The 61,816-nt window shown below is 34.5% G+C and overlaps 3 protein-coding genes across 4 annotated transcripts; 2 read left to right on the top strand and 1 right to left on the bottom strand.

The window, feature by feature from the left end:
• Nucleotides 1–20,857: 20,857 nt before the first annotated feature.
• Nucleotides 20,858–29,185, top strand: LOC145630919 (metal tolerance protein C2-like). The gene is made up of 10 exons (XM_081683040.1): nucleotides 20,858–21,402; nucleotides 22,795–22,903; nucleotides 24,795–24,834; nucleotides 25,035–25,111; nucleotides 25,717–25,805; nucleotides 27,930–27,999; nucleotides 28,311–28,349; nucleotides 28,449–28,599; nucleotides 28,699–28,788; nucleotides 28,917–29,185. Exons 1-10 carry the CDS (start codon nucleotides 20,952–20,954, stop codon nucleotides 29,016–29,018), a joined length of 1,218 nt encoding a protein of 405 aa, XP_081539166.1. The 5' UTR covers nucleotides 20,858–20,951; the 3' UTR covers nucleotides 29,019–29,185.
• Nucleotides 29,186–40,559: 11,374 nt separating this feature from the next.
• Nucleotides 40,560–44,015, top strand: LOC145632195 (protein LATERAL BRANCHING OXIDOREDUCTASE 1-like). The gene is made up of 4 exons (XM_081684505.1): nucleotides 40,560–40,844; nucleotides 41,532–41,779; nucleotides 41,895–42,222; nucleotides 43,465–44,015. Exons 1-4 carry the CDS (start codon nucleotides 40,599–40,601, stop codon nucleotides 43,723–43,725), a joined length of 1,083 nt encoding a protein of 360 aa, XP_081540631.1. The 5' UTR covers nucleotides 40,560–40,598; the 3' UTR covers nucleotides 43,726–44,015.
• A 224-nt stretch (nucleotides 44,016–44,239) lies between these two features.
• LOC145632197 (uncharacterized) lies at nucleotides 44,240–50,277 on the bottom strand. 2 transcript variants are annotated; one of them, XM_081684507.1, is made up of 7 exons: nucleotides 49,996–50,277; nucleotides 49,399–49,509; nucleotides 47,767–47,896; nucleotides 44,995–45,298; nucleotides 44,845–44,899; nucleotides 44,664–44,745; nucleotides 44,240–44,562 (listed from the first exon to the last, which is right to left on the bottom strand). In XM_081684507.1, the coding sequence occupies exons 1-6, from the start codon at nucleotides 50,113–50,115 to the stop codon at nucleotides 44,671–44,673; spliced, it is 795 nt and encodes a 264-aa protein (XP_081540633.1). In that variant the 5' UTR covers nucleotides 50,116–50,277; the 3' UTR covers nucleotides 44,240–44,562; nucleotides 44,664–44,670. The 2 variants fall into 2 exon arrangements, with proteins under 2 accessions (XP_081540633.1, XP_081540632.1); XM_081684506.1 differs by having other exon boundaries at nucleotides 44,240–44,745; nucleotides 49,996–50,276.
• Nucleotides 50,278–61,816: the final 11,539 nt, after the last annotated feature.

Raw genomic sequence — 61,816 nt, forward strand, 5'->3', positions numbered from 1 at the left:
ACTTAGATTAAAGGCACTTAGATTAAAGGCACCGACATATAGGTTCAAGAAAAAAGGCACCGACATATAGGTTCAAGAGCAAAGGGCACCGACATACAGGTTCAAAGCAAAAGAGCGCCGACGTACAGGTATAGCAAAGGCAAAGTTCAGGCGAACTTTTAAAGATCGACAGGCGTGGATCTTCGGTAATTTCCTTTGGAAAATTATCGCATCAAATGAGGATGAATTCAAGAGAAGATATCTTCGGCATCATTCCCTAGCTCGCGGAAAGTTGTCACAAGCAACTGAAGGTAATTTCGGGCGAAGTTGTCTTCGATCATATTCCCTTAGGCATGGAAGATGATCATAATGCGGATGAGAATTATTTCAAGAGAAATAATTTTCGATAGTATTCCCTTGGACGTGGGATATTATCAATGCGGATGAGAATTATTTCAAGAGAAATAATTTTCGATAGTGTTCCCTTGGACGTGGAATATTATCAATGCGGATGAAGATTATTTCGAGAGAAATAATCTTCGATGATGTTCCCTTGGATGTGGAATGTTATCATAGCGGGGAGGGTAGTTTCGGGCGAAGCGATCTTCTAATTTGGAAGCAGTTACAGGCGTAGCAGTTTTCAAGTGGGATGGCATTCTCTAGCTTGCAGGAGGTCATCAAAACAACAGTAAAGCGGCAGCAAATCGGTTACTTTCAGAGACGTGTGCTCGACGGTGTAAGATACGCGTTTCTTAACTCTTTTATAAGTTTAACTAACGCTAGTTTGCAGGTATCGGCGTTACAAGATTGATTTAGGATCGCAGAACGTTCTGAATCATTCTCCGTCCCTATCGTTACTTTGACTTTCGTTTTCGAAACTTATGTTTCTCCAAACTCAGTCAAAGTGGGGTCTTCTGTAGACACCCATTTGTGTCTCCCAAAAACCAAACCCAGTGATGAGTACCTTTCCCGTCGAATCATAATCGAATGAAACGAAGTGTGGAAAGGTCTAGTGTAGCGGAAAGTTTAATTTCTTTTCTTTCCTCCTTGTTTTGGAAAACTTTATTTTAAGAAAACAGCCAATCCAGTTTTGTTGGTCCATGATATGGGTCCAATAGTGGTGTAGTTGGATGGGGCTTGCAAAGACCTTTCCAACGATATATTATAAGCCCAATTCCGATGAATATTGAGGAAGTTATGGCCAATTTACTAAACTGGGCCCGGTTTGAGCTTTATGTACGACCCAATGATCTAGGGGAGGGCCTAATATGATTTATCATTCCTAATGCAATTAGGAATGGTTTTAGTTTTCTAGAATCTTCTAGAAGGTTCTTTTCATTCCTAATTCAATTAGCATTGATAAGTTGACTTTGTTGACTTTTCAGAGTTTTAATCAAGATCAAATAGCATTTTCGAAGGAATTATATTATTTTATCTTCCAGTACGGGAAATTTATCAGATTTTCGAAAACGCGTTGAAATCCAGTTTGGCGTCCAACCCCAGGCCTTGGCGCCTGGAACCAGGCTTGGCGCCAGGCGCTAGCCACTGGTGCCTGGCGCCAGCTAGCCAGGGTTGGCGCCAATCCTGTTTTGTGATCGTCAGACTCTGTTTTGTTAAATTATCTTTTTTGGCTGATTTTCTCTATAAATATCGTATCAAAAACTCCAATTCTCACCAATTCTCCTCATTCGCAAGTTATTCACCAACTCTCATCAAGATTTTCTTGATTATTCTCTCTCTTTTCTAAACTTTGTTTTCACATACAAAATTCCGCATTCGCAAGATCTAGATACACCTAGCCATATTCGAAGTTGCCTTCGCCCTAGACGTGAAAGGTTTTTAATTTCTGAGGGTTTGGTCCCAAATCTCTATTTAAATTATTTAATTTGATTGTTTTGATTATTATTTTCCTTGAAGTTACTAACGTGTGTACTTTGTTATTAGAAAGAGGTACGAGGCATCAAAGTAAGTACTTTAATTGATTTATTGATATTATGATGTAGATATCATGTTTACATTGTTATTATGATATTCCTAGTATTTAATGAAAACGGAGTTTTTAATACGATATTTATAGAGAAAATCAGCCAAAAAGATAAATTAGACAAAACAGAGTCTGACGCTCAGAAAACAAGGCTGGCGCCAACCCTGGCTAGCTGGCGCCAGGCACCAACACTAGCGCCAGGCGCCAAGGCCTGGGGTTAGGCGCCAAGCCTGATACCAACGCGTTTTCGAAAATCTTATAAGTTTACCGTACTGGAGGATAAAATAATATAATTTCTTCGAAAATGCTATTTGATTTTGATTAAAACTCTGAAAAATCAACAAAAGTCAATTTATCAATGCTAATTGAATTAGGAATGAAAAGAACCTTCTAGAAGAATCTAGAAGACTAAAACCATTCCTAATTGCATTAGGAATTATAAATCATATTAGGCCCTCCCCTAGATCATTGGGCCGTACATAAAGCTCAAACCGGGCCCAGTTTAGTAAATTGGCCATAACTTCCTCAATATTCATCTGAATTAGGCTTATAATATATCGTTGGAAAGCTCTTGTCAATCCCCATCCAACTACACTACTATTGGACCCATATAATGGACCAACCAAACTATATTGGCTGTTTTCTTAAAATAAGTTTTCAAAAACAGAGAGAAGAGAAAAGAAAATAAAACTTTCCGCAACACTAGACTTTTCCACACTTTCGTTTCATTCGATTATGATTCGACGTGAAAGGTACTCATCACTGGGTTTGGTTTTGGGGAGACACAAATGGGTGTCTACAGAAGCCCCCACTTTGACTGAGTTTAGAGAAACGCAAGTTTCGAAAACAAAAGTCAAAGTAGCGATAGGGACGAAGAATGATTCAGAACGTTCTGCGATCCTAAACCAATCTTGTAACGCCGGTACCTGCAAACTAGCGTTAGTTAAACAGATAAAAGAGTTAAGAAACGCGTATCTTGCACCGTCGAGCACACGTCTCTGAAAGTAACCGATTGTTTTGATGACCTCTACAAGCTAGAGAATGCCATCCCGCTTGAAAACCGCTACGCTCGTAACTGCTTCCAAATTAGAAGATTGCTTCGCCTGAAACGATCCTCCTCCGCATTGATAATATTCCACATCCAAGGGAGTACCATCGAAGATTATTTCTCTTGAAACAATCCTCATCCGCATTGATAATATTCCACATCCTAGGGAACACCATCGAAGATAACTTCGCCCGAAATTACCTACAGTTGTTCGTGACAACTTTCCGCAAGCTAGGGAACATTGTCGAAGATATCTTCTCTTGAAGTCATCTTCATTTGATGCGATAATTTTCCAAAGGAAATTACCAAAGATCCACGCCTGTCGATCTTTAAAAATTTCGCCTGAACTTTGCTTCCGCTATGCCTGTACGTCGGCGCTTTGTTGCTTGTGAACCAGTATGTCGGTGCTTTTGCTGTGATGACAATCCTCTTTTCTTTGGGAATAGTTGCCAACATAACTCTTGTATAATGTATGACAATCCGATTTAGGGAAAGTTGTCAATGCTTCGTAACAATCCATCCTTGGAAATGTTGCCACGATGAAGCGACAATCCGTATCTCGGAAAATTTGTCAAAGTTTAATCTTTGGAAAAGTTATCAATGCTTCGTAACAATCTTTCATAAGAACTTTGCTACGATCGACAATCCACATCTTGGAATATAACTCTTGAAAGCAATCCACCTTGGAAATTTGCCAATGCTATGCGACAATCCTTTTAGGAAAATATTGCCACACTTGACAATCCACGTCTTGGAATATTTGCAAAAAAAGTCGATCGACAATAATCCACTTCGGGAAAATTTGCCATTTGCTGAAGACAATCCACGTTGAGGAACTTTTGCCGAAATTTATGATGAGTAGAGACCTACGACAATCCTTTGGGAAATTTTGCCATAGGGAACTGGGTGTATGACAATCCAATCTCGGAAAACTTGCCAGCGATCTATGAATGTATGACAATCCGAATTTGGAAAAACTTGCCAAACAAAGAAGGAGCACGACAATACACGCTTGGAAACTTTGCCAGAGATGACAATCCAATCTTGGAAAAATTGTCGTTGAAGAAGATGCACGACAATCCATTTTTGGAAATATTGTCAGTTGGGGATGACAATCCAATTTTTGGAAAACTTTGTCGTTTAATAAGAATGCGCGACAATCCATATTTGGAAACATTGTTGTTTAAGTGCTTTCTTTTAAACCGATGCTTTGGTGCTTGTAATGAGCCAATACTTAGGCGCTTAAGCTAAGTGAGACGATCTTTCGTCAGGTCGATCACTTAGACTGTAATCAAATCGACTACTCAATCATGTCAAATTGCCTATAGGGGCTAACTGGCGTACCAAGGAACCCGAAATTGTTGTATGAAGTCGAAATCACCTTTTGGAGAGGCTTCGAGCTCTGTCGCTGCTGAAATATCTCTAGCGCCAAGAATTGACTCTGTCTCCGAACGTTGTGATAGGGTCTTCCCTGTTCTGCCGCACCTGTGTTTATTTTTTACTATAGAACTTTGCCAATCTTTTTAATTATCTTAGGGTTGACCTAAGGTTTAGCGTTGCTTGACTCATTGACTTGACACGACTCAAGGTATAAACTTGATTCACTGTGATTGACTGACTCGAGGTTGACTCGACTGAAGTGACACGTGTGACTCATGACCCGTGTGTGCATAGTATTGTGATCGTGCGACTCGAAAATGCAAAAAAGCAAAAATTTTCCGTCATTTTTGTGGAGGGTACCGACTTTCTCCCGAAAAAGAAAGACGCAAAAAAGAATCAAAGTTTAGTTTTTGAAGGTGCATGTTGAATGAGCTTAGTCAAATATCATTTGATACTATCTCTCAAGGTGCAAGAATTAACTCATCCTAGGCTATCTCAACTGTTGACTCAATGATGAAAGCATTTAGGTAACTTAGGCACGGAGGCTAAGCACTTCATACTTCGTGATGCAATGACAATTATGATTGATGAGTGATGTGACAAGGCATGCTTCGGCGTTGTGTTAAGATTCCATGACAAAGGGTTCCTAAGGTAAGTATATTTGGTCATGTATCTGTGATGTGTGTGATAGTGACACTAAATTTAGGACGCAAGGGCTAAGTGTGTGGAAAGATATTATTTGTTAAAAGAGTCAAATGGGGATGACTCTTAGGCTAGGTAAGCTAATGATATAGGGATCAAGCCCCCAAGTCTAGCTCTAGGTGAATAGGGATGAGCATCGGAAATCCCTTGATATGATCATGGTGCAAGTGTGTGAATTTAAATATGAATGCATTTTTATTACGGCCGCACCCCTTTGTGAGGTTGCCTACGTATCCGTTAGGAATCAGGCCGAACGTAGCTCTAGCCGAACCTCGCACAAGTGTGTATACCTCAAAAAGGTCTTTTCAAGGGTTGTAACATGGTTAGGCTAAAGGTTTGAAAGAAGAAGGGGATAAAGGCTCAAGACCCTAGATAAGCCCCCAAGGTGTGCAACCTCGCTTTTGAATCTTTATATTTATGCTTGAGTTTCTACTCTTTTTTAGCTCTTTTTTATCTTTTTCTTTAGCATCCATTTTATTTTTATAAGCGTGGGCAATCCCAATCATGCGGTCTATCACTCACTTGGCATTCATGTTTCTCAGGCACGGTACCGAGCACTCGATAAGAGACGCAATATGAGACGTGTTCTTATCGAAGATATTTTCATATCAAATACATTGGAACACTTGCCCTTTTGTACACTTTTATTTATTTATTTTTTGCTTATTTTTGCTATTTTAATCTTTTGAATTTGCTCAAGCTTTCTTTAGAATTGCAAATGTTGCACACCATCCCATCCCAAGGATAGATAGATGTAGGTTGAAAAAAGAAAGGTCTATCGTTAGACGAGGCTCAAAGTGGTTTATGAAGAAAGGATTGCATATATGAAAGGGTGAAAATGAGATATGATGTGGCTACAAGGGGTGCCTCAAATCATTAGTATACCTTGTGCTTAATTCGACATGGATTTTGTTTTTTTTTTTTAATATAATGAAATGATCATATATAAGGAAATAAATGCTCATTTTTATTAAAAGAAAAGGGGAAAGAAAGAATCTACAAAATTAATCTAAGGGAAAAGAAGGGTGCCTATGCTAGACTTATTGGGGAAAAGAAAAAAAGAAAAAGAAATAGAAAAAAGAGAGGTCATGAAATCTTGTCATTGAAGCTCGCCTCTTCTCTTGTGTTGTTCGCGTCATCATCACCCAGTCTTCTCGCTAGCTAGAGGCAATGGGATCTTGTTTGCCTCTATGAGATCTTGAATGAGGTTTTGAAACCTGTAGCATTCATCAGTGGTATGACCGTTTCCTCGATGGTACTTGCAATAGGAATTTGGATTCCATCTCGAAGATCGATTTTCTGGTGTTGGATCCTCGATATGGCCAATAGGTTTGATTAATCCTCGATCATAGAGACGATCGAAAGCAGCATCGTAGGTCATTCCAATGGGTGTGAACTCTCGCCTGGGTTTCCTTTTAGATCCTTGATTGTCCATGGCTAAGACATCATTATGATCAAAGGTACTAACATTATTACTTTCCAGCCACCGTGGTTACTATTATTAGTAGATTTTTGCTTTGCGAGGTCATCTTCGATTTCAATTGCGATGTCATAAACGGCTTTGAAAGTATTCAGATTGTGTTGATATTTTAAGTGCTTTGAATACTTTTCTTGAAGATTCTTGATAAACATCCTCACAGACTCCTTTTCGGTGGGGACCTCAATCATCTTGGCGGAATTTTCCCTCCATTTATTAAAGAAAAAAGTAAAACCTTCATTCTCTTTTTGTCTCAGCATCTCAAGTTGTCTATGGTCGGTTTCAACTTGAATGTTGCACTTATACCTATCAACGAAAGCGTTTGCTATAGACTCCCAGGTAGAGGTCTTTTCTTTCTCCAGAGAAAAGAACCATTGTTGGCAAACGGTCTCGAGAGATAGTGAGAACAGAGAAGGGAAGACCTTCTTATCGATACCCTTGATACTCATTATGGTTTCAAACGCTCTTAAATGAAAGTAAGGGTTGTCAATTGCTCTGAATTTTGGGATGTCGTTGGCGTTGAACTTCTGCGGAAGAAGATCCTTGTCCACCGAGACCCCTTGTGATGTAAGCTCTTGAAACTTGTAGTCGCTGGACAACTTGCTTAAACTCTCTTGCATGAGGTCCATTTGTTGTTGTTTCACGGGATAATCGATCCTAAGTGCGAGAAGTTTCAGTGTCTCAGTCACAGTAGCTAGTTGGTTCTTAAGATCATTGACTTCTTCTTGAGTTGCCATTATCTTCTTAGCCTTCCTCTTTTGACGAATCGGTTTATCAAAAAGCGAGACTTGAATAAAGAGGTTGTCCTTGATTAATCGCCCTTCTCTCCTCGACCAAGTATTATGGAAAAGGAATTTGGGGATACTTATTGTCAATTAGTTGACTCAAACTTTATTCAACATGCAATGGATGGAGGAAGTGAAGAAAGATGGAATAGAATGTGAAGAAGATTTAGATGAAGGGATATGAAGAATTAGGAATAGGATGTACCCCCCAACTCAAATGACGGAAAAGACCGACTCATGCATGAACCTAAGACATGGTCATGGTGTCATATACTCAAAGTATGTGCTAAGACTAGTGAGTGTAGGTGACATGTTGAGACTCGTGTCATGACCATGTGGCTAGACTATGTGACTAAGACTCGATTAATGACTCAACAAGGTGTTATTAACAGCGAAAATTAACCGAATTAATTAGCAAACTGGTTAATTAGACCCTAGGTGATGACTTGACCAATAATCCGAACTGTCGGTCAAGCGACAGGACTGGCGTCACACTGTGGAGCTTGGCGCCAGACAACATAGCTGTCGTCAGGCGCTACACTCCATCGTGTGGCGCTACAGCTCAGACCTTGGCGCCAATATTGAAGCTTCGGTCTGGGACTGTTTTCGGTGTTATTAGTCAGCTGGGGTATGCCTAAAGTCGTACTAGGTCAATTCTGATTAAAATATTAGACTTTATTGACTCAAATTAATTAATTAATTAATTAATTAATTAGGCAAAGTTCTTTAAGTCATTAACTTATTTAATCTCAACACAAGTCAACAAACGGTTAAGAGAAACATAGAATATATATGCACAACAAATAATGCACAATTAGTCAAGTAGGCACAATATGATGCAATGAGTTTGCAACCTAACCATGGCTCTAGTTCTCTAAAGTTCGGGATATGGTTTAGTCAAAAAGGGTCCATGGTTAATTGTCCGAATGCACCGCGCGGAAGCCTAACCTTGAAGGGTTGGCGCGAGTGGATGGGACACCGCGAGTTTTAGAAAAAACTCGCTTCCATGGTTTTGTGAATTCAACATCACGGATGTACCCTTTGTTGCACGGAGCGTTCAATCGAGTAGATGGAGCATGAATTCCCAGAGGGTTATGTCCATATGTAGAACACATATGGGTTTCAGAAAAGTGAGAAAAAATTCAATCAGGAAGTAGGATCGAGCAAACAATACGAAAAACCGGTCGAAATTAGAACGCATATTTCTGGCTCGGTATTGGGGGAAATTGGCGCCAGCAATCAGAGACTGGCGCCAGCTTTTAACTGTAGCGCCTGGCGCCAATACTGGTGTTTGGCGCTACGGCTAAAAGTCTGGCGCCAAGCTCTGGCCCCTGACGCTACTTCCCACATGCCTCAGCAGCTTTCTGTGCTCGATAAAATTTTCCAGTTTCGCGCGGTGTTATTTCAGTCCTAGTTGTGAAAGACGTTTCTCAAATTTCCTACGTGTAAAATCCTATGTTTTTAACTCATTACGGATGGTCTTTCCAATGAGATCTTTTTTATGCATATGACAATAATGTTAATCAAAATTACGCACATGAAATACTTAGAACTTTTTGAGTCACATCCACTCATTCTAAATCATTGTCGAAACAAATTCAGGAATTAAAATAGAAATCCTCCCCAGTGGAGTCGCCAAAAACTGTAGGGAATAATTTCAAGCCTTTAAAATCCCACTAGCTTGAACCCCACTGTGATCATACACTAAAGTACGGTGGCGTCCAAAAGGGAAGAAGATAGAGCAAAAGAGTCGCCAACAAGTTTTTTTAGGAACTTGTAAACCGTTCACAAGGTGAAGGTTACACTCCTTAACAATCCAAGAGATCGTCAACTCCATAAGGTCTAGAACCAAATAAGGGTTCGGGGATGAAGGTACAAATCCAACCTAAAAGAGATTGAACCTGCCCTAATAATAGGCCTCTACTTTATTCTGATCGTATTCATGTGCGTTTTCTAATTAACATGCAATCAATAGGATTAACCCTAAACCTGTTTAATCTATGTTGGTTGAATTTAATGCACAAATAAACTATTATTGGCGATCACTTGAAATTATAATCACATTAACCCTAACAAGATTATTAAATTTCTTATTAAGCATGATTACAAGTACCAAATTCCCTTTAAACATGCAATAAAGGTGATCAAGCAATAAATAAAATAATCATCAAGCAACATAATAATAAATAATCAATCATTAGAATAAACATGAATAATTGTAGGAATTATAGGTACTACGCAGCGGAAATAACATGAATCATATTCATACAGTACCTAATCCCAAGATCTAATGCATAACACATAAAGAACATATAATCGTACCTTTGAAGCGTGATTCCACGTGCAATCGAGCAAGAACAATGGGAGATAAAGAACCCCAAGCGTGATTCCTCTACTTAGTCCACGAGCATGGATTAAACCTCCACTAATGCTAGTTAGTTGTGACTGAACACTTCAATCAACCTTCAACGGAGATTTGAGCCACGAACACAACACAACACCACCCACGCGCCACCACACGCGCCACCCGGGGAGGAGGGTCGTACGGACAGGGAGGAGAGAGGGGGGCCGAGTAGAGAGAGAGAGGGAGTTAGGGTTTTGGGATGCTTGGTTGCTTGTGTGACAATTCACTGTATGTCAATTGTTCTTTCATGCAACCCTAGGCATGGTTTATATTTATAGATCATATCTAGAAATAAAACCATGTCATGTCCAAAACCCATTAGACTCTTCTAACTATCCAAGCCCAATTATCAACATGGTATGTCATGTACTCATGAGGCCCAATAATGGGCCTCTAACTTGTTTAACCCAATACTCTTATGTGTGACCTTGTAGGATCCATTCTATAAGGCTTTGGGCTATTAAGCTAGCCTAAAGATCAATTGTCATATCTAGCACCAAACATTGACGACCCTATAGAATGAACTTATTATCTCCATAATAGTGATCCTTGATATATCTAGTAATTGCACTTATCGAAGACATAACTCCTTCAATCTCCCACTTGTCTGAGAGAGGTGCGCAATATTCAAATTCCTTAAGTCAATGTGTGTCGATTTGATAATATGATTGCATCTCATGTTGTGATCATATTAGTCTACAAATCTTTTCTTGAAAACTGAGTGAGATTCACATAACAAATTATTACTATGTAATGCATTTGAGCACGGCCATGCATTTTCTAAATTCTCCCTCTTCAAGGGGCCAAGACACATTCCTAATTAAATAGGTAGACTCAATCCAATCTTGTGGCAACCAAAGCTCCCACTCAACTTTTGAAATAACCGGGAAACACCCTTTATAATCTCTAGTTACGGGCAGACGTTTGAGTGTACCACAGCCATAACATCCATTGAATGAAATCAATGTTCCACTCATGTCAAAGGAATCCACTAGTATATCCGGAAGTTCTATACTTGAACTTCAAAGTAGGTCTATAGTTCGATCATGCATCATTCATGCATATCCATGTGATTGACCGAGCTTCACTACGCTCCTATAGCCCATGAAACTGCGCTATCCAATCAATCTTACATGCTAGTCCATGAATTGAAATCATTTATGTCCAGTTTAATGATTCTGAACTAGGAACTTAAATAATATATGAATTTAGTTCACCTGTGGGGTTTCATTCACTAGGTCATCAACCTGATGAGCCCATCAATTCATAATTATTTTGGACATTTTATTTAATCTTGAAACCACGATTAAATAAGATTGAAACTTTGTTTCAATTGATAAACATAATTCTGCAAATGAATGTATTACACATGTAACTTGTTTTTCCCCAAAAACAAATACAACTTATAACTACATCATTTGCCTCAATCCAATTTCATTAGCATGTTTCTCATGCTTTGGAAATGGAAGGGGTTTAGTAAGTAGAGTTCATGAGACATTCTCATAAACATGAATTTTGCAATTTCTAAATCTTATAATCATTTTCATCTCCATACACTAAGAATTTTCCTTCGTCCTTTCGCAAGGAACTTTGGAATTTCTAATTTGTATTCCAACGTAACATTGGATTTCAATTGAAATCTATCATCACTTGTTCTTAAAACATGTGAATCAAATAGACGAGTATATTCCATGACATGCATGATGCAACCTTTGCAAACTGCATAAGGATCATCACTCAAGACCTTAATTTCATCAACCTTTCTCAAAGTATTGAATCATAAGCAATGTGCCATGTTACATGGGATTGAAACTCCTTTCAATATAACGTTGAACTTTATAAGAATCTTATCAATATAAGTTTCTTAACCAAACTCAAACATCCTTCGAGACCTATCACTATAGATCTTGAATCCCAAATGTACTCATCATGCTCTTCAAGGTTTTTCATACAAAATGCACTACCCACCACTTGACTCTTCAAGCAATGAATAATTTGCTCTTTATACTAGACCAAGAAGACTTCATAGCTCCCACTAAACATCTTGCATTGTACACACAAGACTTTTCCTTCATTTTATGAGAACATCAAACGATTTGATTTACTCACAAAATTAAGAACACTAACTCCATGATGCTATGCATCCCTAGGATTATTGGATCTTCAAACTTTTGATTGTATCATATACAAATCTTCTTTCATGAACAATTTCAATAAAGTGTTTTGAAGTCCATCTACCAAATCTTATAAGGTAGTAATCACTAAAATATCTTTAATAGATCTTTGCAACATGACTAATATAAAGTTTTCATCGTAGTCATAGTCATACTATGAATTAGTTGAATCCTTTAATAAGTCTTTGCTTTAGTTAGAAAACATTTTTCTTTCTTGTCTGTTTTGCTTATAATGGGTCTCACCCAATTAGGCAAATTATTCAAGTGTCATACACTTGCTTACAGACTTAATTAGAATCTATTTCAGATTTCCTGGTTTTTAAACCACTTGGAGTCATAACTTGTCAAATCATCTTTGTTACTTGTATAATCATCATGTTCCAAAACGAATGTTTTAGAACTCTTAGTCAATATGAAATCATATTTCTGTGGCTAAGTTTTACATATGCTACTCATCATTGTGAGTTTTTATGCAACAATTGAAACTCATACAACAACTTTGTTTAGCTTTCAATGAGAAACGACAATTGAGGATGTGCACTTGGAATGTACTACCTTCAATACATGGTTATTATTCCCATTAAATTTAATGAGACCACGCGTTGTCATTTGTAACATGAGGTGAATCATGCTCATATTGTTGCTTTGATTCGATTATTTCTCAAATTTCTTCGAGATTTTCGAATCACTTTTTCTTGAACTCTTTCAAGGCTCTCGAACTTTTCGAGATTCTTATACTCCCACTTGCCTTTTGAGGAGGCACTTTTAGCATAGGGTGAACCAACCATGGTTTGAACCATGTTTGTTTGTTGCTTTTCTCGAACTCTGTCAAGATTTACACTACTCCCACTTGACCTTTTGGAACAATTTCCATAAGGGCACCTACTTGAGCAACAAACATTTTGTGCTAAGTATGATTTGTGTAGTAGTACCCCGTGCTTTGTATAGGAATTGATCGTGCATTAAACGATTTAATACAACATTTATTCCTTGCTTTGTAGAAAGAATTTATAAGGACTCTTCTTATCCATATCACATATGAAACCTTTGCTACAATTTGATTTGACTTATGTATCTTTGTTTAGTTTTGTAGCTTATCTTAAAAGTATATCCCCTGAATAATGGTTGGAAGATAGGTAATTTTCATCCATTATCAAAATATATCTCATATAGATTGATAGCTCCCTTCATAAACACTTCACAAGGTTTTCTTTCGAAGTTTGTCGTAAAACGATTTCACAACTCTTGGATGTTCATCAAGGTCTGGCTTAAATTTTCATTATTACGATCATATCGCAATATTTTGAATGTGTTGCCAAGTAAATGTCTTGACTCAAATTTTCACAATTACAATCATATTGTAATGCAATTATTATATTGTCAAGTTGATACTGAACTTCATACTGAACATTTTGAACTTTTCAAAATTTTCACTCTTATGCTTCAACTAAGCACATGTGATCATATCACAAATGAATTTTCATTGTCCGTCTCTAGCCTTTGAACCTTTGGTTTTCTTAAATCGATATGTATTCGACCTTGAGTTCTCATCATCATTTCTCTAAATGGTGACTTTGTCAATACTTTCAAATTAGAATGATATTTACATATATCAATGGATTCATAATCCAATGATATTGAAAGTCCATCCCTTTGGATCTTTCGCATGCAATGTTCATTTTCATTCGAATTTTTGACATTTTAGAGACAATTTATATATATAAATGGTTTAATTTTTCTATCATATAGAACTTTGAACCTATATAGCAATCTCAAAACACATAAGGGCTCAATGAAGCATAGAATAACATTTATTCCACGTTTTTGGAATCTTCGATGTTTAGTCTTTACTAACATTGAATGGTGTTTTGATAATGGCAAAATTGAATAACATTTATTTAATTCTAGCCAATAACAAGGTAAGGTCCAACTTGTAAAGTTGTAAAGTTGCAACTTTTGCTTCCAAACTTGTAGATTCTACTTGTGAAGTAGCAACATTTGCTTCTAAACTTGTAGATTTATTTCTCCTTTAGCCATACTTCTTCATTTAGTTCAACCTCATTCTCAATGAGAGAGAACTAAATAAGACATCATATGTCCAAGAAGTAGTAGCAATGTGCTAAATCAATTTCTATAATATACTTCTTAAATTGGAACATTTCCATTCTTTTACCTTCCAACTATATGAGGTAGTTTCTAATCAATTGGAATTGGTCCATTTAATTTGAAACATTTGTTGTTCATAACAACTTTTAGCATGTAAGTAGTTCTAGGTTTGAGAAGTAGCAACTTGTTTGCATTTCTTGGCCTATAATTCTTAATGAAATCCTCATATATTCCTAAACCTTTCCCATTTGAGCCACTTAGAACACTTCTCTTAGGTTCAAAATGATGCTTTTCTTAACTACTTTAAGCACATTTCATGATTTTGCTAAGTCTATTCAATCATCATTCATATTAGAGTTTAATCAACTATTTAACTCTTATATAAAGTGGATGAAGAATAGCGTCAATTGATCAATTTTTTATCATAGAGATTTTCAATCACTTTCTTATATTCAATCATGTTGAAGATAAGAGATTTTATTGGACTTTTATACTTGTCTTTTAGAGGGTTTGTACCTCCCATCTCATTATATCCCTTGAAACATTTTTCAAAATGAAGATGTGTTGGCATTCTACTCAAACATTTTGAATAAAACCAACCTTACACATGTGACATGGATTTCTAAAACTTGCCTTTTAGAACCATCTTAGCAAAATTGGAATATAGGTTTATGGATTATCTTTTAACCTTTTGAGAACGTTTCTCAACTTTATTTTCAATCGAGGAGATTATATATAATAATAAAATTAGAACGACATGTTACTTAAAAGTAAACGCAAAATTCAGTTATGTTTAATAAAAATTTAAAGTACCATAAGCGATTATAAGACTGGTAACTTTAAAACATTCATTCAATTTAATTGATCCCTATTGAATAGAATGATTCCAAGATCCTTTATTTGTGCAATGATTGGCCGGACTTTGGCCCTACCATCAACCATTACATTTTCAAGGTGAGTAAACTCTTTACTGATTACAACTCTTTGTAATTCTTGGTTGAATAATTAACCATCACATGTTTAATTATTACCTTTAGCTTCAAGGTTCTAAACTCTTTAGGTAACCTTGTTGAGTATAACCAATCAAAAGTGTAAAATTTGTTTTACCCCCACTCCCCTAAGATATAATATGACACCCTGCTTTGGCATGACCCATCATAAATATCGAAGGTTTCATCGGGTTTTTGATTGGAAAATCTACCTCAATATTTCTGGGACCTAGATTCATTATGTTGTGATTATTTAGTGACTCTAGCGCATCATCAAACAACATAAATAAAATCTAACATGCATAATCTATTAATGCATAAATAAAACATGACATAGTGATGTGTCCATTTTATATAGTATTTTACCCCCGTCCCTTGGTCATAATTAGTAGTGTTGTTGGCCCTTTAGGGCCACTTTTATTACTAATATGTGTTTTCTAGTGTTTTCGTAGTTTTGGTTACGTTTTGCAGGGAATTGCACCTTCGGAGCATTTTCCCGGGATTTTTATGAAGCGACTACGAGCATTGGAGGAGCACGACCATTTTCGGAGCCCGAGGCAATTGGACCATGTATTCGAGACCCGAGAGGAAATATGGATTGGGCCGAGAAATCTAGCCCAAATCGAAGTCCAAACCTCCAAGATGAAGCCGGGCCCGATCGGGCAAGCTTACGCCCGATCGGGCGAGCTGCGCTCATGCCAGCTGCCAAGGAGATGCGCGCCCGATCGGGTGAGCGTAGGCTCGATCGAGCGCAGCACTGAAGGATAGGCATAGAAAAAAAGACGGGCCCGATCGGGCGCCCCCTTCGCCCGATCGGGCGCGTGTTTTGTTAGAACCTGATTAAGCTTTGTTTAATTCGTGTTTTAGGGGAGATATTTATATTTGTTTTGTACGGATAATTAATCACTTCTTTCTCTTAGACTTTCTCTCTCTACTTAGTATTTTTCTCTCTCTAGAATTCTCTCTCAACTCTTGTACTTAATTCCTTCATTAATTCCAGATTTGTTTTGGTACAATTTCTTCCCTTTCTAATTTCAGCTATTTTAGTTGTTTTCTTGTTTATGTTTTTAATTGTTTATTTGATTGGATTAGTTATGATGATTAGTGAGTAGTTTAATTCTAGGGTTCATGGGGATCCATAATTAATATGAAGGGATAGTCTGTTATTATTGATTGTTGATATTGCATGATAATTTCCTATTGAATTGTTTTAATTCTTTGCAATTAGATTATGAATCGAGCAGATGTAATTTGATTGTGAATGTTTAGCAATATTGAATTGATGAATCGAGCAGATGTTGATTTAATATTAAAGGCTATTTTTAATAGGAACTTAGGTCTAATAAATTGCGAGAGCCTGTTAGATCCATGTTGGTTAATAAATTGCGAGAGCCTGTTAATCATGTTATTGATGCATTGTTAATTATTGATTGCTTCGTTCTATCCCGGAATATTAATTATTGGTGAACCTGCGACCCTAGATTTCCTTATTATTGATTCTTTTCTCCCTAAATTCACCCTTCGTAGTATAGAAATCATATTTAAAATATTGGTTACTTGGATAATTTAGATTATATTAATTAATTAGAATTAAAAAGACTTGTTTCCCTGTGGAGATCGACCCTACTTCCCTATCTACTTTAGTTAGAGAATTTAGGAATTATTTTTTATTAGGGGATACGACTTTACCCTGTCACATAGTATGGCCCCTTAATCCTAAGAAAACTAATAAAGCAAAAGCTCCCACTTGAACCTTCATGGATCTCATCCATCTTGCTCCTTTGGGCCTCCACTCCATGGATTCTTGGATTAACTGCAACCTGTAATACTATTCTATTCTATCTACTACTTAAATAAAATAAAATAAATTACAAAAATACTTAACGGTACGCAGACCGTATTTAGATTACAAAAATACGAAACGATGCGCAAATCGTATTTAGAATCTATGGGCCATACTAGTCTATATAGCAATATATAACATCATATATTATAAAATGTCATATAATAAATCACTCATCATGCTTTCCTAAACTACAACATCGAATGTTCACAGTAAAGGAAACATGGCTCCTAAATATCTCATATTTAATTAATTACTGTAATTAGATAATATCATATATTATTCATAACCAATTATAAAATATCATATATTCTAAATTAATCATGAGATAGAATCAAATCTTATTTTAATCTTAAAAGATAAATCATATTTATCCTCAAAGATTATCCTAACAAAGTTAGGAAATTCTATCCTAATTATTAGCCAATCACAAAATTTTAAATCAATTATATCCAATATTAATTATGGGATAATCACATTATTTAAATCAATTATTATCCTTTTGGAATATGCTCAGAATATCCTAACAAATCTTATCCAAAATTAACCCCTTTAATTATGGATACTTACCAATCTAACAACTTTAAATATGGATAATATCAAATATAACAACTTTTGAATATTTGATTTTATCCTAAAATAAAAGATTTTATCCAAATAAAACCAATTTTATCTTTTAAAAATAAAAGATCATATTTTCAAAATATTTTATCTTATCCAAAATAAAACTGATTTTATCCCAAAATAATTCATAATTATCTTGAAATAATTTTTCAAAACAGTTTTTTTTTTTTTTTTTTTTTGAAAATCCGTGACTGCGTAGTTGCTGGCCACCATGGTTGGCTAGCCGGAGCTAGCCACGGTGGCTGGCTGCTTTGCAGCAGCCACTACCATAAGGCAACAGCACCCGTAGAAGTGGCAGCCACGGCAGCAGCGTGCAACGCTTGCACAACTGCTACCTCAGCCACCCCGACCTCCGCCCTCCCCTTCCCTCCCTCTTGGACCAGCACCTGGTCGGCATCCGCCGTGGCTGCGCCACCTAGCCGCGGTTGCCGACCTTAAATAATTTTTTTTTTCAATTTAATTAAAATAACATTTATTAAAATTAAATCAAATCAGTCCAAAAAATAAAATTAAATCAACATTCAATCTTAAAATTAGGGCTCATCATAAAATTAATCCCAATTTAATTTTAATTTTTAAAATTAAATCGATGATCATACACAAAACGTTTTTATGCATAAATCAATCCGATTAAAATTATGAATCATAAAATAAACCAAATTAAATCAAAATCAAGCACAAAAATCATATTTTAGGGCTAGGATTTTCGAAAAATTCGAAATTTAGGGTTAGGGGGTTCGAAATTTTCGAACATATTAGGGCTAAAAACGGTCATCTTCATGGCTATTTGAGCATAATTAAATCACATTTAATCGATTCCAAAAGTTTAATCACATTAAAATAATAATTGAACCATAATTAAATTAATCTCCCTCTTAATTGAATTAAAATTGTGGACTATCAAAGAATTATAGTCAATATGCGTAAATGCAATAGGCTAACTGATACCACTGTAGGAATTATAGGTACTACGCAGCGGAAATAACATGAATCATATTTATACAGTACCTAATCCCAAGATCTAATGCATAACACATAAAGAACATATAATCGTACCTTTGAAGCGTGATTCCACGTGCGATCGAGCAAGAACAATGGGAGATGAAGAACCCCAAGCGTGATTCCTCTACTTAGTCCACGAGCATGGATTAAACCTCCACTAATGCTAGTTAGTTGTGACTGAACACTTCAATCAACCTTCAACGGAGATTTGAGCCACGAACACAACACAACACCACCCACGCGCCACCACACGCGCCACCCGGGGAGGAGGGCCGTACGGACAGGGAGGAGAGAGAGAGGGCCGAGTAGAGAGAGAGAGAGAGTTAGGGTTTTGGGATGCTTGGTTGCTTGTGTGACAATTCACTGTATGTCAATTGTTCTTTCATGCAACCCTAGGCATGGTTTATATTTATAGATCATATCTAGAAATAAAACCATGTCATGTCCAAAACCCATTAGACTCTTCTAACTATCCAAGCCCAATTATCAACATGGTATGTCATGTACTCATGAGGCCCAATAATGGGCCTCTAACTTGTTTAACCCAATACTCTTATGTGTGACCTTGTAGGATCCATTCTATAAGGCTTTGGGCTATTAAGCTAGCCCAAAGATCAATTGTCATATCTAGCACCAAACATTGACGACCCTATAGAATGAACTTATTATCTCCATAATAGTGATCCTTGATATATCTAGTAATTGCACTTATCGAAGACATAACTCCTTCAATAATAATAATCATAAATAAAATAATCATCATCGAAATAATAATAATAATTATAACAATTATAATCATAATCATAATCATGTTAAAGCATAATAAAAATAGCAAGATCCTAGGCATGATACTAACAAGATTAATAACAAACCCTAGCATGTCACTAAGCAATAAAAATCAAATCTTTAATCCTAACATGATACTAACAATCATAAATATTAGGAAGAACATAGGAAGCATCATAACAATCATATTTAATATTAAAAATACCCTAGACATGATACTAGGAATATCATAATAACAATATAAACATGATGTCTACATCATAATATCAATTAAAGTACTTACTTTGATGCTTCGTACCTCTTTCGAATAACAAAATACAAGCGTTAGTAACTTCAAGGAAAATAATAAATCAAACAATTAAATTAAATAATTGAAATAGAGATTTGGGACCAAACCCTCAGAAATTAAAACCTTTCACGTCTAGGGCGAAGGCAACTTCGAATATGGCTAGGTGTTTCCCAGTCTTGCGAATGCAGAATTTTGTATTTGAGAAAAAGAAAGAAAGAATTAAGAGAGAATTAGAGAGAATTGATGATGAATGAAAACTGATTGTAGGTGAGAATTGGTCAATGAAAACGGAGTTTTTAATACGATATTTATAGAGAAAATCAGCCAAAAAGATAAATTAGACAAAACAGAGTCTGACGCTCAGAAAACAAGGCTGGCGCCAACCCTGGCTAGCTGGCGCCAGGCACCAACACTAGCGCCAGGCGCCAATGGCTAGCGCCAGGCGCCAAGGCCTGGGGTTAGGCGCCAAGCCTGATACCAACGCGTTTTCGAAAATCTGATAAGTTTACCGTACTGGAGGATAAAATAATATAATTTCTTCGAAAATGCTATTTGATTTTGATTAAAACTCTGAAAAGTCAACAAAAGTCAATTTATCAATGCTAATTGAATTAGGAATGAAAAGAACCTTCTAGAAGAATCTAGAAGACTAAAACCATTCCTAATTGCATTAGGAATTATAAATCATATTAGGCCCTCCCCTAGATCATTGGGCCGTACATAAAGCTCAAACCGGGCCCAGTTTAGTAAATTGACCATAACTTCCTCAATATTTATCGGAATTGGGCTTATAATATATCGTTGGAAAGCTCTTGTCAAGCCCCATCCAACTACACTACTATTGGACCCATATCATGGACCAACCAAACTGGATTGGCTGTTTTCTTAAAATAAGTTTTCAAAAACAGAGAGAAGATAAAAGAAAATAAAACTTTCCGCAACACTAGACTTTTCCACACTTTCGTTTCATTCGATTATGATTCGACGTGAAAAGTACTTATCACTGGGTTTGGTTTTGGGGAGACACAAATGGGTGTCTACAGGTACCCATTGACCCGACCCGAGAAAATCGGGTACCCGAAACCCGGGTACCCGGTTTTCTCGGGTCGGGACATGGGACGAGTTTCCAACTACCCGAAGATCCGGGTACCCGGGTTTTCGGGTTTTGAACACCCCAAGTAGCTATTCCAACAAAGTGGGTGCATTGACTTTCGTCGCAAGTCTACGATGATAACAACCGTAGCAACTAATTTTGAATAGTAATTCTCCCTTTTTCTTCTCTAGAATACGTAAATACTCTTACAACTGATTCTTGAATCAAATTAGGGTTTATCTTAATTCACAATTTAGTCCGTAAAATTTTCCAGAAAATCGAAATTATGGAGAATTCCAGGGTTCCTGAAGGATCTTCCGATCCCCAATTTCAATTCATGAAGAGCTCATCATTCAATAACAACTCACAGCAAACCCCTAAATCATCAGATCGAAGGTACGCATATAATCGTCAATCCTCACTTCATCAATACCAAGATCCACGAACTCCAACGACGATTATCTCCAATAACAACTCAACGACGCCGGTTTTTTCTCGGAGTATTTCGAGCATTGATATTCCGCCTTCAATTCATCCCGGAAATGATATTGATTACAATTTGTGGAAAGATTCGCCGAATTCTGGGGCGAAATTATCGTCGTTTGAGTTGATTTCGTTGGTTTTTCGAGCTTTGAGGACTGGAAATCGGCCTATGAAGCGATTGTTTTTGATGATTTCGCTTAATGTGGCATATTCGACTGCCGAGCTATTCATCGGGCTTCTTTCGGGTCGTGTTGGTAAGGCTTTTGAGCTTTCTTTTTGTTGATAATCTTGTATTTTGCAAAATTGTAATGTTAGCTTATGTTTTTATCGTTATAAATTGCTGAATTTTCGTGGCTTTATAATTTACGTCTTTACATAAGCTGGATGTTCATATAACATGCTTTACAAGTATTAGTTGTGTAATTATACTCCACTTATCGATTTACCATGCTCCAGAATTCTGGCTGATGAATTAGTATTTGTGGCAAGTTTTGCTTTTGTGAGTTGAATGCTGGATTTGATTTTACTTTGGGCAACTTATGAATCAAGGATGGTACTTTGTTTTTTACTTGTGTGCGCGAGAGATTGTGGATTGGCGTAGAAGGTTGAAGGTATGATTATAATAAAAATAAGTTATAATGAACTTGGCAAGTATATAATCCTGTCCACTCTAAACTATCTGGCCGCTTAGCTTTCAATTAAGATATCAATGGATGACTACTTGTCTTTTTAAAATTCTGATGCAATATTCTATATGATCTTGTAATACTGATTCTGTGAGGCCTGTGACCAACAATATCCTAATGTATGTGCTTGATTTTATAAGACATGGGAAAGGGTGAAGTATTGGTTTTTTGTTGTAAAGAACATAGAACAGTATGGGGTTACCTGAAATAAGATCTCGAAGGTTCCTTTATAGTCCTTGCATCATAGAGAGATGTTAGCTTTGGTGGTTTTCATGTGGCAAATGATTGCAAATGTTTAATTTTTTTTCACAGATGTTCTTATATGTGAGTGAAAGGTATTGCAGCAATAGCATTGGAGGCTGCTGTGATAAACTTTTTAAATAGATCTTGGACTCGGTGTTACCTACTTCGTATTTATTTTTATTTCTGACCAAATGTTAGAAGGCAATATCAATATAAAAGTTTCAGCCTTTCAGGAAAGTGCTAGTTTTCTATCCCTATTTTATATTCTATATCAGTGCTACCTACTTCTCTCTTAACCTCTCAAAATGCGTTGGTTTCCCATTTCAATTCCAAATCGCAGTTCACTAATGCACCAGTTCACTGTCCTTTTGGCCGATCCTCATTTACCTGTAAAATCTTAAATGAGCCTTCCATCCTTTAATTAATTATCTTCTTTCCCAAGATTTGCGTATAAAAATCAGTAAGACCAATGATGAATTATGTTCCCTAAATCTGCACCAAACAAATCCCAATGAATTGAAAATCCGCCAACTAGCACATTGCAATCTCTTACCTGTTCTGCTTATTTGGGTTATACACTGGTCTGTATGTATATGTGATAGAGTGAGCGTTGTCTTCAGTCATTCTCCATGTTTTTTTTTTATCTTCCCAATATCATTATTAAATAGGCCCTATGTTGCCATGAATTTTAAACTTGTGTTTCTGTTACCCCACCAGGTTTGGTATCTGATGCATTCCATTTGACGTTTGGATGTGGCCTTTTGACGTTTTCATTATTTGCAATGGCTGCCTCTAGGAGAAAGCCAGATCAAGCCTACACCTACGGGTAAGATGAATCTCTGACTTACTTTGCAGATGAACTGGTATATCTTCCAGCGCTTGAAAACTGTTGAGAGTATCTTCTTGATTACACTTACAAAAGTTTCTGTGTATTTTAATCTTATGTTCCTTTATTCTTGTTACTTTTGTATTTCTTATGCCCTGGGGTTACTTATGTACCATGATATTGATTGCCAGTGGAGAAATACTTGTCCTGGTCTGGATTCTGGAACTCTGAATACTTGTCTTGGACTGAATTTGAATGGAACTTGGTAGTTTGTTTATTTATTTACTTCTTTCCTTGTGTACAAATACTACAAACTGGCAAACTGCAGATACTAGTATAGTGAGAGACAGCCTTCTAAGCTGGCCTTTTGCTGCAAAAGTACCTTTTAAGCCTTACTATACCATTGTTTATTATTTTTTTTGTAAAAAAAAAAAACAGAATATAAAATTTCTGGCTTCTCTAATTTGAAGACAAAAGAAGTTTTTGAAACACATATGGAACCTCTTTTAAACTCTGCAGTGGAAATTAGTACCATAGCAGATATCTATATTGTTGGGGCAATTCACATGAAAATTTTAAATTAGATGGTTGTATAGGCCAAGTGACAGATTACTTGAATCACCTTAAGTATCTCTGTTCAATATCTTATTCACTGACATGTATATGGCCATTTAGAAACTTTAGTTAAGGTCAAATTGTTTTTGTGACATAAGTGATATATCCTGGTAGAAAAATTGATGTTAGGCCTTTTAAGTTACAGTGGTAATATAGGGCTAACTTCCCTTCATCTTATTTAAGTTGTTTCTGAAATGATTTGTACAAGAATATATAATAAGTTATAAGAATAAGGTGAAGACAACATAGCCTAAGTGCATTTAACAAAATGTACATAAGCATTTGATACTGTCGTACTGAAAATATGTTTGCTGTTGTAAAGTGCTGTTATACTGTTATATGGGTTAGAATGACATCCAGGAAGAATCATGTTGAGAAGTTGGGTGTAGCAAAACTGTGGTATTGTGATGAATGTTTGGGTTCACCTTGAGGGATTAAATTTGGAATGAAAAACCAGCTGCATTGGTTTGGGTATATGCGACATCGTCCAAAAGATGGGCTGGTAAAATATTAGAGAGTTGGGATATTGGAGATTTTAGAATAAGTTTAGTGAGACTTGGATGGAGATATAAATGATGTAAAAAAAATATTATGGATCTGCTAGAGCATGTAACACTAGATAGCACTGAATGGAGGAAGATCATTGTGAATGACCATAGAATTTTAGTGCATTGCTATTGACCATAGAATTTTATATCTTGGCTCATGCAACCAACCTCCTTTTAGAGATAAGCCTTCCCCTGTCATGGATTCCTGGATAGTAAATAACTGGATATGGGAATTTTAGTGCATTGCTATTGATGGTTTACTATGTAGTGTTATGTTTACCTGTTGATCAGAAAGTGCCGTCTCATGTTGCATTTCTTTGCTCCTGGAAATGGGAGTTTTAGTTCATTGCTGTTGCTGGTTTGGTGTTATGTAGTGTTCTTTACCTTGCCAATAAGAAAATGTCTGAGCTATATTTTCCACAAACTTGGTTCTTGGTTGGGTTGTTTGGTCCTTTAACTCTGTACAGGGTTTAATAGGGATTTAGTACAGTTTATTTGGGTCTACAAGGTTGAATGTAGTACTGAAAGATCTATTCCACTTCTACCTGCACTTAGCTTTTGATCTTCTATTTTTTTTTCTGGCTAGAAACTTGTCATCTTCAATCTGATAAACTTAAAATTAAGGGGATAAGCTCCAAAATAGAAATTAGAATATCAGGGTCTTCTTCTCTTCTATACATATTAATATATTATCATTGTTATGTTAATGGAGTTTTTGTCTTTTTCAGGTATAAGAGGCTTGAAGTTTTGTCTGCCTTCACAAATGCTGTAAGTTATGCATTTGACAAATATTTTTGGAAAGTCTATGTTTTAAGAGTAGTGGGGCTGTATTGGGGCTTGCAAAGATTTTTAAGATATATTCTTTCTGTCATTCTTTCATTTGTTCTATACAATTTATCATATCTATTGAAGCTAAGACCTTTTCTTTAGCTGTGTCTGACACGGATTTACTCTGCATTTGTAGACAGCTGTTTCTTCTCTTTTTGTCTTTTTCTTTGGCTGTGGAAGCACTTCACGCATACATACAAGATGAGTCAGAGCACAAGTAAGTTCATAGACATGATGTGATCTTGATGTTTGTTGTCGTTTGCTGCTTGTAAATCATTTTATTTATCTGTACTCAAATGCAGCTATTACACTTTTTTAGGTTTGAATGCATGTTCTTGATAGTGTATTGTAATAGACTCAGATCAGTCACCCAGCAAAACCAATATAACAGCAATGCAATTTGTAGTAGGCTGGGTTTCAGACTTGGTAGGGGTTACAAAATAAAAGAATTAATGTCTTTAGGCTATCACTCTCAAAAATAGCTTGAGGCTATCAATCTCTAACAATGACTTGAGGTTATAACACTCTAGGTTTTTCAATACAAAATTCTGCCTATCTCTTCTTTCCCTCTCCCTATTTATTTACAATTTCTAAGATGATTGTAGATGGTTTGTCTTTTTTCTGCCCATGTGGCATCTCTTGGTTTCTTGCATTCCCTTTGTACTATATTTTGATGACGACTACTAAACTACCCATAGTACCCGTCCCCTATGTTGGTTCATTACATGTATCCTTTAAAACCCCAAATTGTGATGCCTTTTACAATAATATCAATTGTGCTGTATCTATGTTGTCTTAATCATTTTTCCTCTATCCTTGTAGGCATTATCTCATTGTTTCAGCAGTGACAAATTTGTTGGTGAATCTTGTTGGTGTTTGGTTCTTTAGGAACTACGCTAGAAGAAATCTTGGTAAACTACTTATCCTTTTTCAGTTGTCTTTAGTTTCTTTTATTTCTGTGGTTTCTCCGATTACCAGACCTAGATTTAGGGTCGTTCAGGAATCTAGAAAGTTCTGTATTAAGTGCATTTTGGGTGAAGGCATTGTTATCCTAACATTTACCCTCAAAATGATATTTTCTGGCAGATTGTTTGTAACAGCATGCATGGCAACCAAACATTGCTATGCTCTATACTGTACATAGCCTATAAATAGCTACTAGAGCTATTCATTCTTCATTGTTTCTCCTTTCTTTATCTCCATCTAAAATTTAACTATCTGTAACATGATGACTTCTTGCTGCTCACAAGTCACAAGAAGAACCTACCACTAACTTTTTCAATTCGATTTGTTCCATTACAATCAATCGGCTAAGGCATGCTTGGATTGAGGATAAGGTTTTAAGGAAGTAATGTAAGAAATAATAAAGAAAATGATGGATCAGAGTTCTAAACTTAAATGTGGTCTTTAAAGCTCTGTGTTATGTGGGCTAGTTTTATCAAACATATGAGCAAAGTAAGTTCTAGTACGGTCGTACCCATCCCAAGTATTGAAACTGTCGTGTATTTAGGAAATTCTTGCCTCAATGTGGTGATTCCGTCCCTTTAAATAATTTCTCTTATAATTTGACACGTACATTCACTGCTATATGCTTAAGCCGAGATTTCTTTTTGTTTAGAGAATATTTAGCATGGACCCTTACCAAGATTTTCTATGTTCTGTATCTATTGAATAGATAGTCTGGAACTCTGGGGAGCTGGGAAATTTTGAAACTGTAGGAAATGATCTTTATGGACTTAGCTAGATTAATTGGTTGCTTTTGGAGAAGCTTTTAATTACTTGAAGAGGATAAAAGCATGGGGAGGGCTGTTGAAAAACTAGTCCTCAACCTGGAAAGAACTTGGTGGCTGATTGAGCATAAGATAAGAGCTGGATTTAGGCAGTTTGTGGGTGGCTTGGCTGGGAGAGGTGTGGGTGGCTACTGTGAGACTAATGCCCAGAGAATTTATGCTAGTCCAAGGGACAGTTTATAGGACACTAATCCAGGTGTATCTTTAGTGTATTATATATACAAAATCATAATTTATCTTTTATGGGTTTTTTGTTTCCTTGTCTCATGTTGAAGTCGTTAATTATCAGTACTTTGCCCCTGGAAGTGTTTATCGGAGTTTCTTCTTTGAGTGAATTTTTATGTTCCAACTTTCGTCCTATTTTTTTTTAAGACAAGCTCAAGTGTTAAAGGGTTATCAGAAGTTGAAGTAAAAGTTTATGTTTAAAACTTCTAACATTAAGATATATTCAGAAATTTTTCCTAAAAATGTGTATCCTTTATGCTGCAGATCTATCTGTATGGTATCTTCTGAGTGTTATTGGGGTGTAATGTGTTGGTGCCTTGGTGGTCAGAGAACACATGCATTTATATATATTTTAAAACCCTTATAGAGGAAAATATGTTGAAGGTTAATGTGTTGGTGCCTTGGTGGTTAGAGAACACATGTCAGAATTTTATTTGTTCTGATGTTGATTACGCTACTCAAAACCAGACTGAATATATCTTTTCTCTCCTCCTGTCCTCACTTACTCTCTTAATGTTGCATTTCCCCATTATGCAATACTAATAGTTTTGGGATTGGGCCTCCCCTTCAAGAGCTCATAGTGGAAATTCCATCTTTGTTTGCTTTACCCCTGTCAATTATTAATTCCCCAGCTTAACAATTATTAATTGCCATTTGTTACGCTGTTTTGTGACCAATTACTACATTTTGTATTCCTTACACTTTTATCCAACTATGGCTTCATCGATGTTGGAAAGATGAAAGCCAAGGTGGTAACATGGATGTTACTTCACTACTTATTTCTTTTAACTTATGAGGTCTAGTTCTTTGTGCTAGCCTAGTTTCTTTGTATTAGATCAGAAATGAGTAATGTATGGTTTCGAGAAATGTTAGATAAAGCGATGTAATGTGTTTATAAATTTTTGCTTGCTATTAAGGTCTCTTCTTCATTCTCAAGCTGTTTATCGGGTACATATGGAAGGGATAATTTTCTTCTTAAAGTTTAAGCTTCTGAGTTATGAAGAACTTTTCTACTTGCAGCGTACAGAAATGCCGAAGATATGAACTATCACTCAGTGTGCCTCCATGTGATTGCTGATTCAATTCGCAGGTTTAACACTCTTACCCTTATTCTATTTCTTTGACATATGCAATGCTCTAAATATGTTCTTTTATAAGTTTGGATTGTTTTGCAATGAATAAAAAGGGTGGTGATTATTTATCTTTCCCTTTTTGTTCACATGCTTTTCCCCCATTGATTAATTTAATACTGAGTGTGGTAGCTTTGTCCTGGCTTTGAAGTGAATTTCTGTACCTTTTCCCCTTTTATTTTGGAAATGTCTCTAGCTTTTTTTTTTTTTTTTTCTTTCTGTCTAAATTTTGTGAATGAAAATATCTTAAGCAGTACCTTCCTTCTCTCAGTGCAGGTTTGATCTTGGCATCTTGGCTTTTGGCTATGGGGTACAGGCTTTTCCCTGTAAAATTTGGCTTATAATTCCTCCCTCCCCTTCATTCCTCTAATGCTTTGCTTCTCTTTCTATATGTTTGTCTGCTATTCAGGATTCAAAATGCTGAAGTTTTGTGTATGGGGCTAGTTTCAGTGACAGTCTTTATGCTTGTAATGCCACTATTTAAGGCAACAGGTGGAGTTTTGCTGCAAATGGCCCCACCTAGCATTTCATCTTCAGCAATGACCAAATGTTCTAGACAGGTGATTTAACGCATTCTTTTTGCTAATTGCTACTAGACACTTGGATGATCCTGAGTTTGGTGTCAGCTGGTTCTTATATTGCTGTATGAATGTTGTTAGATTGCTGCTCTTGAAGACGTCACAGAAGTTTATGCAGCGCGTTTCTGGGAATTGGTACCAGGGTATCTTGTTGGTTCAGTCTCCTTACAGGTGATCATTCTTAAAATAATAATATCCATAAATGACATTGCTTTGCTTTTAGTTGTACAGTATTTTCAGTTATTTATTAGATAATGCCTTTCTTTGTGCATGATTATCTTGAATCTGTTAATTCGCAGTTAAAGGCGGGGGCTGATGATAAATCAATTTTGCAATTTGTGCATGGTTTATACCATGATCTTGGTGTCCAGGATTTCACATTACAGACTGATTATGTATGAAGTTCTTCATGTAGTTTTCCTGCGTCTTCTGTAAGAATTTTCTTTATTACACTTTCGTTCAAACCAATAGTCTCGAAACATTCTTTACAGGCTTATTTTAGACATTCTTTATAGGCCAGCTTTGTTTTCCATTAAAAAAAAAAAAAAATGAAATGCCCCTTATTTTTGGGTTATGAATCTATATATGAAGTATATTACTTTCATCATGATTGCTTTAAGGTATCGGTGGATTATAATGTTCAGAGTTCGCAGTTTTGTTCTCTTCACCGTAAAAAAAATAATATTAAGTAAAAATAATTTCAGTTCAGTAAAAATAAGTTCAATTCAGTAAAATTAATTTCAGTTCAGTTTAAATAATTTCAGTTCAGTAAAAATAAGTTCAGTTAAGTAAAATTCAGTTTTCTTAAAGAAAAATTATAATAGAAAATCAGTAAAAATAATTTCAGTTCAGCAAAATTAATTTAAGTTCGGTAAAAATAATTTAAGTTTAGCAAAAATAATTTCAGTTCAGTAAAAATAATTTCAGTTCAATAAAATTAAGGTGAAGAGAACAGGCTAACTACATATATTATGGTGACTAATTATTGGTAAGAGAAAATTACTAATTCTGCTTATTATTTTAAATGCACATGTCGATCGTGAGTATTTAACAAATTTTGTTGGAGACATCTTGATATTTAAATACTACGTATTAGAGAATTAAAACAATCCTAGCTTACCCAAACCCTTGTTCAAAACATCTAAGGCCTTTTTTGATGCTAAGGTTGTGATCATGCTTCTTACTTTCGAAACTTTAAAATTTGAGATTCTGGTGGAGCGTTTTCAGTGTATGGTTACAAGTTTCTTACAGTACTTTTGTGAATCTTTTACTCGCACTATAATATTTGGTATCCTCTTCATTATCCTTCTTATTTTAATGTCTATTACGAAGTATAATTTAGAAAATTTTGTGTAGAACTACCCTAAAAATAAGGTCATTTGTGAACAACTACCCATTTTTATTATTTGTTTAGAACTATCCGTAATTTTGGAAATGTTTGGGTAGCACTATCCACTAATGTTTTCCGTCCAATTAAAACGTTATTTTGACACAAATTTTCACTTTTATCAATTATAATGGCTAATTAATACTAAAATAAGTAAAAACCCCAATTTAATCAAACCCCAAAACTTTAGAAATCAAAATCCCCAAATAATACTAAACTCATAAACTCTTAAAAAGAATTCTAATTAATACCTAATTAGGTTAATTAAGGTAAATTAAAACCTTTATACAAATCGGTAGAGTTAATTGGATGGCAAAGTGAAAAAAAAAATGGGCTCTGATAACGTCTTAATTGGACGGAAAATGTTAATGGGTAGTGCTATCCAAATGTTTTCAAATTTGTAGATAGTTCTAAACAAATAAAAAAAAAAAAAAAAAAAAAAAAAGTAGTTGTTCACAAATGACCCTATCTTTAGGGTAGTTCTACACAAAATATACTATAATTTAACCTATTATAATCTCAACTATTAGAGCTCTCTAAATAGTCTTTTATTTTCCAATTCGTTTGCCTTTTTTTCCCCTTATTAACCTCCCTCCCCTTTTCAAATTCTTCTCTTTCGACATCTAGCATCCATGGTTTTGGTTGGTGTCCTGCACAACCTACCCTTGGCGTCGTTGCCCTTCACCTGAACCATCTGCCAACCTACTTGGCCAAGTTTTCAACACAACCACCTCCACTGCCAGTATTTTTTAAACAATCAAATCCAAGAAGCCAAGACTAATGAAATTATAAGCTCCACAAAAATTTAACACCCATGAATTCCAAATTCAGTCTACCCCTCCATCTCCAAAATCTTTAAAATAACAAACCCTCGTTAAGTTTCTAAACATTTTTAAAGAATCTCTAGGGGTAGACTTAAATTGGATAACAAAAGAAGTTTATGGCAAATATCAGCCAAATTACAACCCCAAACCAAGAAATTAAAGTTACATTTTTACAGAATCATAATCTAAAGGATAATCGATTATTCGAGTATGAACTCACTCTTGCTTTCAAAATTTTAGTTTAAATTAAACTCCAAACACGTTCTTTTTTAGGATCACGAGTGAGATTGGATATTTTGAGAAAGTTGCCCAAATAATTAGGCCTTTTTTAGGTTAAATATGGAGTAATTGCGATCATAATGAGAAGGCAATCAAGTTGAGATTATTCTTGTCAATTCTTCTTTATGTTGACAACAACAAACAAAAAAACATTTAGATTACAAGAGAATTAATAAGTTACTGTTTTTGAGCTTTCATGTAAGCGATTTACATTCACTTCTAAACTATCCTGAATTTTCTCTGATCATGAAGATCGTCTTTGATTAGGACAATTCTTGCTACAAGTCTACAAAAAGGTCAAAAAGATCGACTAAATATTTACTTTATATGTGTTCGATTTAATAAAAACAAAATGTAGAACAATCTCAAATCTTTGATATTCAAATTGATAGGGCCATTTTGTTATGAGAACCATACAAATTGCTTCTTGCATATATTAGTAATCAAAAACCGATGAATAAAAAGCTTCCCTGCTTGTCCATACTGTTAGTCTTCCACCAGTGTTTGTTTCTTCTTTTTCTGATGCAGCAAAAGATGAGCAATCACAGCAAACAATCTAGTGGCCATCCAATTCTTATTGCCTTTCCTAGTGGTGATACTTTGCTCTTTACTTACCAAAGTACTCAACACAATGAATGTCTCTAATGATATGCATCATGTTTATGTTAGGATTGTGATATTTTTCGCGCAAATTCATTGTACATTCAGGTGTACTCAAAGAGGTATGCATGGAAGACTTTAACTTTGTGAGGTGGCACTTGACTTGTGCTCACACAGTCACACACACTATCCAAGCCTCGTACGAAAGATGCTTTTATATTTGATTTGATGCTCATGTTGAGCTATGGAAACCACACTATGTTGTTGCAATGTTGCAAGAAACGCGAGCCAACACAGAAACATAAAGCTTGCTAGAAACAATATTTAGGTTTTGGAAACACAAATAGTTAAGATAGATTATAGATAGTGATGGGAAGCCGTGGTTTGTGGATGCTAAGTAGTTCAGATGGTTACTTAGATGAAATAAAGCTCTCTGTTTAATTTATTTTCACTTATTTTAATAAAAATAAGTTCAGATAAGGGCTAATTAATAGTAAGTTTTTTTAATTAGTGTTAATAAGGATTACATAAATTCAATTTACAACAAAATCAAGTTCGTATAATATTAACGGGAAATAGAACACACCTTTAATTTTTAATTCATACACTATGTAACTGTTATTATTAGTTATAATTTTCGGTTGCTAAGTGTTAAATCTTATTTGGTCATTTTTTGCAGCTTTCTTGTATGCTCGAAGAAAATTGTGCATCTTGCAAAAGTAATTTAGGGATGGTGGGGGAAGCAATCATGCTATTTTTTTATTAAATTTATTTTTAGTAATCATGTTACATTGACCTCTTGGCTCCTTGGAAAATTTACTTTGGGATTTTGCATTAAATTAGAGCTAGAAGACAAGCTTTCTTGATTGATAATCCCATGAAGGAATGAATGCTATATTAAGTTCATTAGCTTGCATCATCTTGCACTCATCTTTTGCTTATATGCATTGGTGAGATATTGGGTTTATAGGGGAATGATTACTTGGGTCGTTTGATGATGCAAAGGAATTAGGTCTATGTTTACACTCATTATAGTCACCACTAGGCAACATTTATAGAAAAATTATACTAACCTATATGAAACCAAATCAATAATTTGAATTGGTTTCAATTTGTATGCTAACCTATATGAAAAAATATCATCAAATTTGATCTTCTTAAATTCGTTTCATTGTGTACTTTTCAACTATGTAATTTTCATAATTTTTCAATAGGCTAAAGATATTTAACAATAAGTAAAGAAGTCTCTGAAATAAGCTGAATAAAACAAGTATCCTACAAGTATATTACTTGGCTCATTTGACCTAAATAAGTCTCACAAAAGGAAAGCCAAATGAGCACTAACATAATATCAAGGGAGTACATTTGACAATTCATACACTAACATAATTGATTCAATTGACATATTTAGCAAAGTTAGTTGGAACAATTTTGAATCTAAAAAAACATATTGAAAAATCCTAATCTAATGAGTTGCTTCCCTTATGTGTAAAGTTGGGCATGAGCCAAGTCGGCATGAGAATCGATCAAGCACAACACGAAATGATTCGACCTGGCACAAGCTCACCACATGCCCAACACGTTATGACTTATGACATGAGGGGCACGCTAGTGAGTCATTATATGAGGGTCGATTAGGCACAACTCATGAGCTAGCTCAGCATAACACATAACGTGGGTCATTGCATGAAAGGTCGATTAGCACAACTCGACATAACACAAATCGTGGGTCAAGTCGTGCATGGGCTCGGTTTTTGAAAGATTGTTCTGAGCACAATTTGAAACGACTTTTATTTGATCATTTTAAGCGTTGACAGCTTAAGCAAGAAGCACGTTGGCTGACACGTGGACTTACACAACCCTCCCATGCCACTTTTCACTAAAGTATCTTAATTTAATGAATCCAACCACAACAAAGAAGTTGACTTTGGAATCACTTAAGAAAATTTTACCTCAAATTTAATTTGGATTACTTTATAATTGTTAATTCAAAATTAGAATCTAAGAAAAGATACTCCTATATATTATTGCTAAAGGTGAGTATATATTATTGGTTCTTTATATTTTTTGAAAAATTGGCAGCCGTACCTTTTCTTCTTTGCTTTGAATGGGCAAGTCGTGAGTGTTGATGACAACTTGAAAGTTAGGTGTTTTGCAAGAATGGCAACTCCCCCTTCCTCCACTATACTAAAGTTGGCTTGCCTTTCCCTAAGACGACGGAACACCAATGACTTTGTCTAGTTAGATGTTCCGAAGATATATTACTTTGGTGGCCCACTTAATTACATTCAATTCCCACTATTTAGCAAATGATTTGATTTAGGGTTAGAATGGTAAGAGACCTAGCTCGTATGAAAACTACCGAATATCTAATGTCTAGGTTTTTATGACAAATCCGAGTTGAGTCGAGCCCCAAATGGAAAGAAAGGAAAGTTGTGAAATTTTTTCTATGTTTGTAAGAAAAAAGAAAGTCATATATGAAGAAAAAGGACGAGAATAGAAGTCTATAATACAAACTAGCTAGCAACAGTTTTTATCAATTACTAGGGTTTTATGTTTATAAGTTTATATGATTTTGAAATACAAAACAAGGTGGTATGAGTTTTAAACTTGATTCTAAATTTCTAATACCATAAATTTGGTTTTGTTTGAGTGTTATATATGTAACTATTTTATTGATTGATACGTGAAAATGTGAAAGGTTGGTATAAGTCATCTCCACGACTCCACCTTTTCCATGGAATTTCAAAGCCTCGTACCTAATTTTCTTATTCACGAACTAAATATGGTTTTAGACCTTTAAACTGCATACCTATTTGCCAAAACTCCCCCATCCCTTATTCTAATTTGGAATCTTAATGATCTTGTATGCATGTGGGCAATGTGGTCAGACATTCCTTCAAAACCATTTACCGTTTAACAGAAATGGGGTGGTATGTGATGATTCGATCAATTAATTGGGGAGGAAATATAAGTCAATCAGGCTGATTTACATATTATGCAAATCAGGGGTCATTTTCGTCTTTTCACTTATATTAGTAAGGGTAGTTTGGTCAGCATGTGCAAACGTTAATATTCAATGTCGTTACCTTCTGTCATGAGGAATCAGTTACAGAACTTCATCACTTTCCCCAATTCGAAACCCTAATCTGAAACCCAAACTCAAATACTACTTCTTCCTCCATGGCACCACCACCTATGGTGGTTCAAAATGTCGCCGCAAATGAAAGACTTCCCCTAAAGGATTGATATGGCCCTAATTTACACTCAATTCAAGTAGGGTGTCTTTTAGTTTCGCCGCGAAGCGACCATTGTTGGGGAAGAAGAAGAGGACAACGGGAAGAATAGGAGGACGACGGGAACTGAAGAACAGGACGAACAAGAAGGCTTAGTGGGTTTGTTCGGCGGAAGGCGTAAAGATGGTGGTGGCTATGGTGGCTGTGATGGGTTTCGGATGGTGGTCTCTGTGATGGTGACTATGGTGGTGTTGCTGGTGAAAGATGGGAGAAGATGCTTTAAAAATAAAAATAAAAGAAATCTGTAAAACCAAAACAAACGTTTGTAAGTCTAACATCTTCAAAACCAAACAATAATATAAAATTAATTTATTTGGTAAGGGGGGCCACAAAAGCAACTGATTGACGAAAATTCATCAATCAGGCTGATTGCCCGGGTCTTCCTCTTAATTGGGATCTAATGACAAATTCACCTTTTAAATTTGTAATCCCTACATACCTAAACTATCTTCCTGCTGCTAGCATTTATTCCTCACATAATTAATAGAGCTGAGAGAAGTATGAATGTAATTTAGGGGCGAATAGGTACTAATTTTTTTTTCTTGTAATAGGAAGTAAGAAATGCATGTATTCAAGGACGATCATATTGTTATTAGTCCGTTGAAAATAGTAAAGTGGTAAATGATCACTTAATCACCAAAATTTCCTCACCGTTGAATATGGACAATTTCCACACATAACAAAGATTTTAGCAATTTTCATTATTATAAATTAATTTCAATCAATATTTCTATGTTGCAGACTTGCAGTGGTAGGCTGTAAAAGCCAAACAAAATGATTGTTGTGACGTTAAGTAGTTAACGAACCGTATTATATGTCACGTTTCTTAATTAAATTTCAAACAAATAAACAATATAATACTCCGTATAATATTTGCCACACTTTTTATTAAGAAAAAGTGATGAGGTGATTAATTACACTTACACGACTGATTAATCAATAATTAATATAGAAAAAATTATGTCTTGCACTAATTTGTTGTGAACTTAATTGTGTCATTGAATACGTACTCATCTCACAATTATGTGTTTCATTGAGGAAATTTTGCCAACAACTGGAGTATTATTTAAATGACCACTTTTAAAATTAACTATTATCTTTCTTTCTTTTTTTTTTTTTTTTTGAAAAAAACTGTCACAAAAACATTGAGTAATATTATTCACAATAAGTTTTTCCTGCAAGTATTTCCGTTTTGGGACCTATATTATAAAAATTCCCTGCAAAAAACTCATACTTAATGACAACATTTCTCTAAATTAACCCTAAACTGGGTAATACATTTAAATTGCTCCAAATCACCCAATTTTGTAAAACCCTAATTCAATTGTTTGACCATACACCCTAATTTTAATATTCAATTGAGAAAAAATCAACTACACTACGATATTAATGACGATTTACCTATAATTGTATTTAATCAAAAATTTCTTTGTTTTTTCTACAACAACTGATTATAATTTTATAAATTAGTTAGCTCCCTTGATCGAAGATTTTTGTGTTTTTATGATAATTTTTTCTAAATAAAATTTAAATGGTAGTTCTCCTCAAAAGTGGTCATATATAAGTAAGTGATTCACTCTTAAATCATGCGAAGTATTTCTCGCTCATAAAAAGTTACAGACAAGAGCTTACGAGTAAAGACTAAATTGAAAAAAAAAATAGATGTAAGAGGACCAAAATCAGAGTGCTATTATTAAAATCACAAAATATCAAAGTACATTTATATCAAATCTCCAAAAAAAGAAACAAAAAATATTTAAAAAAAGAAAAAAAAAACTTTGTTCTTTTATATTGTAATACGAAGTAAAAAAATTTAAAAGATGAAGTAGAACTCAAATTAAAAATAAAAATAAAAAAAAAAGAAATGAAATACTTGTACGAAAGAAGCATGTAACTGTCTAGGCCTGTTCTCATACGTTTATTTTCAGTTCAGTTCAGCTCCTTATCTCCTTCTCTTATAAAATATTCATTTCAGTTCAGCTCAGCTCAGTTCAGTTCAGTTTAGCTAAGCTAAGTTCAGTCAATGAGTTCTCATACGTTTAAGCTCAGCTCAGCTCAGCTCAGTTCAATTCAGCTCCTAATTTCCTTCTCCTATAAAATATTCATTTCATCAGTTCAGTTCACTTTAGTTCAGTCAATGAGAACAGACCCTAAGTGTTTTTTTTTTTTTTTTGAACTTGTATTGGGTATTTAAGCTCTCATTGTGATAAAATGCACTAACTATATTATAAACGATGATAAGCTGTTTGTCGGCCTTCAATTGGCCAATACCAAATATGTTAGATATCCTTCAAATAAACTCACTTCCTTTTTCCCACCCAAAAAATAAAATTATTACTAAAAACAAAATTGTCCTCGATCACTTTCTCCCACTTGCTAATTTGCTAAACACTTGGACTATATTTGGTACTACACCAATTATCACATTGTATTAACCCTTTCAAGTAAAAAAAATAATAAATATAATATGATATGGTAGTAAATCTCTTTAGTGGACTCATGTCATATCAGCCATGAATCTAATCGAGCAATAATTATGTGGCTTTTATCAACAATTATACTTCGTATTAGTTTTGAGACGGACATGTTAGAAAAGTGGGTTATATGTGAGTTTATACTCTTCTTGGGCAATCACCAATTAATTTTAGTATAGGGGTTATTTGTGATCATACTCTTCTCTAATGTTGACTTTAGTATGACCCAGTGAAGAATTTTTCATGTAGTGGTCTTTTGGCTCATGTTAGAACACTAGTCACCAGAGAATACCCAACGTGAGGGAATTACAGCTTCATAACATGTTAGAGGATTATCCCAACCAAAAGGTTAAGCTTATGGATAAAGCATGTGCCCTACTCAGTGCTTAATATTACACTTGAAAGTGAGGGGTGAACGAGGTTAGAATCCGTGATCTTTGTATCACACTAGCTCTGATACCATATTAGGGAATCATATCAACTAAAAATTTAAGCTTATGATTGAACTTCATAAATATATATTCTATACTCTATCATAACATTAAATATAGCCATGTGAATACGTAGCTGTGAGAATCATTTTTATATACTACGGGGTATTTAATTTTTTTTTTATTTTTTTTTTTTATAATCTATAACTTATATTTTAAAATATTGATTAAATTTCTGCGTTGATAAATATGCTGAGCAAAGTGGGGCAAAAAAGTGAAGTAAACAACAATAATTGATTCAATGTTTCAATGGCACTACATGTCAAGGTGGGGTGAATATGCAAGCTTTTTCTCAACTTCCCAATTGTCATGGGTGATGGGTGAGTAGAGTAGGGGCCTAGGAGGGGAAACATGGACCCTCAAAGCTACATCATTGAAATCACTTGACATTGAGTTTAGTTTGTTATGACTTTTTTGGTTCATGGGGACATGGGGTAGTACCGTAGTAGGGGCCAAGTTGAGCCGGGGTTTAACGGTGAAACCAAGTTTAGTTTGTTTCCTTTTGTTCTTTTATGCATTAGTAATCCGGGATTAACGACTTAGAGCAAGTTTAGCCCCAAGTCTTAAGACTTAGGGTGACATCATCATTTTGAGCCTTAAGACTTATGCTTAAGACTTTTCCCATTTTTCTTCAAAAATCTCAAGCAAGTCTCAAGTTGAGTCTTGAAATTTCAAGACTCAACTTAAGACTTGAGATTGAGACCCACTTCACCCACCTCAATTTTATTTTTATTATCTCTTTTTTTTTTTTTTTTTTACACTTTTCTACATATAATATGTCAAATGTTTAAAGTCTTAGGGCTAAAGTAATAAATTTATGTAAGTCTTAGTGAGTCTTAACAAGAATTTGATGACATCATTTTTAATGGGGACCACCAAAAATGATGTCATATCCAAGTCTTAAGACTTGGGGCTAAACTTGCTCTTATGTGTCTTAATCACTTGACATTAAAACATATTTCCTCCGTTTTTTTTATAGTTGCAAAACTTTCCATACTTACAAGTTACTACACAAGATAATTGGAAAGTATTTTAAGTCAAAAGTTGTTCTATCACCCTACACCCTTATTATAATCTCATGGCCCACTAAATTATACACTTAACAATCCTTCTCCTTCATATCAAGTGTTTTAAATTACATGAGACTCACTTTTCTTAAATACCGTAAAAGAGGATGTGCTGTGTTGCAAGTATTAAGAAATGGAATAAGTACTTCTTTTGTTTTATTTTAGCTGATATGTTCTTTAGTCATATTTAACAGTGCATAATTTCAAATATTTTTTTTTTTTTTTGAAATATCATATTATAAAAAGTTTATACTATGTATATCAAAATGACTCATTACTATGTTTTCCTTAACTATTGATATAAAAAGGAAAATTTGTCAGGAAAAACCTTTTAAAGTGACCTTTTTGTCATAAAAAACCTTTTAAAATTTTTTTGGCCAAAGTAAACCTTTTTAAAAAAAATTTGTTCAAGAAAGCCAAAACCCAATTTCCGACATTGACTCACCATTCTCCGGCGTTGACCACGTGTTTTACAACATGTGTCATGCACATGACCCCTATTTTCCTAATTACACCCCACTTTGCCTAATTTAACACCCTTTTCCCTCCAATTAAACACTCTCTCTCCTACTCTCTCTCTCTCTCTCTCCTACTCTCTGTGAATACATCGAGGCCATTAACCCAGGATTATCATGGGTTCATGATGTCCTCTTCGCAACAGGAAAACCACAACCAAACCTCGTAACACCTCCTCGACCCATAGTCGCTGCATAATTGAGAAAAATTAAAAAGGGGAAAAAAAACCCTAATTCTCAATCAAGAATCGAAAAAGTTAGAGTTACACAAATTAATCACTTACCTATTGTCGAAAATTAGTGACAAAGCCTACTACTGCTTCGATTTTGCTGTACTCCAACAATGGCGTGAGAATTTGAGAACACAGAGGAAAGAAGGAGATGAAATAGGAGAGAGAGAGAGAGAGTAGGAGAGAGAGAGAGAGAGTAGGAGAGAGAGTGTTTGATTGGAGGGAAAAGGGTGTTAAATTAGGCAAAGTGGGGTGTAATTAGGAAAATAGGGGTCATGTGCATGACACATGTTGTAAAATATGTGGTCAACGCTGGAGAATGATGAGACAACGTCGGAAACTGGGTTTTGGCTTTCTTGAACAAAAAAAAAAATTAAAAGGTTTTTTCTGACAAAAAAGTCACTTTATAAGGTTTTTTCCGGACAAATTTTCCTTACCTGTATCCTTGTGATATATACATCCACTAAAAACCCTTCTAGTTCATGACAGTGAGAAGTATAGTTTTACAATAATAAACTCTCTAAAATATGCCTTACTTATTACAGTATCTCACTGGAGTCCAATCCTTGATGATTATGAGTTCAGAAAAGCAAAACATCCACTGTTTTTCAAAGATGGGACCTAGTCACTCCACGTAGTGGGTCCACTGGCCGCCATAAAACTTCCAAAAAATGCAAACATTTGCACTACCATCTCCTCATTATAAATAGACATGGCCCTAGTAGTAGTGTAATATGGTATAGAGCTATATTGTAACAAATAAAGCTCAATCTTCACTCTCAAAGTTACAATAAAAAGAAAGTGAGGTCTTTTATATAATGGCTCCTGCACCAATCACACACATGAATGTAGGGCACATAGATGATGTGCAAGAGCTAAGAAAAACCCAAAGTACCACAGTTCCTGATAGATTTATGAGGGACGTAGATGAGATCGATTCAGTCATTTTTGATTCGCCTATTAGTAAAGATGTTCCTATTATTGATCTTTCAAAGATTGCTAAAGGAAGCTATGATGAAATTATTAATCTAGCGTCTGCTTGCGAGGAATGGGGTTTCTTTCAGGTATTAATTGCTTTATTTTCTATTTTCATATCACATAGAATTTACTATACCCGTTTCATATAATTATTCGTAACCAAGAAATATTTTACGTGTCATAAGTAATATCTTTTGTTGTATGATTTTTTTCCATAGCTAGCTAGCAATATTAGGTCTTAGGCTCTTAGCACGTTGAATTATTGTTGCATGTACACAATGTTTCTTGTGTCTAGTATGTACACATCAAGTGTCAGATCCAACTTGAATATTTTGAAAAAGTTTTTTATATTGTCCCACATTTTTATTAAACTTAATTAACTCGTCTTTTTTTAATGTGAGGTACTAATATGCTCATCAACTTCACTAATCTTAGTTAACCAATTGCGTGGAGCCTTTTACACATATTTTTAAGATCTTTAGTCAACTTTTTAAAGTAACTTTAAAGTTTTCTAACACATGTTATAAATTAAATCAACTAGTCAAGATTATCACTAAATTAAACAAAAATAAAATGTAGACTTAGTGCATGAAAGTATGAAACTATAATTAAGAAGACTAGTAGACCAATCTTTGTACATTTCAGTGACTTTGGTCCCCTATAATATAATTTTTTTTATGTATCAAAGCTTTTTCTTACAAGTATTTTAACTTTATTAACATAATTTAAATCTATTTACTATGTTTAATTTTTAATGTGACGTACATGCTTAGGTCATAAACCATGGAGTTGACACAAAAATTCTAGAGAAGATGGAAAAATTGTCAATGGATTTTTTCATGCAACCATTAGAGGAAAAACTAAAGTACAAAATGGCACCAGGAACTGTTCAAGGATATGGTCAAGCTTTTGTTTTCTCTGAGCAACAAAAGCTTGATTGGTGTAACATGTTTGCTCTTGGTATCCATCCACATTTTATAAGGAACCCAAGTCTTTGGCCAACAAAGCCACTAAATTTCAGGTAATTAAACGACTAATGTATTGTTTCATCTGTCCGAAATAAACAGTCACATATATTATTACTTTTAACATGTCTGGAAAAAGTTGTCACATTTTCTAACTGTCTTTGCGTGCAGTGAAAGCATTGAGGCATACACAAGGGAGATAAGGACTTTGTGCGAGAAGCTACTGAGGTGTATCGCGGTGAGCCTTGGATTGAGAGCAGAGAGGTTTGAGGAAATGTTTGGGGAAGCAGTTCAAGCCATAAGAATGAATTACTACCCACCATGTCCAAGACCAGACCTAGTGTTAGGGTTAAGCCCTCATTCTGATGGAAGTGCACTTACTATTTTACAACAAAAGCAAGGAAGTTCTGTTGGCCTTCAATTGCTCAAAGACAATAAGTGGGTGTCCATCCATCCAATCCCTGGTGCTCTTGTTGTCAACATTGGAGATACTCTTGAAGTAATTACTCTCTCTCTCTTTTTTTTTTTTTTTTAAATGATAACAAGTCGTCTATCTTGCTTGCGATCTAATTGAGATTTTCACGAACTAGTTAAGCTAAGTTGTGTTCAAATAAGTTAGGCTTAAGAAGTCGTTAAAATGCTTGAGTTATAGGTTCTTGGCTCCAAATTAAATTACCTTTAGGTTACAAATTACAACTTAAGTTCAAAACCTTTTCTTGAGAAAATACAAGTTCATCTTGATGACAAACAAAATTTATTTATCTAATGGCATTTTCGTAAATAGATGAATAAAAAATCTCAATCAGCATGGCATTTTCGTAAATAAGTCAACATTTGTGGGACCCACATATTAATAAAAGTTGTTCACTTATTTACAAAAATGTCATGCTGACTGGGATGAATTGTTGATATATTTACGAAAATGTCATTAAATAAACAAATTTTGTTTATCATGAAGATGAATGGGGCTCCCTCCCTTTTCTTCTATACATGTACGCGCACATAAAATTAATATACTACCTCTATTAATTATAATTATGTGCAACTTTGTGGTATTATTTGTGAGATATAAAATGTTTCGTACATAATAATTAACAGAGGTAGTATAATTATAAGTTTAAAGGAGACAAAAGGGAAAAAAAGAACAAGAGAAGTAAACGCAATGATGAATTCAATGGCACTTAAAGTCAAAGCTCGATGTATATACAAAGTTACAAACCTTCCTAAGGGGGGGACAACTTAAACCTTTAATCTTGATTAATCACTAGACCATTAGTTTAAGTTTGTTCTCTGAAAAGTATAATACAAGTAATAAAGTTTAGTTTTTTAGCACTTTTATTTCCACTTTTGTGCTAATGGGGCTGAGTTGTCGACTAATGGTAGCATCAAGTTAAATTTTCTTTTGTCCTTTTCTTGTACTGCTTTTCCAGCATAAACCAAGTTGTTTGCTATATTTGACAGCTTAACTCCTTTAACTCATATTTGCACTGTTGGAACAGAACTTATCACTTATACTGTAATTGCCCTTTTATTTCATTTTCATTCACTTATATGTTGTAGGCTTGTAGCATACATATTATACTTACGAGCTTTTTGAGTCGAGTTATTTTACTCTCTGCTTGACTCAACTTGTTTATGTCTCGAACTAACAAGTTGAGCTAGCCAGAATCATAAATAATTTAACTACGATATTTTAATTTGTTTTAAAATTTTACTTACAAATATTTTGATATTTATGTAGGTGTTAACTAATGGGAAATATAAAAGTGTGGAGCATAGGGCAGTAACTAACATGGTAAAAGACAGGCTCTCAATTGTGACATTTTATGCACCAAGTTATGAAGTTGAACTTGGGCCGATGCCCGAGTTTGTGGACGAAAGCAACCCGGTCCAGTACAGAAATTATCTTCATGGAGAGTATAGTAAGCACTATGTCACTAACAAGCTACAAGGGAAGAGAACCCTAGAATTTGCCAAACTTGGCACTCACATTCCAGTGTAAACTATAATGACCGTCGTAACTATGAATCGTTCGTTACAAATTTTTAGTTGTTTTCGAGTAATAGTCCTAATCAGGTACATCATGGCCCGTCATGGATACGCCTAGACCGGGTACAAGATCTAGGTTTCCGTCTTTTTTGTATAAAGCGAAAAAATTAGACAACGTTGATAGATTTGTACCAAAGGTAGTCAAGAAGAATGACCAGTTTTTATCTATTGTACAAGATTAAACAAATCTAAGTTGGGAATGCTATCATATGATTCATATCTTGTAGAATAGATTTTGTACAAGATCCTTTGAGATGTATAGTAGTGCAATTATAATCGAGTATGTTTGTATCAATGTACTTTGTAAGGCCCCCTGAACAGGCCAAGGGTTGTGCATGAGCAATTATGTAGGTGTTGGGTAAGACTGCATCTAATATCAATGTGAAACTAAAAGTTCAGTGACAACCGACAAAATATCGCGCAACCAGTCGCTAAATATTTCAGTACATAATAACCAAAAGCCTACCTTCAGAAGGAAATTTCTATTACGAAATATACAAGCCTCACCGTGAGACAGAAGTTTTCACATTCAACATCTACCATAGAAAAGGACTAAATTTCTAACTGTAATACTTCGTATTAAAGTACACGCCTACATGGGGATGGTGCACTAACATTGCTCATAGCAACATGAGTAAAGCTTCCTACCCCTAGTTCAGCTTTGTCCGCCTACGATCAAGACCCACTCAGATATGATGCCCTTATGGAAAGATGGGGTACTGGAAACAGTAGGATTTGAACCATGATGGTGGCTTTGCCCCAGAAACGATCTTTATCATCAGGCCACAAACTGGAAATTGCAACCAAATTCAATTGTGTTGTTTACTCACCAAAAGCTCTTGAAGACGGTAAAAAGTTAGTTGAGACATGGTGGATTTAAAAGAAGGGCACCTCTATCTCAATTCATAGCTAGTCTATCGCACAAAGATTGATATGCTGAAGTACAAAGCTTGAACTTCTCCTCTGCAGCAGCCTGTTATTCATATGCATGGAAAATTTATTAGACAAATTAGTTTATCGCACTTTTTTCTCCATAAATTAGATTGAAGAGATTAGGACAGATGTTAATTACTTTGGAGGTTCCTAGGTGACGGTCAGGGTGCCATTTTAAGGCACAGGATCGGTACCTGGAACATAAATTGATAAATGTTAGATACAACAAGATGGAATCCTCAGGTCACAATAAATAATGAAATAAAAGAAGCAAGTCCAATAAACTCACGCAATTTTCACATCATCAAGTTTAAGGGGACCAGAAGCACTCAGCCCAAGAGCTATCCTCTCTGAAGCTAGATCTGATGACTTCGTGTCATCTTCTGACATGTACTCATATTCATCATCGTCTTCAATCCACTGTCTCCTTTTCCAAGAGGTCTTACCACTATTAGAATATCGTGATGAGTTACTCCTATCAGAGTAATCATCGTTCACAAATGACCAGATGAAAAATCGATCATTAAATGCGGATTGAAAAATGGTCTCAAGTCTCTGAACATCATCATCATCTTCACAAAAATTGTATCCTCCTGGACACAAATAAAGCAATCATACAGGTGGTTATTTTTCAAATCTGAAGCAAGAAAGGAAGGCTTAGGCTATGTCCAATTCAACTTATTTAAGTAAATATATGCTTAATTCAGAAATGATCCGACAGACTAGACCATATTTTTTATTTGTGTTTGCTTATCACTAAATATCTTGTTTCTTAATTAAAAATAAATAAATAAATAATAAAATAAAATAATGGTAGTTTATATTTAGCAAATAGTAATATAAATTCAACATATCATTTGATAATTTCTTTGCTTGAAGATTAGTGTACACAAAAGGTCAAGGTTTAATGAAATTAGAAAATCATATCAGATTAACTCAAATTAGACCATATCAGGCTAATTGACCATAATGGTGTTTTGGGTATTTTTACCCTACCACGTGGACCTCTCATAGTGTGACATGTGTCACCCTAGGCAGGGCCCAAAGTAGGGCTCGATACGTGGCAGACAACCCCAAAGAAAATGGCGGCCTCCAAGGCCTAAATCCCTAGAAAGCCGTAAAACAGCGCAGCCCAATCATTCCTAGGTTATGGTAACCTAGGACAAGGACACAAATCCCAATGACCCTATAAATAGGGAGATTCCCCATATTTTGGGGACACGTTCAATCATTACATCATTTATTATTCTTGAAAGCAGAGAAACACCTGATCTCGGAATCCGAGAAGATATTTACTTTTGCGCACCCTCTTATTCCGAATATTTACTAACTTGAACGTCGGAGGCGAATCTCCGACCAACCTGAGCTTCCGTTATTTTGTAGGTACAGACGACCAGAATCCAAACTTAGTGACGTAACTCTTCCAAGGGACCAGAAAAACCCCGAAACAATTGATATAAAAGTTAACACCATTGTAGCAAATTGTTATAAAAATTATTTCCGACAACATATTGGTCTAAAAGATAACATGTGGCGACAGATTGGTATAAAAGTTAACATGTGGCGACATAATGGTATATAAGTTAACAAGTTGCGACATTTACCCCTATTTTCTCGTCCAATGAAAGCCCGTGTTATACAATATGCTTATATATACTTTGTAAAATGTTTTTAAAACTACTTTCATAACTTTTTTATTACCAAAATATACTTTTCCCTCCTCCTTCCCACCTAATATTATCAATAATTATTTCTTATTTTTTATTTCGTTTAAAAAAAATTATCAAAAATTATAAGTTATGAATTGTCATATCATCTTAAATTAAATTATACCATTAAATAAGTATCAATAAACAAGATATTAAATTAAATACAATAACTTTGATGAATCAATCCTTACCCGCATCCATAATTTTATATTAAACATAAAAGAGAAGATTGAATCATATTAATAATATTAATAAGCTATTGCCAAGTCTTACTAGTTCAACCAACACCTTAAAATAGCAATTACTTCTTATTAAGCTGGTGTTGAACAAAAAATACATACAAAAGGTACTAGTTATTCATATTGGCTTTCCTGTTTGTTTTCCCCTTCTTTTTCACTATTATTTCTTTGGATATTACTTCATAATCTTTTTAAATTAATTTAAAAGGTAGAGAACAGGAAAAAGAAATTTCAGATAAAAGTTTTTAACACTAAAAATAAGCGCGTGTAAACTACGCATATACTCCAACATAAAAGGGGTAAATGTCACAACTTGTTAACTAATATACCAATATGTCGCCAACTGTTAACTTTTATACCAATCTGATGCCGACAATAAATTTTATACCAATCTGTTACAAGGGTGTCAACTTTTATACCAATGTGGTCAATTGGCCAATACTATAGCCTTAGTTTAGCACTTTCATGTCTCTTAAGACACTGGCTCGTTAAAAAGACACTAAAACAAGCTGCAAATATTAAACCTCGTAGTTGGTTTTATATTTGCAAGGATTATGCTTTGAAGATATGTGTGGATTCCTCAATTGATCTGCGTTGGCTTGATTTTTGAAAGAGGGTGAGCAGATGCCTCAACAGCTTAACATTTAACAAGACCCATATATTTCATATCTCTCTGTCTCTTTACTAACATTGACTTATAACTTCTTTGCCTCGGATTCAAGTATTCAACAAGCAAATCATGTCTATGCCACCTCTAAATACACATTATATAAGCATCTCAGTTCTGATATTTTATTTACTTCAATTTACCCCAAAGCCTGACAAATATGCGATGAGTAAAGCATGGCAACAGGCACCCATGTTCCAGTGTGATAGGTCACGATCAACCCTCTTTGAAAAGGTTACCCATATTGCCAGTTTCAAATAGGACAACCAAGCAACTACAACTTTTCTTTTGCAGCAAAATAGGGAATTAATGCCTAATTGCTTAGGAAAAATGGTAGAAAAATGGGACAAAGAAAAAAGAGGATAATTGTGGATTATTGCTGGGAAAAAGGCACATAAAATCATAGACAGGCATACAGCTAACATTAGCAAGCAAATACAACTTACCCTTACTTCTGCCTTTCTTTTGACGTCCCTGGGTATGAGAAGAATTCCTTCCTGGTCCATTATGAGGTTTCCTGAACCATGAAGGGCCCTTAGCTGACTGGTCATCTTGGTCAGAGTCAGAGTGCCAGCTCTGTAAACAACCACATTGGCAACAGTGGTCAGAAAACAACCATATAACCAGTCCCAGCCGGCAACAGAAATCAAGTAGTAGCAAAAGCAGTATACATATGTGTTCTCAATCCTTATGATCAAAACAAAGCAGCAAGAGAAGACCCCCCCCCCCCCCTTCCCCATCCAACTAAATCAAATATAGAATGAAGTTTTGATGAGCAATCCTTCCTCTGTTTAAAAATTAACGCAGTCTCCAATTTAGTATTATGACCATCAATATTTACAAAGGTTAACAATTTAAAACTACACGTTGAGACAAATCTTACAAATACTCACAAGATTATACACTTTTTGTTATATTGGTGTGAAATCATAGTCAAAGTTTTTAAATTTGACTTTAAAAGAGATATGTTACTTATAGGAAGCGGGGAAGTATAACTAATCAGACCAATTGCTGTTTTCCGGATATTCATAGGTATTATCCAAAGGCATAAATTAATATAGTCATGGGAAAACTTTTCTAAATACTGAACATAGTTGCAATGAAACAGCATGAAAACAAATTTATGATTCAAAGACTGCTTAAATATTAATAATCTTACAAAGATTGACAAACTTATTAAGGTTTTGTTTTGGGATAGTGATGATATGCACAAGAAAGTTCCTATTGTATGAGAGGAAATTTCTGTGCCTAAAAAGTAGTTGTTATGCAGAACCTGGAGCTGTGCATAATATAAGATGGATATAATGGGACATGATACGATACATCTAATGGATAAAGATGGCTTTGTAGCTAGCAAACACCACAATTCAAATTCTGAAATTCAACAACCAAATGCATTGCAGACTAACTACTCCCAAGCCCTCCTTTGTATTAAGGTTAACAGTACAGGGAATATGAACTACCAAAGTTGCGCTTTTGCGCCCAATATTATATCATGCGTTCCGTGCCAAGGGGCTAAAGAAACTGCACACTTTCTGACATGGTGTGCAAGGACTTTTAATTTCTTGTAGAGATGAATGCTACATACAACCATATTTACTACTAACCTCTATCATTTAGAACGTTTTATATAATTGGAAATAGTTAAATCAAAAAAAGATTCCAGAATGATATTGAGCTGCTTTACATGAAATCGTGAATTGATTTCGAGGTTGTGACATTAGTGGAAGAAATTCTTCCAAAGTTATGGTACCCCTCTCTTCCTTACCCTCTCAATTTTCCATTTTTAACTACTTTCACTAGGTTCTTTCTAATAAATAGCTCCTACTATTACCAAAAACTGTAAGAACAATCTCCATGCCAGAGAAAGAAAAAATTTAAAGCACCGTTTATAACTCCTACCTACATATTCAATACAAGGTACAATTCGCACAGCAAAAATACCTATGTTATGAGCAATTGAGCATCCGACAAAAACACATTACTTTCACAATTTAGCAAGCATATGAATACATAATTCAATTTCATCCCAAATGTTATTGGTTTGATAATTGTAAAAAGCATCATCAAACTCTCACCTCAAATAGGTGATCAACATAGGCGTTCGCATTCCGCATTAAATTTTGCTTGAAATGGTTCCTTCTATAACCTGCTCTTCTGTTATAACTGTTATTATTATTCTTGTATCTCTGCATTGCAACAAAATAAAACCATCACATGTCATAGTAAGTACTCAACAATGTAACTCAGTGGATGTCAACTAGCTTAGTTGGTAAATATTACAATTCGAGATTAAATCTCCTCTAAATAATTGCCCTTTGCTCTCTATACAAACAAAAAAGTTAGAAATGCCTCCCCCACCCCTCAACTTCAATCTACCCCATAAATCAAAATAACTTAACCAAATCCAATTGAAACCAAAATTTGAACATTTTGCTAATACCCATTATCACCAACAGCATACACTCTAGTTTAATGCATTAAAATCCAATAATTTCTTAGGAATCACATAATAGAATCAACCCAAATTTCTAAACCCAATACAATCTATAAACTTAATTAATAAATGTAATTAAATTCAACGAAAACCCAGTTAAAAGTTAAGATTTTTTTTTAATTAGGGAAGAAAGCAAAAAATTATTGAAAGAAAGAGAAAAGGTGGAAAGAAGACTTACAGCAGTCCAGGGATTGCGTCGACCTCGCTCAAGAGCTGTTGTGGAATGGAAAAATGCAGACTTTATATGAAAGAAACTTGATTGTGGGATTTTTAGGGCTGATTTTATTGAGGCATTCATCTTCCTTCAACTTTTTTTTGGGGAGATTGAGAATGAATTTCAGACTGAATTGGTCTTATAGAGAAGAAAAGGGGGTAATTAGGAACAGAAAATGAACGAGTTAGCTCAATTAAAACACATAAACACAGCTCGAGTCAATTTTCATGATTGTGAAAGGACCCATTTGGAATGTGATTTGGGTAATTTAACTCCGATTTGGTTTGTATGGAGCTGAGATACAATCTGAGCCCCAACCTCTCTAGCTGTAGCGAACCCAATCCTACTGAAGATGTGAGCAGCCGCACGAGCACCAATATCCTGAGTTTTAGCGAACGCCTAAACCCGCTTCAGCAACGCAGTAGCATCCTTCTCTAATTTATCCCATAACGAAGAAAAGGAGAAAGGAATAAAACCATAGCCAATAGCCCTGCAACGTACCCCATATTTATCCCGCTTCCGCTAAGCCGTCGCCGACACAACACGGCCAGGAACGAAGTCAGACAACCCCGATTGTGTCAAAGGTGAAGACCTCATCAAGTCGACACATACATCACGACCTCTATCCCAAGAATAAAGCAACACATCTGCTGGTCGTAGAGTCCTGTCGTTCCCTCCAGTCAACCCAACGTTAACCTCCTTTCGAGCATAAATCCCGAACCGAAAACAAATACCAACAAGGGTGTAACGAACAACAATTAAATATTATTATTATTATTATTATTATTATTATTATTATTATTATTATTATTATTATTATTATTATTATTATTATTATTACTACTACTACTACTACTTTTACTATTATTATTATTAATATTATTGCATTATTATAATAATTATTAAATATTTTATTATTATTATTATTATTATTATTATTAAAAATTAATAATTATTATTTTTATTATTATTATTAAAATTAATAATTAGTATTATATTTAAATATTATTTATTATCTTAAAATATTTATTTTTATTATAAAAAAATTTATTATTATTATAATAAGTATTATTTTTACTATCATTGTCATTATTATTTTTTTGAGAAAATATTATTATTATTATTATTATTATTATTATTATTATTATTATTATTATTATTATAATTAATAAATATTAATTTTTATTTTTATTATTATAATTATTACATATTTGTTATTATTCTTAATATTATAATTATTAAATATTAATGATTAAATATTATTATTATTATTATAATTCAATATTAATTATTATTTTAATTATTATTAAATACTAATTTTTAATAATATTATTATTATCATAAATTATTTATTTATTTATTTATTATTAAATATTAATTTTTAATAATAATATTATTATTATTAAATATTAAATATTAAATATTAATTAATTATTGTTGATATTATTAAATATTAATTTTTAATAATATCATTATTATTAAATATTAATTATTATTATTAAATATTAATTATTATTATTATAATAATAATTCAATATTAAGTATTATTTTTAAGCAGAGCAGAGCATAGCAGATTGAAGTAGAGCAGAGCTGATTTCAGCAAAGCAGAGCAGCTCTAAAGAACGGGGCCGTACCACTTCGCATTACTTGCAACAAAGGGGTATTATTTGTGAGACATAAAATATTCCTTTATTGCAAGTAATGCGAAGCAGAGGTAGTATTTAATTTAACTCCAATTTAGTTGGTAACCGGACTTTTGAATTTTTTATCATTCAAAGCTTAAGATCCATTGTCACTTTAAAATCACAGTGAGCGTAATTATAAGATTAAAAATTTCTTAAATAAGGCCAGGTTATTTTTGTGTGACTTGAAATCTAGGAGAAATGGCATAGGCCGGCTTCAATTGCACATGTCTATCAATCTAACGTGAGGTAATTCAATTTGGAGGTGATACCTTGTTTCAATAGCTTTCTGGCAATTGATCATATGTCTCTTTATAATAAGAAGATAAAAAATGAGAAGGTTATGGTCTTTTAAAAAATAATTGTTCAAAGCTAAAAAGTTTTTGCCATTAAAGTTTCCTCGAACTTTACTTTGCTTCATTTCTTTATCTTCCGATTTGTTTCCTATAATCTAATATGCTCAGACGACTACTAATTTATTCATTAGAAAATAGTTTAGGGTTTCTCTGTGTCATAAAAGTAGCTATTAGGTGGACAACAAGGCGCACCTGTAAGAAGTTTCGAAACCAAGATGTTACTCCACTTTTGATAGGGATACCAAACTTTGTATTATGGGAGCAGACTTCTTTTAGCACATCATCATGAATCTTCATAGTCAGGATTCTCGCATCCTTAATTTGTTTTCTTTTTTACTATATTTGTGACTTCATCTGGCATATTCATAGCACGACTAAAACTGGGGTCATCCAAAGACTTATCTAATGCCTAGTATAGTGCTTTTCTTTAGCATTTTGTCTCTTCTAACCCCTGTTGTCCCTCTGACTCGAGTCACCTACTATAATTATAGAGTCTTGGGCAAGAGCCTCCTTTTCGAAAAAAGAGAGTTAGCAAATTTGGATTTCGGCCATAATGGTCGTCGAATAATCCTTTACAAGGAGTTTGAGTGGGGGGGGGGTGATATGTCAATTTTATATAGTATTTTACCCCCGTTCCTTGGTCATAATTGGTAGTATTTTTGGCTGTTTAGAGCCACTTTTATTACTAATTGATATTTTCTAGTGTTTTCGTAGTTTTGGTTGAGTTTTGTAGGAAATTGCACCTTTTGAGCATTTTCCCGAGATTTTGTAGAACGACTACGAGCATTGGAGGGCACGACCACTTTTCATAGCCCAGGGCCGGTCGGAGTCATCAAGCCGGTAATTAAGGGCTCGACATGCGGATACCGAGCATTAGACATCGAGTGATCAAGACCCAAAGTAGAGATTCAAATTGGGCCAAGATGTGAGGCCTAATCCAAGTCCAGCCTATAGCCGGGCCCGATCGGGCAATCCTTAGCTCGATCGGGCGGCTTTCCAGAACAAGGGGACGAAGAAAAAGGCGGGTCTGATTGGGCGGCCCTTCACCCGATCGGGCGCGTGTTTCTGAGGAGATAATTTAATTTCGGCGATTTACTTAGTTTTAATGAGGATTAATTAACAATTTTGTATAAATGCGTTTTAGTGTTATTAGTTTGGGACCTATTCTCTTAGACTTTCTCTCTCTACTTAGCTTTATTTTCTCTCTCTACAACTCTATACTTTGTTCTTGGTTCAACCCTTTGTTTACGTTAACTTTGGTAACGATTTCTTCTCTATCAATTTCAGAATTCTATTTCTTTATTTATCATGTTTTGTTTAATTGCTTTGTTTAGTTTAGATTTAATTATGCGTGAGTAGTTTTCTTTCTAGGGTTTATGGGGATCCATAAATAATATGAAGGGGTAATTTATTGGTGTTGATTGTCAATGCTTAATTAATTTCCTATTGATTGATTTAATGCTATGCAACTAGATTTACGCAGATCTTTTATGTATGAGTTTAGCAATATTGATTCGAGATTCGAGAGATGAGAATTGATATTTAGGCTTAGTTTCAATAGGCAGGTTAATTTATAAATGGTTAAGTCGAAGTTCAAGAGATGAGATTTAATACCGGTAGATTAATTCTGTGATTGTAATACGTAGCGAAAGCCCTTTATGATCAAGTTAATTGATGCATTGATGATTGATTTTCATGTTTTACTCCGGAATGTTATTTATTGGTGAACCTATGCCCTAGGTCCTTTATTCATTGATTTCTCTTTACCCTTGATTGTCGTAGTTTAGTTTCCCTTCCATAACATTATTTTGTTACTTAATAATTTAGATTGCTTAGATTAATTAGGAATAGAAAGATCAGTTTCCCTGTGGATTCGACCCTACTTCCTTATCTGCATTAGTTAGAGGATTTAGTAATTACTTTTGATTGGGTGGTACGCCTTTAGCTTGTCGGGGGCACAGAAGAGGAAGCGATTGTCATTTAGTTGTTTGGATAGAACCGGTGTCATAGAGGGAAGCAATTCAAGGCTTTGAAAAATGTCTAGTTGGGTACTATAAGTAAGGAAGCTAAGCAAAGGCAGAATAGAACTTTTTGGGAGGAGGGGGGTGTTGTATCTCCTTCATTGTATTGATCAATTCTTTTACCCACCAACGAACCTAAAAAGCTAATAGGAAAATTAACTAACCAAAGTACCACTTTTATGGGTTACAATCTTTTAAGTCTAATTTGCAAAATACAATTAAAAAAGATATCCAGCCTTTAAGACTACATCCAAAAACCGGATTCCAATCCTTTTAACACGAATGTAACGCAATTAATAAGCAAGTTATTAGAAGCACAAATAATTTAATGGAGAAATGATTAACAAGAGTAATTTCTTTCTTTTTCTTTTTTGTTTTTTTTTTTATTATTATTATTTATAAAATCCTTAACAAGAGTAGTTTCATCATGACTTATAAAAATATGAGTGGAAAGGTGGAATACTGGTATGGTTTTATGGAGAGTGAAAATGTGGAGTAGCATTTTTTCTCTCAATGTATTGTTACAAGGAGAGATAAAAGTGGACAAATTGATTTTGGTTTTTAAAATTAAGCATATATACATTTGGGAAATAAAACATATTCCTATTTAAGATTTAAAATAATGAATATGTAATAATTTAGAATGATACTTCGTATAATAACTATAATTGAATAATTTAATTCAATATTGACATATAGTATTTCAAATAAAGTCCTTAGTAAATTAAATACAAGTAAATAAGAAGACTAATTAATAATTTAAATGAATAATTTCAATATTGCACATTGTATTCACAAGATTAAAAATAGAAAAATTTGTAAAATACCACCCAAATAGCAGATCTGTTTTGAAATTATCACCCGTTAATTTAATTTTCACTTAAATTAAAATCATATTTAGTTTCTCGCCTTTACAAAATTCTAGTGGATTTTCTGTGTGTGGGCCCCACCAAACTAACTTCTGTAGGGAATAATTTCAAGCCTTAAAAATCCCACTAGCTTGAACCCCACTGTGATCATACACTAAAGTACGGTGGCGTCCAAAAGGGAAGAAGATAGAGCAAAAGAGTCGCCAACAAGTTTTTAAGGAACTTGTAAACCATCACGAGGTGAAGGTTACACCCCTTAACGATCCAAGAGATCGTCAACTCCATAAGGTCATGAACCAAATAAGGGTTCGGGGATGAAGGTACAAATCCAACCTAAAAGAGATTGAACCTGCCCTAATAATAGGCCTCTACTTTATTCTGCTCGTATTCATGTGCGCTTTCTGACTAACATGCAATCAATAGGATCAACCCTAAACCTGTTTAATCTATGTTGGTTGAATATTAATGCACAAATAAACTATCATTGGCGATCACTTGAATTATAATCAAAGTTAACCTAACAAGATTATTAATTATCTTATTAAGCGTGATTACAAGTACCAAATTCCCTTTAAGCATGCAATAAATATAAATAATCAAGCAACATAATAAATAATCAATATCATGAATAATAATTATAATAATCATAAAATAATAATCATCATCAAAATAATAATAATCATAAATAATAACAATTATAATCATAATCATATTCATGTTAATATTAAAGCATAATAAAAATAGCAAGATCCTAGGCATGATACTAACAAGATTAATAACAAACCCTAACATGTCACTAAACAATAAAAATCAAATCTTTAGCCCTAACATGATACTAACATGAATTAAATATTAGGAAGAGAATAAAAGGCATCATAACAATCATATTTAATATTAAAATTAACCTAGACATGATACTAGGAATATAACAACAACATAAACATGATATCTACATCATAAATCAATTAATCAATTAAAGTACTTACTTGGATGCCTCGTATCTCTTTCTAATAACAAAATACACGCGTTAGTAACTTCAAGGAAAAATAATAATCAAAACAATTAAATTAAATAATTGAAATAGAGATTTGGGACCAAACCCTCAGAAATTAAAACCTTTCACGTCTAAGGCGAAGGCAACTTCGAATATAGCTAGGTGTTTCTAGATCTTGTGAATGCGGAATTATTTATTAAAAAGCAAAGTTTAGAAAAGAAAGAATGAATGTTAATGAAAGTTGATGAAAAGAGATGAATGAAAAGGATTATTTGACTGTAGATGAATAATTTGTGAATGAAGAGAGTTGATGATCGATGATGCTTGTTGATGAATGAATGATGAAGATAGTTGGTGAATGAAAAGGATTGATGATGAAAACGGAGTTTTAGATACGATATTTATAGAGAAAATCATCCAAAAAAGATAATTTAACAAAACAGAGTCTGAAGACCACAAAACCATCTTGGCGCCAGCCCTGGCTAATTGGCGCCAGGACCAGTGGCTAGCGCCAGGCGCCAATCCCGATTCCAGGCGCCAAGGCCTGGGGTTGGACGCCAAACTGACTTTTAACACGTTTTCGAAAATCTGATAAATTTCCGTACTGGAAGATAAAATAATATAATTCCAATCGAAAATGCTATTTGATCTTGATTAAAACTCTGAAGAGTCCTAATTGAATTAGGAATGAAAAGAACCTTCTAGAATGTTCTAGAAGACTAAAACCATTCCTAATTGCATTAGGAATGATAAATTATATTAGGCCCTCCCCTAGATCATTGGGCCGTACTTAAAGCTCAAACCGGGCCCAGTTTAGTAAATTGGCCATAATTTCCTCAATATTCATCGGAATTGGGCTTATAATATATCGTTGGAAAGGTCTTTGCAAGCCCCATCCAACAATACCACTATTGGAACCATATAATGGACAAACCAAACTGGATTGGCTGTTTTCTTAAAATAAAGTTTTCAAAAACAGGGAGAAGAGAAAAGAAATAAAACTTTCCGCAACACTAGACCTTTCCACACTTTCGTTTCATTCGATTATGATTCGACGTGAAAGGCACTCATCACTGGGTTTGGTTTTGGGGAGACACAAATGGGTGTCTACAACTTCCCTCCTTTTTTTTCTTCTTTTTCTCTCGACTTAACCCTCTAACTATTCTATTACACTGAACTTATCACTTCTCTCCTTCAATTTCTTATAAATTGTTCAACCATCATCAATCTTCTCCCTCTTTCTTCTTAAATTTATGTGAAGTGTTCAACTACCCCTAAAATTATTAAAGTAAAACCCTAAGGGTTTTTTTTTTTTTTTTTTTTTGTATTTTTTTTGTAAATTAATTGCTTTATTGTACTTGCATGTACTGGTGAAGGGGAAAAAGTGCAAAAAGTCGTTATCTTTGGGTGTTCTTTGGGGACCAGAAGCTAGGTGAAGTTCCTAACATTCAATTGTTGAAAACTCCCAATTCAATTGTCCCAAAAACCCTAATTGTTGAAAACGCTCAATTCAATTGTTGATATGTCTATTTTATATTAGTATTCTACCCCCCGTCCCTTGGTCATAATTGGTAGTGTTTTTGGCTCTTTAGAGCCACTTTTATTACTAATTGAGGTTTTATAGTGTTTTTCGTAGGTTGGTTGAGTTTTGCAGGGTATTGCACTTTTAGAGCATTTTCCCGGGATTTTATGGAGCGACTACGAGCATTGGAGGAGCACAACCACTTTTCATAGCCCAGGGCCGGTTAGAGGCATCGAGCCAGTGATTAAGGGCTCGACATGTGAAATACCGAGCACTGGACACCGAGTAATCAAGCCCCAAAGTGGAAATTCGGAATGGACTAAGAAATGAAGCCCAATCCAAGTCCAAGCATAGCCGGGCCCGATCGGGCAACCTTTGGCTCGATCAGGCGGCTGCTCAGAAATCAGAGAGCGGAAAAAAAAGGCGGGCCCGATCGGGCGGCCCTTTGCCCGATCGGACGCGTGTTTCTGATGGGGTGTTTTTGGCAATTTACTTAGTTTTAATTAGGATTTTTTAGGGGTTTTGTATAAGTACGATTGAGTGTTATTAGTATTAGTTACCTCTTCTCTTAGATTTTTGCTCTCTACTTAGCTTTATTTTCTCTCTCTACAACTCTATACTTTGTTCTTGATTCAACTCATTATTTCCATTAACTTTGGTAACGATTTCTTCTCTATTAATTTCAGTAATTTTATTTCTTTAATTCATCATAATTTATTTAATTGCTTTGATTAGTTTAGATTTAATTATGTGTGAGTAGTTTTCTTTCTAGGGTTTTGTCGGGATCCATAAATAATATGAAAGGGTAATGTGTTATTCTTGATTGTCAATGCTTGATTAATTTCCTATTGATTGATTTAATTCTATGCAATTAGATTAGGCATGGTTTAATTGTATGAGTTATGTAATATTGATTCGAGATTCGAGAGATGAGAATTGATGTTTAGGCTTAGTTTCAATAAGCGAACTAATTTATAAATGGTTAAGTCGAGATTCGAGAGATGAGATTTAATACTTGTAAATTAACACTGTGATTGTAATACATAGCGAAGCCCTTTATGATCTGCTTAATTGATGCATTGATGATTGATTGTTATGTTTTACCCCAGAATATTATTTATTGGTGAACCTATCCCTAGGTCTTTTATTTATTGATTTTCCTCCTACTTTTATTTCTCCCTACTTTTATTCTTAGTAGTTTAGTTCTCTTTAATAATAACAAATTGGTTACTTGATAATTTAGATTACTCTTGATTAATTAGGAATAAATTGACTTGTTTCCCTATGGTTCGACCCTTCTTCCCTATCTGCATAGTTATTAGTGAACTTAGGAATTATTTTTTATTAGGTGATACGACTTTAGCCTGTCAATTGTCCCAAGACATCTACCCATTTACCCCAATTATAGTTGGTGGAGAACCATAAATTAAGAACAAATGGAATCTTACCTTACTGCGAATTGAGCATCTTCAACTGTGGGGATTTATTCTTCAAACAATAAGTAGCAAAATTTGAGAAAATTTGGTGGAATTTGGTGAAGGAAAAGCGAATTAAAGTTGGAAGCTGTTTTAAAGAGATAATCAAGGGGAAAATAAGTCAAAAGGGTCAATATTGTCGTTAGTAGCTGCTATGTGGGGCCATAGCCGAAAAAGCCACCGAAATTTAGAAAAAGGTGAAAAAATAAACACACTTTAATTTTAATGGAGAATTCAGAGGTGAATATAGCCACTTTTAATGGGGAATTCATGATTGCCAATGAAAATGAGAGTGAAAACAAGAGGGGCAAAATGGTCTTTTCAAATTAAAATGCGGGCATTAGTATGTAAAATGAGGACGACATTTAGCGTTCCACAAAATGAAAAATAAAATTTAACAGGTTGTAATTTTAAAACAGGTTTACTATTAAGGAGGTAATTTACAAATTTTCCCTATTAATATTGCACAAGATTAAACATTTAATAATATACAAAATCAAACATTTGCAAATATGAAAACTTTAAAGATGTTTTGAAACTAAAAAAAAAAAAAAAAAAAAAAAAAAAAAAAAAAAAAAAAAAAAAAAATTGAATTTATTATGAAGGAGAAGGGAGGTGTAGATGTGTAGGCAAATTTTGCAATTACGAGGACCAGAGACCATTTCAAGTCCTCTTATTTTGGCACACCCCTACTTTGACCTACGCTCTCTCATTCATACATTCTCTTTTTCTCAAAATGTATTAAAAACTTCTCTTCTCTCCTCTATAAAGTAGGAGCCCTTTCCTTAAATAATGCTAGCAAAACATCCAATTTCATAAATACAGTCTCTTTTTTAAATATTCCCACTTTACCGTCCACGTCACCAGTTCAAGGGAATTTTATTATTTTACAGTTTAAGTGAATAATCGCCACTTCAAGTAGCGGTGTACATTAGAAAACCGCTATACTTACTCAGAACCGCTACCTCAAGCAGCAGTTTCTTGTTTAATAAACATCCACTAACATAGTACTCCATCCGTTTCAATTTGTTAGTCCCATATACTATTTTGGGTGTTTCAAAAAGATCTACTCATATTGAATGTCTCCTTTTAACTTAGTTTTTATTTCCTATTTTATACATATTCAATTCTGATTGGTTAGATTAATTGATTGTGAATTAATGACACGACTCTAAGTAAGAAATTACTCCCGTGATTTATGCAGTTATGGATAATGTTTTCCTAAAAAAAAATAAATAAATAAATAAATAAGGCAAAACTATTTATGAATTGTTTTTTTACTTTAATGCTAGATTCCAAATATTCTCCTTTTCTTATTTTATGTGATTGATTCCATATGGGACTATCATATTGTAACGGAGGTAGTACCATTTATTCAAGCAGCAAGAATTTCTATCTCAACTACAAAGACACCTCCACCCTTTTCTGTTGATGGTGGTGCTTGTAGACACCCATTTGTGTCTCCCCAAAACCAAACCCAGTGATGAGTACCTTTCGCGTCGAATCATAATCGAATGAAGTGAAAGTGTGGAAAGTCTAGGGTTGCGGAAAGTTTTAATTTCTTTTCTTTTCTCTCTGTTTTTGAAAACTTATTTTTAAGAAAACAGCCAATCCAGTTTGGTTGTTCCATGATATGGGTCCAGTAGTAGTGTAGTTGGATGGGGCTTGACAAGAGTTTTCCAACGATATATTATAAGCCCAATTCCGATGAATATTGAGGAAGTTATGGCCAATTTACTGAACTGGGCCCGGTTTGAGCCTTATATGCGGCCCAATGATCTAGAGGAGGGCCTAATATGATTTATCATTCCTAATGCAATTAGGAATGGTTTTAGTCTTCTAGATTCTTCTAGAAGGTTCTTTTCATTCATAATTCAATTAGCATTGATAAATTGACTTTTTGACTTTTCAGAGTTTTAATCAAAATCAAATAGCATTTTTGAGGAAATTATATGATTTTATCCTCCAATACGGCAAACTTATATGATTGGCGCCAGACCCCAGGCTTTGGCGCCTGGAACCAGGCCTGGCGCCTGGCGCTAGCCATTGGCGCCTGTGTTGGTGCCTAGCGCCAGTTAGCCAGGGTTTGCGCCAACTCTGTTTTTTGTGCGTCAGACTCTGTTTTGTTTATTATATCTTTTGGCTGATTTTCTCTATATAACGTATTAAAAACTCCGTTTTCATTCACCAATTCTCATCATTCACGAGTTCTCATCTACAATCAGTTTTAATTAGCATTCTCTTAATTCGTTCATCTCTTTCTTTCTTTAAACTTTGTTTTCATATACAAAATTCCGCATTCGCAAGATCTAGAAACACCTAGCCATATTCGAAGTTGCTTTTGCCCTAGACGTGAAAGGTTTAATTTCTGAGGGTTTGGTCCCAAATCTCTCTTCCAATTATTTAATTTAATTGTTTTGATTATTATTTTCCTTGAAGTTACTAACGTGTGTATTTTGTTATTAGAAAGAGGTACGAAGCATCAAAGTAAGTAATTTAATGGTTTTAATTGGTGTTATGATGTAGAAATCATGTTTATATTGTTATTATGATATTCCTAGTATCATGTCTAGGGTAATTTTAATATCAAATATGATTGTTGTGATGCTTCCTATGTTCTTCCTAATATTTATGATTGTTAGTATCATGTTAGGGTTAAAGATTTGATTTTTATTGCTTAGTGACATGCTAGGGTTTGTTATTAATCTTGTTAGTATCATGCCTAGGATCTTGCTTTTATTATGCTTTAATATTAACATGAACATGATTATGATTATAATTGTTATAATTTATGATGATTATTAATATTATTATTATTGTTATTTTGATGATGATTATTTTATTCATGATTATTATTGTGATTATT

This window comes from Chenopodium album, chromosome 5 (genome assembly GCF_948465745.1).
Source record: "Chenopodium album chromosome 5, dcCheAlbu1.1, whole genome shotgun sequence".
NCBI lineage: Eukaryota > Viridiplantae > Streptophyta > Magnoliopsida > Caryophyllales > Amaranthaceae > Chenopodium > Chenopodium album.

Coding starts and splice junctions, on each gene's coding strand:
- LOC145630919 (XM_081683040.1), top strand. CDS start 20,952: ATGGAGAATTCCAGGGTTCCTGAAGGATCTTCCGATCCCCAATTTCAA. Junction 24,835..25,034: donor TGTCTGCCTTCACAAATGCT/GTAAGTTATGCA, acceptor ATTTGTAGACAG/CTGTTTCTTCTCTTTTTGTC. Junction 28,600..28,698: donor TGACCAAATGTTCTAGACAG/GTGATTTAACGC, acceptor GAATGTTGTTAG/ATTGCTGCTCTTGAAGACGT.
- LOC145632195 (XM_081684505.1), top strand. CDS start 40,599: ATGGCTCCTGCACCAATCACACACATGAATGTAGGGCACATAGATGAT. Junction 40,845..41,531: donor AGGAATGGGGTTTCTTTCAG/GTATTAATTGCT, acceptor GTACATGCTTAG/GTCATAAACCATGGAGTTGA. Junction 41,780..41,894: donor ACAAAGCCACTAAATTTCAG/GTAATTAAACGA, acceptor CTTTGCGTGCAG/TGAAAGCATTGAGGCATACA.
- LOC145632197 (XM_081684507.1), bottom strand. CDS start 50,115: ATGAATGCCTCAATAAAATCAGCCCTAAAAATCCCACAATCAAGTTTC. Junction 47,897..49,398: donor ATGTTGATCACCTATTTGAG/GTGAGAGTTTGA, acceptor GGTTGTTTACAG/AGCTGGCACTCTGACTCTGA. Junction 45,299..47,766: donor AAAGAAAGGCAGAAGTAAGG/GTAAGTTGTATT, acceptor ATTTGTGTCCAG/GAGGATACAATTTTTGTGAA.